The 72,089-nt window shown below is 41.3% G+C and overlaps 2 protein-coding genes across 2 annotated transcripts in view; both read right to left on the reverse strand.

Annotated features, from left to right (window-relative positions):
* Nucleotides 1-12,830: 12,830 nt before the first annotated feature.
* Nucleotides 12,831-39,286, reverse strand: wnt10a (wingless-type MMTV integration site family, member 10a; the record flags this gene model as incomplete). Its single annotated transcript, XM_084362922.1, has 4 exons — nucleotides 12,831-13,873; nucleotides 29,648-30,021; nucleotides 37,234-37,499; nucleotides 39,225-39,286. 4 exons carry the CDS (start codon nucleotides 39,284-39,286, stop codon nucleotides 13,322-13,324), a joined length of 1,254 nt encoding a protein of 417 aa, XP_084219048.1. The 3' UTR covers nucleotides 12,831-13,321.
* Nucleotides 39,287-56,713: 17,427 nt separating this feature from the next.
* Nucleotides 56,714-72,089, reverse strand: part of wnt6b (wingless-type MMTV integration site family, member 6b) — a 23,534-nt gene continuing 8,158 nt past the window's right edge. The window contains exons 2-4 of the mRNA XM_084362923.1: nucleotides 70,112-70,332; nucleotides 59,823-60,154; nucleotides 56,714-58,490 (exon numbers count right to left, since the gene is read on the reverse strand). Coding sequence (XP_084219049.1) covers nucleotides 58,029-58,490; nucleotides 59,823-60,154; nucleotides 70,112-70,332 — 1,015 coding nt within the window. The 3' untranslated portion in view covers nucleotides 56,714-58,028. The remainder of the gene's footprint in view (nucleotides 58,491-59,822; nucleotides 60,155-70,111; nucleotides 70,333-72,089) is intronic.

Raw genomic sequence — 72,089 nt, forward strand, 5'->3', positions numbered from 1 at the left:
AAACATCCATATGTCTGGTCGATTTGCATGTTTACGGTTGCATATAGATGGTTACATGGCGTAACTCTGGTTGCTTTAACACTTGGAGCTCACTTACTCGTGCTAAACAGTTCAAAATATGCAATTTCTGCTGGATAAGCCAATCATGCCAGACCACCAACTCTGCACACACCACTGAGTCACTTTAACTCCTCCGTTGATCCTCAGAGTTCATTATCGTCCTTTGATGCACTACAGGTCACAGGAGAATAAGTCATTACAAGGCTACAAATGAGAAATCACCAACAAATGCAGTCATTTGGCTAACCACTGGCTGTCAGATCTGTCTACAGAACCATACACACCCTTTCTCTGAGGCTTCAAGTCTGGTCTGGTAGAAGACCGTGGGCTGCAGTCTATCATGGGTCAGTAGAAGTCAAGAAGAAGGTAGGAGGTGGAAAGGAGAAGGGACATAAAACAACCCTCTGAAGAACTGAAGATTAAAGGGTACCACTGCTTGTCCCTCGTTGCGTTATTAATGCCGAAATTACTAATTATACTGTCTCAGATGTTTTTAAGGCTCGGTTGATGATGCAGCAATTTAGCCTGTTTGGGGCAGATAAGTGATCAAAGCGGGACGACCGCCAGGGTCGTACAGGGGAAGGCTGTGGTCCATACAGCTATGAGCAGAGAAAAAGAGAGAGAGAGAGAGAAGGAAGAAGAAGAAGAAGAAAGAACCTGTAAATGTATGAGACAGTTTAGTTTTCAGGGTAAAACTGTTGAAATTTCTGTTGTTTTTAGAAGATTTGATTGCATCATTAATGTGAAGTCAAGGCATCAAGAAACTGAACTTAAAGCTTGAGATGAAAGGGGTTTTTCAAGCTAAAATGTGCTTAACTGACATGAGAGTCCGGTATGTTTCAACCTGGGGATTAATTGTGGCCATTCTGACTAATGGAGCTGGTTAACTTTGCATTCATCACTTGTATTGTACAGATTTGTGAAATGCCAAAACATAACACCACAACCTTTAAAAGTTATGACTTTGGTTTACATCAAGAAATTACTGAAATTAGATTGGATTACCTTTTGTGGCTACAACTACAATATATCTGCGGGGCAACTTGTGGCTAAGCAAGCTCACTGACTATTAATCTGCAGTAATAACAAAGGCTTATTGCATATTATTTCATACACAGCATTCGTCAATTTCATGAGGTAAGTAAATGAGGACCAGACTTCTGAAAGGATTTACGAGCATTGTGTGGGTTAAAGTGCAGCCAGGCTCTGTCTTATCTTTCTGGCTAATTCTGGGGAGCTGAAGCATAGTAACCACTGAAATGGTTATCAGAGCAGCAAATTGTTTTTTTGTAACAGCTGGGATAACATCAAGGGTTTCTTTTTTGCTTCTGAGCTTTGGAGGGCGATGACCACAGAAACGTCACACACAAATGCATGTAGTTGAAATTATATAGTGAGGTAAACAAGCTTTGGGAGTAATATACTCGTTTTGCTGGAGGAAGTGGCAAGTCCAAAGAGAAGTATAGTGAATGCACCAAAACTATGTGGTTAGGTTTAGGAAAAGTTCATGGTTTGGGCTCAATTAAGTACATCAGTTAGATAAAAGTTATGTTACATTCATGATGTCATTTATGAGCGTTTAGTTAATACCAAAAAAAAAAAAATCTGTTGACACAAACAGCGGTCTTCAGGGTCAAAGTCCTATGTTTGTTTCTATCCACCCCACCTCCTCAGTCTTCTGACTAGGTTGTTCTTTATTCTAGATAGTCCGACGTCCTCCTTTGCTACCTTCGTAAGTACTAGAGCCACTAGAGGTCGCTTCCCAGGAATAAACGTTAATATGGGATTAAGACCTAAGATAAAAAATATCTGAATCTTCCTTTACCTGCAAAGTTTTCCCCAGAAATAGTTTTGTGCTGAAGTGGCGTTACCTGAGACATGCATATTGTCTACCTGTCAACAGTGTAGGAGGCCAGAGGGTGCTTTTGCCTGTTGACTCACAACTTTCTAAAACACCCAAGATTCTTGATCATGAATAGCATGAATAGTGTGAGATTATCACAGAAATGTCAGTTCAGCCCTGTCCTGTAAAATATTAAAAAGCCAACTTCAGATACATAAAAAAAAACAGTAGGTGGATGTTGATGAGGGCTTTAATGATGCCCAGAGGAAGGTTTCCAGCTATTCAAGTGAATGCATGACAGATGAGGAAAGAATGTAGAGATAAAAGCCCAAACATTAATGACCAAACATCAAGTACATTCCTTTGTTTGCGGGCAATAATCAAGATATCAGTCTCAGATGTTTGTTGTTTTTTTCTATTCAGCTGAGATTTGTCCTCTAAGGTTAAAGGAATAGTTTGACATTTTGAAAAATACACTTATTAGGTTCAAGGTGATTTCTTTCTATAACCCTGGGTTGCATAATGAAATGAAAGATTATAGACTCCACATGTATACAGTTATTTATATACATTTATACATTAGCACATATACACCCAGGAAATAATTCTGTAGTGTATTTTATAAACTTGCGTCTGGGTGAATGTAGACAGCAGCAACAAGGTGGTAATGATAGCATGGTCGGCATCTTCATATTAAAAGTTCAACATCTGGGAAACAAGTCCATTTACTTTGATTGCGTGTGAACACCAAGCATCAATGATATAAACACAGAGTCCACCTTCCCTCATCCCGCTGTAGTCCCATGCCCCAAGCCGCACGCTGAGTGCACCTTGATCCGAGATGTTGTGGTGGAGCCAGATCTCTGTAAAGATGTGGACACAACAGTCTCTGATTTCGTGTCGTTTGGCCAGCTACATTTGTCCGTTTTATTTTCCTGTGACTGGACACTAGCCAGGAGCAGCCTTAAACCCAAACTGGATTAGCATGGCTCCCATTCTGGATCTCTCCCCTCTCCTCCTTGGAGCAGTGCAGCTGGTCACAATGGATGGTTGAAGTGATTGTCTCAAAGTCTGCTGTTCTTAATCCAGAACCCGCACTTCCTTCTCCAATGCTGGTGGATTTATTTATATCGTGGGTAATACTTGTTTCAGCAATAATGCTGAGAAAATAACAGTTCAAAAACAGTTACCAGCTGCTCTATCTGCGCTGTCATTGCCAGAGAGAGAAAAGCTTTCATTACGTCTAGAAACAGCTCACTAACTAAATGGTTGCGCTCAACACATCCTCATTCCTAAATGACTGAATAGGTTGAAGCACTCTCTTGGAGAAAGTCTTGTGCTCATTTGGCTAAACCATCTGTCCCCAACCTCTGCCCTATGTGGACCTTCTCGCTCTGTATACTACTTTGCCTGACTTCCTCCTTTGCTGCTGTAATAATTTCAACATAAGTGTCTGACATAGGCCTTTTTCAATCTACATGCTTATCTATACTTTTGTCCTCACATAAATATAAGTGCTGTCCTGATTCAAAGTCCAAGTATTGCCATACTTTGCTGTGTTGTAGGCGACTTTGTTGAGCTCAATGAACAATATTTCAACCAGTTCTAGATGAATCAGTGGAGCTAAAGGTTCCTCCTGGGAAAATCTGCTGGACCAGAGAGGTTGGCCCTCTTCCATATATAGCCGTTCTTGTGAGGAAATGTTTGACCCTCGCTGATCAATATTTTAGGAAATTGCTCCTTGTGTCAGTCCCCATCTCCCGAGCTGACAAGGACGTGATCGCAGTATGTGTGTGTGTGCGCATGAGGCTTGAGTTAAAGTGAATCCGTCAGCAGGGCCATAGCATTTCTCCCCACCATCTCATTCCCTGTCAGGCTTCAGGAAAGTGGAACTCAAATCCAATGGAGCAAGTGTCAGCTTAGGTCGTGCGGAACATGTTGCAAATGGTGTTAAAAGCATGTACTCGTTGGCCTCCGTTCTCAATAATTAATGCGAGAAGAACCACAAAAAATGATCCCTGTTTCCCCTTCGATCCTTCCCTGGTGGAAGAGAGCATGAATTAGTAACACAGATCAAACTGCAGTGTTAGCGCAGATCAAGTATTTGTAAAGAAGCTGAAAGGACTATATACAAGAGAGGCCCTATGAGATAATGTGGTTGTGCCTTGCCTGTTCCCTGTTCCTGTCACATTGAATTTTAATTTGGAATGGAGCAATTCTACAAGGTATAAGAATGATGAATTAGTTATCAAAACTCAGGACCTATCTTTAGACAGAACTGCTTGAAAAAGAGTTTTAAGGAGCTGTTTTCCGAAAGTTAAAACTGAAATATATGCATCATCGGTTTGATGGAGATTATTATCTTTAAAGTCACTGAAAAATCACTTTATAGCAGATAACTTTCAAGATTTGTTTATTTTGTCATTACACAACACAGGGTTGTACAACGAGGTTTCAGTTGTAGTTGTAAGATTATATAAATGGATGAACCAAAAAATAAATCATTGAAGTAAGTAGCTATTACTTCCCGTGGGGTGCAGAGGATGACTTTCCCACATCTCAGGCTAAGGAAAGAAACACTGTAGTCTGGCGGTATGGCAGTGGATACTTCTGTAATGCTTGCCAGATGGCAACAGGGTCAACAAACTGTGGCTGGGGTTGATCTGATCTTTCAGTATCCTTTGGTTCTTTGGCCTCTGTGCCAGCCACTGATATGACTCGGTGATGCTCGTTAGACGGGTACCCCTGAGGCAGAGCCTTCCCGTCCTCGGCTGTGCACATACCATGCCAGTTTGTGATGCTCTTCGAACTGATTTAAACTCAGAGGGTTGGTCTGCTTTAGCTAATTGGATTAAACTTATCCACTTGTGTGGTCCTTTCTGATCTAGCCTCAGTAAAGGCCATCGTTGCTAATGCGGTATGTCTAAAATAACAGACAGGGACAGCAGTGCTTCCAAACTCTACCATAACATGCATTTTAAACATTCCCAAGTGAATTCGGAGTGACTGGTCATGAGCAATCCATTAAGAGTAAGCCATGCAACAGAAAAAAAGCATTAGCAAATATTATAGTACTTTGCTACAACTCCCCATATTGCTTGATGGTTCTCTGGGCAGCTCAGTGTGACCAGTTTTGTCATGGCCTGTAACTAGGATACAGTTTTTTCCCCTTTCCTTGTTTCCCAGTGTTTGTCTCTCTTGTCTGTGTGTGCTGTAGTTGTGTGTCTCTGCACAAGACTATCAAATTCATCTCACCTGAACCAATCTACTCCCCCTTCTGATTGCATGAGCTCACCTGTTACTCATCAGCGCATCAGCCTGCAGTATTTAAAGCCACTCGTCGCCAGATTGTTCAGTCTATCTATGTGGTAACCGACATTAAGTCCTCCTGGTGCTTTTTGATTGTTTTGTTTTTGACCTTCACCAACTGATCTCCAGCGCTCCAGGCCAACATCCCATCCTGCTTGCCTGCCCACTGATCTCCACTGCCTGCCTGCCTCTTATCACCTCAACCTTTATGGACAAAACCTACAGACAACAACATCATGGAACTATTTACATGATTCCTCTCACTTTCCTGGCAGTTATTGTAGCTAGAAGTGGATAAAAAGCCTAATCCAGTTTACTTTATTCACCACAACTGCCTGAGGAGATGCTACATCTTGGCAGAACCAAGGAACCTAAAAAAGAAGGATGGGCCATTACTTCACCAAGTCTAATCCTAGCATCTACGTTGATGACTTCTGATGAAGAAATGGCTCCAGAAAATGAAAGAACACACTTCAGAGAGTAGGTTAATGATTTTGTCTGGGAAAGGCTTCGGTTCAGCGATATTTGGTCAGACTGGCCCCGTTTGGTCACAATATTATCAGCCCTGTCTATCATTTGGGGGATAAAAATCAGTCATTAAGCTACCCTCTGAAGTGCGAAGTTACATTTTCTGGAGGCTTTTCTTCATCAGAAGTCATACCATGTAGATATGTTGGGTTTTAGCGTGTCTCTCCATGCATCTCACGTAGACTTTATCACAACTGTCGCCGCAGTCTGGCACCAAAGCAAGATTTGGTGATGTAATGAGTCTTCCTTCTTTTTTAAGTTCCTTGGGTAGAACAAGGAAGTCATTCTTACACCAATGGTCAGATGATCAGTCACACACTGTTGTCGTCTAACGTGATACTGCTGATCGTTAATACTGCTGCTGTTGTTTTGCATGACTCGCTGTTTGGTGCATATGGCATGCACCCTCGGCATAATGTGGATTACTGTTATAAAACAGTATTCAATGTTCTTTCTCCTGGGTTTGCTTGTAGGGACTGGTCCCTCACATTTGTTCTTTTCAATCCACCCTTGAGGGAAAAGGAAAAGGGAACATTTATGCCCCATCAAGCTTGTAGCAGCTAGCTGCCTGTCTGTCTCCTTATCTTCAGCTTCCTGCACATCTTTCTTCATCTTCACGCCTTTCTCTTTGTCATATTGTCTGCTTGCTTGTACTGTAACTCTGCCTGACCATCACCGTATTGCTCTCGAGAGTCATTCACCAAAGAGAGATTTGGTTTACTTCACTGCAGCAATGGACCGCCTTAGTCTTTTGGATGGTTTTATGCATTTCCTGGTCAAAGTAACAAAAACAATTTAAACCACAGAAACCACCAAGAATGACAGATAAGTCACTGGATCTGAAAATACTATTCACAAAAGCCACAATGCACACATGACTACGAATATGTATAAAGACCGGCATGCATAAATGCTCACGCACACACACATGCACACAGTGTGAGGTATGCTCTCTCCTGCTTTTTCTTGCACACATACTTGACATAAATATGCCCAGCAGTCACAAAAACACTGATTACAGTTTTCACACTGTGGTCTTGTTGCTCTTAGGAATATGCAAAATTTATGCCTTTAATTAGTTTGTTTACTCAGAGGATAATTGAGTAATAAAAACGTTTTTAACACTCATCTCAGAAAACAACAATAACAATTAAGCAATTAAGGTTAAGATTAATGAATATATTCGTTGACAGTTCGGTATGCAGCGCCAAAGGACCGAACATGTCAGTGTCCTGGGAAAACCTTTTTGTTTTCAGAACAAACTGAGCAAACAAATATTTCGATTTTCGCAATCGCAATTTACCGTACAGATGTTGATTTAGGTAATGCATTGGTTTTCCAAGCCGCTTTCGCTCTGCACCGTGAAGACACCCACGTCACTCCATGTTATTTACATGCATAGTGAGTGTCCATTTAGGCGTCATTGCAAAACAGCCCGACCTTGTCCTCGAAAAACGTTTAAGACTGTTTAACAAGTGATGCAGACCTGCTAGTTCATGCCAAGGGATCATAAGATAATAAATCTCATTCACCAGCATAATGTTGTTTCAGCTCAAATCTGCAGTCACTTCGAGACCTGCTCTCTATCAAAATAACAGCCACTGTTCAAATAAACTCAACACACAAGCCCAGGCCTGGTGTTCCTTTACAGGCCAGAGCTATTCTCATGAAGATGAATGTTTATTTTTTTTCTTTCACGGTAATCTGATATTAAAGAAGTATTTATCGAGGATTACAACATCTGTTCAGGCACTGAATGGTTATGTGATCATTTGACATTTGTTTCTTACCGTGCGAGATGAAATCATTACAGCAGATACAAAACAAGTGAGTATTTGATTCATTTCAGCTGAACTTTGATTTGGCTGCCATTTAAGCCCACCGCTGGAAGAACCCAGCAGGGATCTCAGCCGGTTCTTCAGTGTTTGCATCAGGTCGATGTCAACGCATAATGCCGAGCACACCCCGCCACTTAAACGCATGTGTGCCCCGCAAAAAGTAACACACATGCTTGCATAAACAAACACGCACATGCAATTGGCACACGGTGTTGCCACCAGCAGAACACATCCGCGCATTAACTATTTATACGCGTGGAGAGGGAGATGAAGAGCATGTTCACTTACATCAGTGCACTAAAAGATTCACTATGCTTGCTTAAGTCAACATACAGATGGTGCACCAGAGAGGAGGAGAGGCAAAGGAAGCTGTCTTTTTTTCTCCCTGAATGTGAGCAGTATGTTTGGATAAGAATAGAACCGCATGATTCTGAAATAGCACCTTTTTACTGCACATCTGTTTACTTTGAAAGTGTATCTCTTGCATTCTTACACTTGACTTGGTGACTTCATCACTTCCCTCAGGGCACAGAATATATAAGTGAGTCAGGACGCTCAACAGGATTTCTCTCTGCACGCAAGCAGCAACTAGTAAGGGAGGGTCTACACTTGACCACAGACTTGTGGTCTTATCTTGTCTGGGTATATCTTTCGAACCAAACATTCAGGCTATGTGCCGTGAAACGTAATTACTGTAATAACTGTAGTTAGAACGGAAAGACCACCTATTCCAATGTGAGTGTTTTTTCTGTTGGTTTTCAGTCGGTTTGGAGAGAGTAAAAGCTTCTGCACACTTTCTCCGCAGCAGATTTGTTGTTTATCAGCTGATCTTTCTGTCAAAGACCTTTAAGGCATGCAAAATACTTGAACCCAGAATAAATACAGCATGTCCTCCCTCAAAAATGTTCAAAAACCAGATATATACTTGTGTCAAATAAGAGGATCTATTCACTCCTTTTTAGATTGTTTAGACCATAATCATGTACATGTAAAAGAAAGGCGAGATGTTTTACATTTACAGTTTTATAATCAACACTTTCTCACTCCCAACTTCTCAAATTCTGCAGCTTGGTCAGTGGCCTTAAGATTCAAACTATGACGCTCTACTCACCCCTAACGTTGTCTTGCACCTAAAATATGTTATATGCAATGTCCAGTTACTCTTTTGAAATAAAGGCTCAAGTTAGCCAGAATATGTAATATACAACGTTCGGTTAGACTTTCAAAATAAAGCTTGTGACTTCTGGAAGGTTAATGTTGTCAAACGGTCATGGTTTGGTTAGGTTTAGGCACAAATACTACTCGGTAAGGATTAGGAAAAGATCAAATATGGGGTAAAATGCCTAATATAGTGCCTTAACTCACATAACTTTCGTAACATAATTTTTGTAATTAACAAACGTTCACTTGCTGATGTTATATTAATTAAAAACAAATTACTCTTGATACTTGGTCACAAACGGGATGCCAAACCCGCTTTCCAGAGGGAACGTCCTGTAAATTACCTACAGTACCCAACTACACCCTGACTTGGACTTTCTCGCACTTTATACTAGTGCACTAGAGGGGTGTTTCAAGAAGTGATGGTATGGGGATAACTACAGTGTCAAACATAGAAGCTTCAATTATGTGACCTCATGTTCGCTGTGTTATACAAATTTTAAAATAAAAGCAAAAAACAGGCTGCACATGTGATGTCTTCTGTTGCTCTAGAGGATGACACTGAAAATAACCATGATTATGTCTTAAGGGTTCTGTTTGGGCTTGGGAGACTACACATTTTTAACAGAAAGCCTGGGTTACAATTTGGAGGTGTGGATGTTGTGATAGCCATGCAAGATCTAACAACACTGATGGGTTGTATTATGGTACATCCGGGATCCAGTTTATCCAGGGCCTGAGCCATAGAGAGCCAAAATAAAACCGGATTCTTCCAGGTTCTGTTCCAAAAGTAAGAATTAACAAGTAACAACATATAACTGAAAAGATAGTTTTGGGACTCCCTCCCTTATGTGGCTCCCTTCATAGGACAATTATTTTTGAACCAAGTGACGATGACATATATACGCACATTTTTCATGGGATATGGTAGTTTGTTCAGTGCTCACAAAGTCATTATTGTTTAACGTTGTTAGCAACTGCTGTCGTGGATGACGTTATCTTCTGAAATGCTGAATGAGAATGACTAGTGGAAAAGAGGCTGACGTCATGACTTCGACTCTAAACTTGAGACAAAAAGTCAGCATACCTCAAACTGTGCTCATTCTTTTTTATTGCATTTGTCTTTTGTGAGTCTGCTGAATCTCTGGAGTGCACTGCCCTTCAGTAGGCATCAGAAATAGCAACACAGTCAGTCTTCAAGGACCACTACAGGTACCACTGTACTTGTAACTAATGCAGGAAGTTAGAGATTTGATGTTTTTGACAGTGGACCGTCTTTATTTTCTACTGTTTGACAACTTTGTTTCATTCCTTTGTGAGTAAAAGATCAGCTAATAAATGTGGAATCTGCGATGGCAAAACTGTGAGGAAGCTGTTGTTGTGCTTAAACAAAATAACCTTGGTACAATATAAAATAATAGTTATTCTGAATATGTGTGTTCCCACAGGAAGGAAAGTTCTGACCTCTGAAGTAATACTACCATAAATATACAGGCATAACGTACCTGAGGGATTCATCATCATTAGTGTGTTGACGTCAGCTGACAAAATAAACATAAAACTGTTCTTTTACCAAATACACTGCTTTCATGTATTTTATTATTCATCACATTGAAGCCCCTACTGTATGGCCACATTATGGTCTTTCTTTATTGTCTTACAAATATTAAGTTATCCACAAAAATAAAATAACTTAGATAATAACCATATTAAAACATAAAAATACATACATACATTACATTTATGACATGAAAAAAATGCATATTGCTGATATCTCCCAGAGTTTTCCTGGACACAGTTCTGTATGTGCAAACTACTTATCAGAATCAAAATAATCTGTAACACTGGAAACATAATCCCAGATTCTTTTTTTTTTTTCCTCTGCTTTCAACACAGAAACATATTTGCTTGAAATAAATTACGTCTGATAAGGAGCCTCACTCATACAAGATTCTCGAGACCAAATACAATCTTCAAAATGTGCATAGGTAGAAATCCATATCAACTTTGCTATTTATATACTTTGACATCAGATTATCCCTATTTGCACACATCGAAGAAGTGTGAAGACGGTGAGTGTAGATATATCACAAGAAGCTTACAGTGTTGCACATAGTACAATGCATCACAAAACAGGAGGACTGATGAACGCTTGGCATGTTTATAGTGCGGGGAACTGAAAACTGGCACTTTAAATGTATCACTTATTTGAGTGCAGCATTATTCAGTTTTATTTACAATGCTGTTCAGATCATGCTGAAGATGCAAACTTGTTGAATTAAGGTCTACTGTGCACAGTACTCTGGCAGTCCTCTTACATTACATACCACAGACAACATGTGGGACATTTTGGACAAACATCAGGACAATGGATCTGTGCTGTGTTTGAGGGAGGCTGTAGTGTACTATTTCAGGTGTACGAGCTCTGGTCACAATGGTTTTCAAACAGCAATTTTCACATGGATTTCACAGAATTAACCTCGTGGTGTACAGGGCAAGTGTTTGTTCTGACTCTACTGGAAGCTGTGTGAACTCTATTTTACCACCCTCTATTAGCGGAAAGGAAATGCTTTCGCTGTAAGGGTCTGATGAGGTATCCCAGGACGTGGCACCAATAATCAGACCTTTACCTTCAGCTTTCGGCACTCTGATTTGTCTTTGCTGTGACTTCCTCTTTTGCAGTGACCATTATTTAATAAACATTTGCTCCTTTAATGCAGTCTTCTAATTGAAGTAGTCCAGTCTGTAGGGATGTCACGATTTCGATTCTCAAAATTAAAGGCAGTATCGGCAATTCTTTATTGATTTGCTCCCAGTTTGTTTCCTCAGGACAGGTTTTACAAACTGAATTTCTAATTTGTGTTACTGACTGATAAGGTGGTGACAACACAATGATATCAGGTACATCTAGCTTTTTACAAGAAAGGACGCTCACTATCTGCTGAGTGCGGTGTTAATTTACTGCTAATGCAAACAAGCATTTCCTACAGTTGCAGCTTCACATTAAAAGCATTTAACTGGTGAAACACATTTACTTTTATTTTGGAGTACGCTAGTCATAGGAAATGCAAATGTTAAATATGTCAGGGAGTACTTTTATAAAAGTCTGTGGGAGTAATGAAACAAGGAGTTGTTAGATGAAGAGCTGCAGCCGACGGGCTGCACACCTCCAACTTCTCAGTGAGTTAACCAACTCTTTTTCCCACATTAACGTTATCAGGTTCCCTGTTAGCACTGGGTTTTAAATCCTAAATATTGTCAAATAATCCTCTGCCATCATCTTGTCAGTCAACTCTCTGTCCTCTCGTCATATTGCAGCTGAAATGTGACTCCAGTTACAATGTGTTGTGACTCTGCTGCTGGCCCCGCTGCTGCGCAGTGTAGATGCCTGTGACAGTTTGTAATTATAACGTCTGACTAAGTATTTATTTAAAAGAAGCATTGAAAATGTAAAGACAGTTGTCAGGGCATAAAACCAATGATGTGTTGATCTTTACAAATCCAGATGCAAGTTAAGCAATAGCATGGCCGTCAGTTCTGAAAAAAGAAATGAATCCAAAAATGAATTGAATTGTGACCTTAAAAATTGAAAGTCAAATCGAATTGTGGATTTGGAGAATCCTTACACCAATTGTCTTCATTTTTCCTCTTCTTTTTTTACCAAAATGTGTGAATGTATTGATTGAGGGGTGTCATCACTGTCAGCAGGGTTACACATGATGCATACAACATAGTGATAGTGATTGATACAGATGTAATGATTCCCTGATGTACTTGTAGCTGTTACATGATAGTTGCTATAAACATTGAAATGTCTGAACTGCCCTTGAACAAGGCACTAAATCCTTAAGTGCTCCTGGTGTGTTAGGCTGTGTCAAATCCTGTGCATTGTGAGTCCTGATGTGTGAAAGTATCTACTGTATACGTGTCCCTGTACGCATTAGATAGGAGACATGGCAAATACTGTGTAACATTTAAGCTGTAAGTCATTGTATAGGTTAATGAGGGACTACTGTATAATGTATGATCTGTTTGAAATCAGATCAGATGTCTTCCCCATTGTTTGAGCTTCATGGGACATAGACATCAGCTCTTCCACCTAACATATTGCTGGTGCTATGAAGCAACATTATTTTCTTTCTGCATGCAATCTACTGCTCATTCTCAGCCTCCTCTTTGCTCACCTGAATCTCATGCACGTCAGTACGTCAGTCAACATATGCTGATGAAACAACAATAATGTGTTGTTTTTCATATCTGGAGCTTTCGGGCATTTATCTGATTTAACTGCGGTCCTTTGTCTCAAGAGGAAAGCAGTAAACATCCAAGCTCTCTGAGTTGTGGCAGCTTTAGACATATGCCGCATGTGCACTACCTTTACCAACATGCACATCTATCTTTCTGCTGGCTCAACTGCTTCACACTCTGTCCCTGTTCTTCTGGAAAACAGCAGTCCACCGCAAATAGGTATGGGGCACGTATATTACAGTCATATTCCCCTTTCAACTTAAAAGTCTTGATTTAAAAAGGTCTCTTTTTCTTTGTTTTCTTTATTGTGTCCAGTCTTTTAGTGTGTGTTTCTTCATTTACAGACACTGACCCACTCTGTTATCCTGCACTCTTCGCACACCACGTAGCAGCACCAGTGAAACTTGCAGTTGCAGCGTTCGCTCCGAGTCTGCTGCAGGATGTTGTGGCCTCTCCCACAGCAAAGACTCTCACAGTTGTCCATGCCAGGGCTGGTCTTGTTGCAGATCCGGCCCTGCGTGCCCGCTGAGTCCGACCCCAGGTCCCGCTCGCAGAAATCCGGCGACTTTTCAAAGTAGACCAGTTCGTTGATGCTTGGCCGCCGCCGATGCGTGTGGTGGTGGTGATTGTGGTGGTTGTTCTGATGATGGTGATGGTGGTGGTGGTTGTGGTGGTTGTGATGGTTGTGGTGGTTGTTGTGGTGGGAGTGGTCGAGCTGTCCGGTGTTTCGGTTGTGGGCCTTGATAAGCGTGGCGATGTGGAAACGTTCTTTGAGGATGGAGCCCACCACCCGGAACTCTGGGGTGACCTGCCAGCAGGTCTTCAGCTGGCAGCTCCCTGACGTCCCGTGGCACTTGCATTTCCTTCTCATGTGGTCGAGCACCACCTGCGAGAAACACAGATGGAAAGGGACAAAAAGAGAGAGTGGGTTGGAGTGAGGAAGTGAGAGGGGGAGGAGGAGGAGAAGGAGGGTGGGGGGAGAGAAAATGAGAAGGATTAATGACTTTCATGATCCCTGGTTATATTTGAAGTTTAATATATACAGTTACAGGGTGTTGCAGACTGCACGTCATATTTCATACTGCGGCTTTACTTCTATTTATTTGTTCTTCTAAGCAAACCACCATTCCACTGTGTGCTGAATGACACATAATGCCCTGAAGGAATATTGGTCCCGCATTTAAAGAGCCAGGTGGTCTGAGCCTGTTGTCAAACACACTGATATCAAGTAACACAGATGGATGCAGGCATTACCAAAACAGTGCAGTCATTATTCATCGTTTGGTATCAGGTAATGACTCCAAGCATGACACACATGTAGCGGCACATTAGGCACCAGAGCACTGCAATATTTACATATTTTCACTTTAATGGTTTAATGCCAGGCAGTGGAACCACAGGCCAGTGTTCATCTAACTAGGCTCACTGTAGGCCCTGATATATCAAAGTACTGCAATTTAAATCTTAAATATAGTCGATAAAAAACATGACTGATAAAAAAGTAATCTCTCAATCATCACTTATGACCCAACAGAAGTGTGTGGCGGCGTCTGCCTGTGTTTTCTGATTCCTTATTTTGCTGTGTTCAGAGCATTTCTGGGCATCAACCTTTCGGCAGTAATGTGTAGCCAACACTCAAGATCGAGACAAGGTTACATCAATGTCTCTGTATATCACTCATGCTCTTGATCTCTTACGGATGTATAAAGACCAGCAGGTCTATGTGTCCGTTTGACCGAGGGCAGGGTTGGGTTAAAGACACACGTGGGCAGAGCAGAGAGGCAAACAGCGGACAGGATAAAGTGTGTACTTTTACTACATTGACATAATATAATAATAACATAATAATTCAGTTTGATTAAATGAAATCAGTGCTGACTTATACTGTATATTGACCTCATGTGTTTATTCAATTCTTGCATATCCAGTTATGGGGAACTTCTACATAAACATGTGTTTATTATTTAAGTCCTATACATAAAGGTAATGTATTTCAAATGTGTTATTCTGTCTCCTGTAATAGATCACGCATCAAGTTAGAAAACCTTTGCATTAAATATGACCCTTTACGTTGGACTTGTTTAACCGAATTAGATGGGAATTTAAATGTAATATTTGAAGTCACTGTTTTAGGCAAATTGTTATTTTTTTTAGCGTATTATGCCTTTAAGATCTAAAAGAACGTTCATGACTATCTATAGCACATCTGTTTGCAACAAGCATAAACAGAAAATGTCCCATCAACACTGCAAGACCAACTCACTCAGCAGCGCACACACACACACACAGGTAAAAACCCACATGGCATAAACCCGTTCATCCAGTCATGTTTCCTGAAAGCTGCTTGAATGCATGTGTATTTATTTATATGTGTGTGTGTGTGTGTGTGTGTCTGTGTGACTGTGAGTGTGCATGTGTTTATCTGTTATCACCTGTTCTAAACTTTAAGATCTAATTACCAACAGGAACACCAGGCCACCCAGAGTACTGACGGATGCTGCTGCTGTTGCCGCCCCTATCAACAGGCACACACACACATACACACACATGCTGGACACTTGCACAGTGAAACACATTCCACACATGTGCTAGCAATAATGCTCCACACACACACACACACACACACACACACACACACACTCAATATGTCTGCGACCCACACACTCTGTGTCTTCAATGCAGAATGAGGCAAAAATGGCAAACTAGGTCACCAATTTAAGGATTTAAGTACTAAAGCATGGTATGCGTATGGTGATATTTCCTATATGTATGTGTCTATGGTTGTAGGGTTATCTGTGCAGGAATAATGCGGTAACCTCTTGCTTGAAACAGCAGTAGGAACAGAAGAATAGAGAGGAAAAATAGAGATGTGAGATATCTATCATGTATCTATTGAGTGAGAGAATCCAGTTATCCACTTTGGACTAATGCCAAAAATCACTTCACTTTTCCGGTTTCCTCTTTTGATCGCATATTTCTCAGAGGAATCGCGAACAAGTTGTCGAATACAATAAAGAATTAGGTCTGCGTGCTCTGAGGCTCCATTTCATGTAGTGCAGTGGGTTTCCCAACGGAGCAAACCATGCAGAGAGTAAAAAAAAGGGGAAGGAAAAAAAAACATGCTTCCTTGCTCTGGAGCATGAATGAGCAAAGAGGTGGATGAGAAATAGTGATAAATGGAGCTACTTGACTCATCTGTTTGGAATGAACGATTGAAAACGAGCAGTAAAAGAAAACACCACAGGGCCAAAGTTAATAATGATCAGTCACAGTCTAAAAAAAGGAGTGAAATCAAATATAAACATCAGGTGACTTTTGCAAAAACCTGCAGAGCAGAGAAGGTTGTGATGCATCCATCTAGAGCTGAACTACAGTATTCGTCAGACTTAAAGGACATGTACATGTGTTTAAAGAGTGAGGGTTACAGTATGTAAATATTGGTGTCACTACTTTAGTCAAACGTATGCAATCTTTGTAAATATGTTTATGCTAATGCATGTTTATGGGTCTATCACTCATCAAACCTGCCAGCAATGAAGATCATTTAAGAAAATGAAATGTTAGGAAACACTGATGCTGCAGCTTCCCTTCATTTTCATGCTGTATTATAACAATTACGCGCAAACAGTGCAAAATATTTTAAGTCCTTGCATCACTGCGTGTTTTGCTCATAACGTGTGTCTGGATAACAGAAAGTGACAAAGAAGTATGCCTTTTGGTTAGACGTGGTTCCACTGCTGTCGAGAGTGTTGAAAACAAAGTTGAAAGAGGCTGTGATCAGCGGTGAGGAGATGCTAGAGGCTGTAAGACTTTATAGTAAACAACATCATAATAGCTCAAACAGCACTTGCACTGAGTCCAGATTGCAGTGTTTGGTTCAGTTTTTTACATCAGGGCAGAGGCAACCCCAGAATCACAAACGTGCTGGCCTTAAACACACAGCAAAGTCTGTAATCATAAAACTCTCCAACCCACTTAAACCTTAAAGAGACAAACTGGCCCAGGAGTCATAATTGCATCCATATTGCTACTGTTCGAGGGAACGCTCGCAGCAGGATCGGGGCCTCAAAGGACAGTATAACAACAAAAACAGTAGGAAAGTGTTATATCTAATGACATTTTGTCATGCAGGGGAAAAAATAGAAACCAAATTATTTTGAGGAAAAGCGGCATGTCTCGTTTTTTTTTATGTGCATCAGAATAGAGCAGTTTACATAAGATTTTCCTGAGGCAGGCGCAGCATATGGAGATGATCTTACTAAAACTGTCATGCCTACAAAACCATTGCTCTCCAGTCGTCCAGCATGTCTGGCCTCTGTTGAGAAAATGCAGCAAAATGCAACTGACCGGTCACAAAAAACCTCTCCCTCGAACAGCAATGTCCAATCATAGCTTAGCAACGGTACCTCAGCAGAGCAGCCTGTCAAATAACCTTAAAACTGTGTATTAAAATAGACTAGTAGGCGGAGCTTTTGTTTGAAATGACAACTGTAACGTAAGATTCAGTTGTTTGTGTGACAAAAGCCAGCAAGGTTGGAGCTACGGTCCAACTTGTTAACCAATGGCGAGGCCGGCGACGGCTTTTAGATTTAAAGAGGCATGAAAATGAACACATATGCCTCGTCAACATTAGAGGATTAACCTGAGTTTTATGTCAGAGTGGATTTATATATTAAAACACATGAGGCATGCTACACACCCTGGGCTCTGACTGGGCTGCACTTAAAAGACGTTTGCAGGCTCCTTAAACTTCAACAAAAGAACATAACTCCAGGTGATGAGCACTTTGTGTGGGGGGGGGAAATGTTAAATATTCTTTTGACGTGTAGTTAAAAGGCAAACGGATAAAATCCAGACCCATAACAGGTAGCAGGAAAAAGGGAATCTGTCTGCTCTTGCTGTATTAGAAGTGGTCTGTCAGTGTGACATGTGGAGTGCTGATCCATATGACAAAAGAGCTGCGGGGAAACACTAGTCGAGTTCGTTTTGTACAACAGGAAAAAATCATGCACAAATGGGGAATTTCATAGGAATGTCTTAAATTCGGATTTATTTCCAATGCCAGTTCAAATGCTGGAAATTATAGTTAATCCGATAACCATGGATCAAATTAAAGCTTGTTGATTTTTCTAATTAAGCGAGGATTAAAAAATAAATTTTGAGTCTCTCCTGATCTCACATAACAGACTTCCAATAACTTTTCAAAACCTGTGGATTGTTTTTTTCCAGATCCGGATCACGCTAAGATCCAGTGAGATTAATTGATGATCAGATGAAAGGTTGGGATTTTCTGGTTTCTTCCTGTTTTTTCATCTACGCCCGGGGCTACAAAAGACAAGAGACGGAAAAGAGACAACACGGAAAAATGTTGTGTGTCTGTCTCTTTGTCTGTGTTTACGATATCCAACACGACTACTGTGGAAAAGGGGAAGAAAACTGATGCAGTGATTTATTGTTGCCTTATTGTAGATCTTGACAATTAGCCCTGAGGACATGCAGGGCCCCGTGGAGGAGGGGAGTCGGGTGGAGGAGCTGAAGGGGAGCGTGCAGTGAATGCGCAGGTGAGGGGAGGAGAGAGGAAAGGAGGATGACAGGAGGAGGAGATGATCTTTGGATTATCTACTTGCAGTCCCTGCACCACTTGCCACACAAAGGCTGTTTGTGTCTGTGACGGTGTGTGCGTGGGTGTCCGTCTAGCCGATACTCTATCCAGGCTCTGTCATCGTGTCCTGCTGCTATTAGCCGTAATCAGCGATCCAATCTAACCTGCCATCAGCTGTGATTGTCTTGGCAGCGTGAGCCGGAAAATATACAAATATTGTACGTCTCGCACAACTTGAGTCGCTTTGTACAAGCTATAAAAAGCTCGCTTGAAGGGAACACTTTGCGTAACACACTCACTGTCAGCTACGGCGGTGCGTGTTAACGTGCCGACTCAGTGGAGGTCTGAAGTCTGGGTTTCGTAAGAGTAAAATGGGTTAAACAAGGAAAAGAGCTGATGTTTTATGAATGAAACAAGTGACAATGATACAGAATGTCCCATTCTCCAAGTCTGCAAGTTCCTGCCTTGTAAGTTAGGTACACTCTTAGCAGAGTACAGATACTACCAAAAAGTAGAGCTCTGGTAAAAGTAGAACTGCTGATTCAACTTCACTCAAGTAAAAGTAAGAACGTAAAGGTTATGAAAAGTAAAACGTTTCCTTCTGAAGGACATTTCTACCGGCCATTTCTGTGCAACGTGAACTGAACGTCATGTCATAATATAATTCAAAGACTAATAAACTTAAAGGTAGAAACAGTAGGATTTGTCTCAGCTGTTCGTAAACGCACCAGAAAGATGGTTGATTATTGAGTCTGATTCCCAGGATGTCAAATATGAACATTTTGGGATGATAAAGCGTCCCGAGCAGCAACAACCTGAGAAAATAAGAAAATCCAGGCAGAGGGCTGCAGCGTCTCTGCAGATACAAGTCACTAACTCGCTTTTTCTCCCTATTGGAGTCTCCCGCTCTGTCTGTTTCTGTCTTGTTGCGTCTTTTACGTCATTTTCTCTTGCTACTCCTGCTGTGCGTGACTAGGCACTGATAGGCTGAAATCAGTCTTGTGATATATAATAACACTAACTTCAAAAACTGTCCTTAAAAACACGTGGTATGGGACAAAATGGAAACCTGCTAATATATGCTTTACACATCGTCTTACATCGCACATGCACTCGAGAGATGTAATTGCTTGAAAGTCAATGGTGGACCACAGTTAGAAACACACATCTGGCAAGTTTTAATTGGCTTAGAGAGTAAGACAGAGGCGTCTGTAAAACAACCCCAGACGGAGATCAAATACAACATGTTGGTGGCAGATTAGGACTGCAGGCTACGTAATACAGTAGAGTGGAGAAAAGTACAGCGTACAGGATTAGAGAAGCCGGCTAATTCGCAATTAAGAGAAGTGGACGGCGTAAAGTAAAGACCAGAGCTGGTGTCTGGCCTCGTAACCACAATGTGATGTTGAAAATGGCTCAGAGTTTATTAATAAGGTAAAAGTAAAATATTATTTTGCCCGGGCCCCTCAGTCAGAATTGAACCCCCCACTGCTTTCTTTGTTTGTTTCTTTTACACATGACCTAATGAAGTCATCAGTTGACATGTTATTTTAGTCATTTAACATGTTTTTTGTTTTGTCTTGTTTTGACCACATCCATTACAACAATAGCAGTTTTTCGTTCACAACATGCAAGTGCCTGTTGCAGCCCTGTCATAATGATAATAAAACAAACTGTGATCCGTGATCGCAGTATGCCAAAGGTAAAGTGTTACCACACTGCTTTGAGTCTACTGTTACACCTGACTTTGTCATCCTTACTGGATGTCCAAAATTGGCTGAGTCAACACTGACTCAGTGGTAATTATAGATCTGGTGATGACTGAGAGCTTTTTTTGGTCGAGGGAAAGTCCTCTCGCATGTCATACATAACACCACCAATCTCTGATGAATTGAGCAATTAGCTTTCTGTCCTAGCTTGTAACAACAGTTTTTTTGAGAAATCCCACACAAGAAACGTTGTGCATTGCTCTGTGCTGACAAACGTGGCCTCAACCTTGTATAATCTAATAATGTGTTATAGTGCACAAGCAAGATAAGAAGTCTGTCATGTGTTATTTTGTAAGAAATTATTTTGGTTTCAATATTAATTATAAGACTATTGGAAAACTCATATAATACAGGAAGTGTTCATCCTGTGGAGGTCAGCCCATTTGCTCCCCTCAAATACAGCAGCCTGGTCAGTTGCGATACACTCCGCTTCCCAGTTTAAAACTGTAGGTACCCCTCTAGCATCATTTCTGGGGGGCTCCCCTCTATTGTAGTACTATAAAGAGCAAAACAAGTTCATGTTAGGGGTTGGTCAGGGTGGTTGGGTGGTTCTTACGCAAGACTTTCTCATTGGAGACTGGGGTTTGTGTCCCGTGAGTGACCAAGACTCAACATTGGTTCGTTTTTAGGTTATGTTGCATAAGCTAACTTACGTAAATTATGTAATGTAGGTGCAAGTGGAGGGCTAACCCTAACCCTTGAAGCAGGAGGTTTCCTAACCCTAAACAAGTAGTTTTGGTGCCAAAACCTAACCAAGTAGTTTTGGGACCTAAACCTAACCAAACATGACCATTTGACTTCAATAACAGTCCAAAAGTCATAAAGTCATAAAATGTTTCTCAGCAAGCTTTATTTTGAAAGTCTAACCGGACATTGCAAGCAGTCTTTGTGCCTAACTTGACCACAGAGCCCTTCACATGCAAAGCGCATTGACTTTAATCGCTGGCCATTCCCTGTGTCATCACCACGAAACGCTGTTGGCAAAATCCTAATCTGATGTCTATGTGTCCTACAATCGACCCGTCTCGCTGATAAACAGCAGACTAGTCTGCACGCTGCCTTGAGTTTCGTCAGTTCAAAGGAAATCTACTAAAGGACCTTTAAAGCCAAGCAGAAAGCCAAGGCGATATCAAAGCACACAAACAAATCCCACAGCAGCACATTAAGCCCAGACATCACTTTAAACAAATCAAACGCCTTGCTTCAAAAGAACAGTTAAGCGTACGCAGACAAACACATTACACGCACAATACGCGCACACATGCAAACACAACGACATGCAATTACTGAGAAATGCATATTTACTGTATACATCGGAAAGTGTCTGTGTGTGTGTGTGCGTATGTGTGTATTTACTCACTGTTAAGTGCACACAATGTCCACAGCTCTCATTTAGAGACTCTAATAAAACGTTATTACCAGCATAAGCACTTCCACCTGCTGGGCTTTTACTACGAAACATTTGCCTCTGTGTATATTTACATCTGTGTGAGCACAAGAGAAAGAGTTGTAAGGACGCATGCATGTGTGTGTGCACTGTATGCGGTGGGTCAGATCAAATGCTCTGGCTCTGTACTGTCAGCACTGAGGAATGCTCTGCACACCGCTGATGATACGAAATGGCCCCTGAGAAAGCACAGGACTAACCCCAGCGCTAATGTTGCTATTTTTGATCAAACACTTTGCTTTTCGTGTGGGTTCTGAGTCAATGAATTAACGTATATGGGCTCTCCAGAGCAGTTTATCATCGCTCAAGGGTTAAATTAGGCATAAAAGGATCCCAGGAGTCCCACTGTTGCTGGTTTGGATCAAGCCAGAGGGTGCGCTGATCTGGATTCATTGTGGTTTAAATCACTTTTACAGTGTGTTCGGTGCTCTGGTAAAACACTGTCATGCCTGAACACATACAAAGAAGGTCTTCATTTAGCTAAAAAAAAATCAGCTTTACAAGGATTTACAGTTTCCCTCAGTTTCGTTCAGTCGAGGTAATTTCACTCACATATAGTACATTACAATACAATATACGCTAGTGCAGTAGGGGCTGCTATTAGACAAGTAAATCCAACTTTTACCAAGAGGAAGCCGATGTTTTGGTGCAGATTAATCATCCATAATTTTCTTATCTATGAAAGAAGTCAGATACGCACTTATAAGGCAGTCCATCACATCATAGTGGGACTAGCCACAGTGGATTCAGCCAACTCCCCAATTTGGACTCCGCTTCACAGCACACTCACATTTCCATTGCTGCATTTTGCTTTTGCTTGTTGATTTAAAGCAAATTGTGCATCATCTCAACAAACACAACAAATGAGCCTTTCAATTAAGGTCTGGTTAGGCTTGGGCACAAAACCCGTCGGTTAGGATTAGAGAAAGAAAAAGCGGATGTTTGGTTTAAGATATCGCATTTTGTTGCAACAACGGCTCGAAAAGGTTGCAACGGTTGCTAAAATTAACTTTTTTTCATCGTGCATAAGTGTAATCTGAAATAAATATGATACACATTGTAGGAATGTGGATATGATACGTATGAGACGTAAAAATTTAAACGTACAAAGCTGAACAGCTCTGTATATTGCAGCATCTTCACTAAGTCGTGCCCACTTTTGAGTGACACAATCACATATGAAGGATTTAATTTAAGTCTGTCTCATAACTACACTTCATCCACACAGTCCAACACTCAGGGATATATTACATTACAAATACTAAAGATGCTCTCACCATCCTTTCACTTTGACTTTAAAGCCAAACTGCGCTACTGTTAGATCATTACTGGCACACTTACTGCTGCACCTACTCTTTTATGGACTGTGAAGATCATAAAGAGTCAACAAATACCAAATGCCATCATGATTTGGAGTCTGGCAAATGTTCAAAATCAGTTCCCGGTTCTGAACAGGAGATCGGCTACATTACAAAAATAAGACGTAAGGAAAACAAGGTTGAATTGTATCTTTTCCTTCCCAAATAAAAGGGGATACCATCTCCTCTTACTCCCCTTAAGTCATGCAATGATGGTAAATTGTAATTACCAAGGACGCTTTGCCAGTAACATTGAAGAGTCTTGCATAGCCAGCACTGTCACCACCTGCCTAATGAAGAGACAGGACTCGACAGAGCCTCGGCATGGCTCACAGCTCTGCAACATGAACGCAGGGAAGCGTGCCAAGCATTTGTTTTGAGGTGTGCACTCCAAATGATTGAGAAGAACGCTCAGCGAGAAGAAAAAAAAAAAAAAAAACTTGGCTAAAGCATTTACTGCGTCGGTGAGGTGTTTCCATGTCATGAGCAGCCACCTTAAACATGTAGTGAGGCTTTTAAAACCGCTCTTATTAACTACTGAACAGTAGTGAGTTCGGGTTGATTGCAACACCACAGAGGGCTGAATTCTTCATGGTATATTTTTCATTATTAGGCTGAAATGAAGTATTATAAAGTTGAATAAAAACTTAACTTCTATTGCTTTGCAAATAAACTTTAACCAAATTAAACCATAGATATTAGGTTGCAGGAAATTTATTACAATATATTTATTTTTCTAATTCTAATTCTAATTACCTTTTTTTTATTTAAATAAGCAGCAGGTAAATATTGAACTATAAATGACATCATATGTAAATAAACGTCTCGTTCCTCCTCGGTGTACAGCATTATTTCCGTAATCAGTCCTGCTGGAGAGAACTTGGAGGAGGCAGAGCAGGAGCGGGGTGAGAGAGGGGAGGGAAGGAAGGGCGAATCTCTTTCTACTTTCCGCCCCGGTGTTTGAAGTCTAAAATCTTTTGCAGGGTTTTAAACATCTGTTTCCAAACTGCCAGCAGCCACTAATTAGGGCTAAAAACAAGACGGGACGTCGTGAGAACCCTGGGGTGGGCATGAGGCGACATGCACACCCCGCTAAAAAACCACCGCATTCCTCTGCTTAAAGACTACTTCTCTGAAGGAGGGGGAGGGGAGGAGCGGGACAGAGGGAGGTGAGGCGGTGGTAGGTGGGAGGAAAGAGATAGGGGAGGGGTAGGTATTATTTTGAAGGGCCCCACCTGTCAGTGTTTTCTGTTTGATTCTAGGGGCCGTGTGTGTGTGTTTGTGCATCTGCGTGTGTGTGTGTTTTAAGGTCTTAGAGGGGTTTTGTTGTGGCTTTCTATACCATTTGAAGTCATCAAGGTGCGTTGGTATTTTTACAGTATAACAGCTCCGCAGTGACTCACAGTTTGTTCTGTCTCTCCCTTCAGTGTCTCCTCTTTCTCTCCAGCCAGGAAGTGCCTCTGTACATTAAACTCCAGTCAAGCACTGATCTGCAGCCAGCTGTAAGTCAGCCAGACCCCTCTATGCATCTCTATGTTAACGATGGTTTGATATTATACCGAAAAGTTCACACAGTCCCCTAATGCTACGCCCTCTATTTTCCATTTTTTTCAACACCTGATCTATCAGATAAGTAAGTAAGCTTTGAACTCTGCCGAGGTCACTGGGGGTCATCAAGCCTGTATCAAAGTACAAGAGGTACTCTGAACCCATGAGTGTCGTTTATTCATGTCATAAATGATGAATGGAATCTTTCCCAAAAATGACATATAATCTCTTTGATGTTGATGACTATGACGAAGTTTCTCCTCTTTGATTGTTGCCTCAGTGTGCTTGGCTGGGTACTTGCAGGCTGGCACACCGAGCACAAAATTTATTGTGAGGGCTCCGAGAGCCAATATTTAAATATGCCTCTGGAAATATCGAACTGTAAATTAAAATGAGAGTAAGAAGTGACAGTTTTAGGGTGTTTTCTTTGAGCTTCTGTTGCTCTTTCGCAAAGTTTAAAGGGTGTTATTGTATAATCTGAGTTTTAAAGACTTTCTTCAGGGCACTTTACCTGCCAAATGGTAGGATTGGACTGGACTGGGCTGATAAACTTGTTTGTAATGAGTAATCTATAAATTTCTTTAATTTGTTTACTTTATTTGCTTTATAAACGTTGCCTTTATTTGACAATACAGCTTTAAAATTTAGCCTTGCGTAATGTATAACACATCATAGCAACATGCATCTTGGCATACATCTCAAGAGACCGCTTGTGATCGGATCTTACTTCACCGCTCTGTAAGACAAACAGATATTTTTTTTACACAAAGAAATATCTTCATGATTAACATTTGCCGAATTCACAAGAAGGCCCAAATAGTTAAGGATTTGTTGTAGACAGCATTTCACAATGTTTACAAAGAGTCTTCTAACGCGGCAACTCACCAAATTGAGCGACTTTCAAAGGGAGTCTGGGGATTTTCTCCACAGGTATCAAAGAAGTTGCAAATATTGGTACTGTTTACTGTATTTGTAAAATTTCACATGTTAACCATTAATAAATTGTTGTCTAATAAATGTTGAAATCAGTTGGGAGGAAAGAGACAGGCTTGGACAGTGGTGCCGCAACAAACTTTTTACAAGAAAGGAAACAGCTTAATGTATTTTATTTTTTGCCGAATTTACAAGAGGGCATTAATAATTTAGTATTTGCCATAGCAAAGTTTTACAAAGTTTATAAAGTTGGTTCTGATGCAACAACTCGCAAAATTGAGCGATTGTCTAAGGGAGTCTGGGGACCTCCTCCATGGGGATAAAAGAAGCTGCCTGTCTTGGATACTGTTTATTGTATTTGTAAATAGTGACATGTTTACTGTCAATAAAATGTTACCTTCTTTCATAAATTTAGTGTTAATGATGAAATTGGTTGAAACAGTTAGTTCAAACAGTTGTTGGGTCAGCAACTCTTAAAAACTTGCGATTTGTAAGGGAGTCTGGGGATATTACTGTTAATAGTTCAAAGGTCAGTTTAAACAGACAGTCATAAGGTTAAGAGAGTCCAAACACGTAGTTGTAACACGTAATCAGACAGTGTTTCCTGTTGTTTCTGTTAAATTCACAACACATCCCGCTTGCCATTGTATTTCTTTATCGCACACATCGAGCTGTCATACTGCCAGACAGTCAATATGCCAAAATTGAGGATTCAGGCTGTATACTTTAACGTTGTCTTTTTTTTTCTTTCAAAACTTGAGTAGTGAGGTCTTTCTCCGCCAGCGTTTTGTCAAACTGATCTCTGTAATAGTCATGTGTCACATGTAATTGGGGGTATATATATAATACAACTGACATTTAAAATACAAGGCTAATGGGTTAATTGGTGTCTGTGTCATCATACCACAGTAAAATGATATTATGTAAGCACTCTGCGACAATGATACCGTATACAAACATCTCCGCATGCATGTTTTGAGGGCAGAATTAGTCGAAAGTAAATATTTGTTATTTTAACAGTCATTTACACCTATTTAAGCTTGTGTTTACACTTTTCTTTCAGTACTTCCCATAATCAGTTAGCATTTTTGACATATCAGAGGTACACACCTATTGGTAGGACGTATCAGAGTCTTGCCCGAGGGCATTTTGACAGGATAGACGGCTACAGAAGGGCAAACAGTACAAACTGATAATAAAAGATAAAACCGGATCAAACCTGGGGTGTTTTGGATGAGTGACAGTGTACAGGTCACTGTGCCAACAACCAAGGCTGCAATTATTTGGAAGCACGTGAACCACAGTGGTTTAGCAGTGACTGTTTGCTCGTCAGCTTGCGACATCCAAGCAGGACCCAAAATACGGATTATTCTCATGAACTCATTACTGCTTATGTCAAGTCAGCCCCCGCCCAAAGTTTATAAGTCATCAGCTCTGATTGGAATTAATGTCATCAGTCACATTTACATCTGTGACTACTTCTACCATTAGAGCTACTGCAGGGAGGCCAGCTGTTGCCGAGTTGGGCTGACGCGCTTCACATTTGTGTTTTGTCTGCATAATCAAGGAAACCAGAAGTAAACTGATGGAAAGATACAGGCCCAAATTACTTTGGAGGAAACAGGGAACAATGAGCAATTTACGGTTGCTTCTTGTCACAGTGCTGGATATCGTCAAGGCTTATCACTGTCATTTACATCTTTCTCGCCCATTGCCCGAGGCAGTAACCTCTGTAGGAACGTGTTTGGCAAAAGGAATTATGCCAAGATTTTAATTTAATACAACTGCTCAAATGGTTAATTACACAGTGGCGTACACTTATGATTTAAATTAATAGTTGTACCCGATTGATTTTATTTGACATATTCATGGACATCCCGTAATATATCTACAGAAAAAATACAATTGTGGTGATAATGGTTTTTCATTATGTCAGAGGTGTCTTCATATGAAACGTCAGTGTCCTCACATGAGAAACAGGAAAACGTCTACATCTCAGCTGGAAACTTCCTGATATTGAGTACAATCACTCAACTTTGTCAGTCATGCCTCCATTCAGAAGCCGAATAAACGTCCCCCACCCTAGTCATTTCAAATGACAGGGAGAACAACAAACACAAAACGATCCAAGTCGGCACGATAACATCAGCAAGACCTTGTTTGTTAATTTAACCTTGATGAATCATATTGATTCATCTTAGTTTCACTCCACATTTTTTCTCCTGGTCTTCCGCGCCCCTACCTGTAGCGTCTCTATGAACCCACAGCCGCACCCTCCCATCTGAGGACCACTTGAACATCATGACTAATCTGACACTGCACTGACTGACAGAGCACAGCAGACACACAATCTTATTAGAACAAATTGCCAAACTGGCAACGTCCCCAGTCTATCAAATAGAGATTGACTGATATTACAGGAGTTCCCCTGAAGAAACAACAAAATAAAGCTTATTAAAGTGTTGCCAACAAAGCCACGCTATAGAGCCTGACCGAAACTTGATTTTTGGGGCTGATGCCGATACCCATAAGAGGAAGTAATAACTTCCGATAACGATATATATGGGCTGACACGCACACGTTTTTTGGAATGATCCCTCGACTGTTTTCATCAAATACTTGTGACAAAGATATGTAGAGATATGTATGATATTTTACATTTTAACAATACGCTTTATTTGATATTTAGAAATTATCCAAAGCATATTTTTCTGCATTATAATCTCAAAAAATATAAAAAATATAATTTCTGCTAACCGATATATCAGTCCGGTGCGAATACAAATATGGTACCAGTTGAACTACCTGACAAAAAAGTCAACTCAATGATGTACTGAAAAAGCCAGTCATAAGCTATTTATAATCTCTTGCACCCATATGACTCTTCTTCTTCTCTGCATATGAAAACTAGCAGTAGCAACCAGAGTAGCAGCCTCACCCTGTTTTTGAAATATTTCCTTCCTAGGAAAAACAACTTCTGCCACAAAAAGTTTTCGGGATGGGAACGTATTCAGTAGTTGCTGCGTGCGGCTGTGAAAAGATATCTTACTGCCATTTATCAGAACTTCCATTTTGATTCAAATTGCTTTAAAAAAAAAACCCCAAAAAAAACAGATTATCTGTGTTTGACTGCAGACAGATATTCTGAAATCTAAATATATTCCTTGGGTGAGATTAATGTTATTGTACTAATATTTGTGCTCACTAATTTTGCAAGACTTGAAAGACTGTGTACTGTTCAGCTCGGGCAAAATCCCTGCAAAGACACACACACAAGCACAGACTCACACAAACACACACAGGGAGACACGGTCTCTGCCAGTAGAAATAAACGGCGGTGTAACATCGACAGGTCACTGCTCGCCAATAAAATCAGATTGTGTTGAGCAATGCAGCGTTATCATTGGCCCAGTAGCACTCGACCCACCCACTCTCCACCTGTTTTGTTGAGTAATATGTTTTCTTGTATGAATTCTGTTGAAGATCGTGTAGTATTTGTTTTCGCACACACAAAAAAAAATCCTGTCAGACTAAATTATTTTCAATTTAAAGGAGCACTCCGGGAATTAAGTATTGCGCTAAATTGAAGCAGCAGTGACTTGACTTTTAGTCCTAACACTTGATCCTACATTTCCTATAATGCCTCTTTGCCTCGTAAATGTCTTGAAAACTTCACACCCACCGTTTGTAATGCAGTCTTCCTGCAAGATCCAACTCCAAGCTGAGATCAAAGATCACTTTTGAAACTTTGGAAAGTTTCCCTTAAGCTACAGAAGACACTATACAACTGTGTTTACAGTCTGTGTAGTACTCCTTGGGGCCAGTAAACTAAGCTTGATGTGTAAAATTGGTGGAGTGAGTCTTTAAACTGAAGAAAAAGCCACAAATTGCTTAAGTTATTGAATTCAAAGTGAAGCAAAGCTATCAGAAGCAGGTCCTGAAGTTTTAAAAACCACAGGAAAACATTACAAACACAAACAATGACACACGCTTCCCCACTCACCTGCCTCCCAACTCGATTATTATGCAGCCTCATTCGGGCGTGGATGTCCTTGTAGGTCTCGCGGGCATCCAAGAAGTCCCTCGAGAACTTCTCGCCGAATTCCACGTCGGGGCTGCAGCCGCCCCACTCCCAGGAGTCCTGAGGTCCCGGCAGGTCGGCGGGGAAGTGCTCCATGACGCCGTGTACCATCCCCTTCCCCCGGTGGATGGCCTCCAGTTGCAATCGGTGAAGTTTGATGCGAAAGGCCTCCTCGTCCCCGCGCCGCTTCTCGTCACAGCTGCACGCCTTGAGCTTGCCCATGGAGCAGGCGTTGGCCACGGCGTGCACCACACCTGCTGCCGCGATGGCGTACGCAAAGGCGCTCTCTCTGAAGCCTGTGGGGGGGCGAGAGGGCAGGATATGAGTTTTGTTTACAGCTTAATGTCAGAGGTGAGAAGAAGTGTGAGGAAAACCTAACACATAGTTTCATAGCTTAGTCCAGCAGATGTTTTCAGTCAAAATGACAGTTACAAGGAGGATGATGGATTTGAAACTCTCGAAACTGACACTGCTACGTCCAGAAGGACATGAGCATCACAGGAAAAGCTGACATGAGGACTGTATACTCGGAAATGTGCCATTTTTTTCTTTTGAGAAGCCGCTGTAGGGACATTTTTCAAGTGTTTTTGTAAAATTTTAACACATTTTCAATAACCTGCAGGCAGAACATACCAGTGTGCATGTGTCACAACCCTGTCAGGTGAAATGAGAAGACGTCCAGGTAGATGGAGGACGGAGGTTGACAGTTGCTGATAACAATCAAAATTCAGATTACGGTGACTAAGGTGCTGTTTACATGTGTTTCTTTAGCGGTGGCACATTTTCTATTTTTAACCGAAACCACATCAGAAATAGCAACAAAACTATTTAATTCACCTCATTAAAGTTCAGCTGTAAAACTGCTGCGTACAAGTTAAAGATGTCTTGTGATTTTCCTCGCATTAAAACTCAGTTTAACAACCGCTAAACCAGCAAGACAAATCTTCAAACCTCTCTGCTGGCAACACATGTCGTAATGCTTAGTAAGTTTGCACTTTGCTGATGTGAAAGAACTTCCTCTATTTTGATAAAGACACACAGAAGGGTTTATTCACACTTTCATGTGCACATGTGCCAAGACTCGTATAACCGGGGGAAACATCTGGGACAATGGCAATTAAATGTTCCAAACACTTGCGTACTTCGTCTCTGTGGGCCAGCTGAACGTGAACAGACCCCCACCACTCCCATCAGAGGACTCACAGAGGACTCGCACACTAAACAATGCTGCGTCTCCTCCTGTCCGATGATGTACACATATCATGGTAACACAGAAGATCAGGAAAAGAACGCATATTAACTATTAACTGCTTATTAGCGTGCATATTAGTTGCATATTTTTCCTCAGTAACCTCCTACTTACTGATTTAGTACTGATAGTAAGTTAGGAAGAAAGTTTTTGTGCATTAATTACCATCTGGACATGTTTTTGTCAGTATTGGCCTTATATGGTGGTGGTGTTTCTGATATCTATGTTGTTCCGAGAACATCATAATTTATGTTGCACCGGGACCATCATTGCACCTGACTGATCACGCTGTTGTGACGTTGTTGTTCTTCCTGGAAAACCATAAGTAATGTCATTTCAATGCATGAAACAGCAGCACAAACCAGATCTGGAGCAAGCTGTTATTTATGCCTGAATGGGTTAAATAGTGGTTAGGTTTTGGAAAACATGATTTGGGTTAAAACACTTTCACAACAGTGTTTGAAAGAATAACTTCTCCCAAGTTTGGTCTTTTTCCCTGAGTCGCTAAGTACAAAGCTATTTAAAAAAAATGTGACACCATGGTCAGTTTCAATAATGGTCTGGTAGCAACGCCACCACAGCAATATCAGATCGTGCTAAGTAACACTTCATAAATATGGTCTAATCTTATGAAACGGAACACAAAACTATAAGTGTTAATAGAGTCTGATAAATGAAGTTGTTCTCACTCATTCAAAAGTGAAGTCAAGTTCATAATTAATTTGCTAGTAGAGCCTGTGTGGGTTATTAAGTGTCAAGCTACGAGTGATTTCTTTTTTGTTACATACAAATAGACCATATAGGTGTTATTAAGGTATAATACTGTGTTTCTGCCACCCTAAAAGCCCCATACTGAGCAAAACAAATGAAGATCTTAATTCATGTACAACAACTTTCTTTCCATTAGCAGTAATCAGGTGTTTTTTAAGGTAGAGTGCTTTGTTAATGGCCTGGTTGTAGAATATAAAAGAGAAAACAATAAATGCTTTATAATGACTGATAAAGAACAAACAGGCTACTAATACGCATGCTAATAAGCATGAACTAACTACAACACTGAACTAAACATGTGCTGCTGAGCTTCTGAACAACATTTGTTGGTTGCACTCCTCCTTCAGTCAGTCTTTCTCCATGCTCTCCTCCACAAGTGTTCCTGATACCTACTTTAACGTCTTCAGCCCATTCAAGAGATCTTTCACGCAGCCTGTAACCATTACTTTTGCTATTCTGGTTTGACTGGCACTCTGCCATTGCCTCACTTTTCTGGCTGACTGAGTGGCATCAGATGTCTGCAGTTTGATCCTTCGATCTGATTTTATCGTGTCATATCTCGCGATGAACGTTCGGTGACCAAACTGTGTGTGTTTTCAGGTTAGAGAGGCTAAAGCGTTTGCCTTGTAATCACTCTAAATGGGCTCAGACGGACTACTGCATGTAGAGGAGGTTGTTAAATGACTGCGTGCATGTACTCTCTGCCTACAAAGTGTGACTGCTTCTGCCTTTACGGCTAAACACATCCCTTTCTCCTCGACAGCACGTCTAACTCGCATGCGGCACATGTAATGAGTGCGACTCCACCACAACTGATCTGTAATTCGAGCGGCTAATGTTACAGTGCTCTTCTTTTACGCACACACGCACTGGCAATATAAACACACGTACACATTCACCCTTTACATGTCGATGCTTCTCTGTGACAAAATAAAACCCGTGTCCAATTGTGGAATCCGTGAATATTGAAGGATGAAGTGCGACAGCAGCACTTGCACTCGTAGCCCTCTGCAGAGTTTGTTGTTAGATCTCAGCTTACCGCCTGTGAGCGCGGTGCCCTCAGGTTCCATAAAAGCAGCCCCACTGGCAGTCACTTACTGGTGCAGAAAACAGTGAAGATTATAATGGAAACTTGTAAAGAAAACATGAAAAGAAACCACTTAGGAGTTTATAGCACGCTGCTTGAAGGGGGAAATGATTCAGGCTGCTTGTTGGAGTCAAATAAAAAGCTATTAACTGGAACTGCCCCTTTCAGCGCTGTTTGATGTTACTTCCTTATTTATATATTCAAGCAAACTTGATATTGTTTTCTTTTTTTTTTTCTTTTTGGGACACGATGTGAAGTTTGACACCATTGCTGTGATGCTGGACTTCTTGGCTTTTGTATATTTGACACTGTAATCATTAAAAAAAAAAGTCAGACGCAGCCAAATCACAATGAGTACATGAGACATTTCAAATACAAAAAGTGTGTCACTCCATCAGACCATTGTGTGGCGTTTTAATGGATCTGAAAACAAACTTAGAATTAAAACACTCCTGCCCGGGTGGAAGCAGGCAGACAAAGTCGAACTTTAAAGGGGCTCTATGCAACAATTTCGAGCAACTTACATGTAATAATCACTTTGTTATTGGCCACATGTGAGCAGGTTGCTGCCAGACTGTGGATTTCTTTGTGAAGGACTCGGGTTGGATTTTCCACAACAATCCGAAAGATGGCACGTTCTTGAGTGCCTCCTCTCAGTGCCTCTCTCCGCTCGGCTGACAGTAGCTAACGTTAGTTCAGAACGGCCAGTAATATAATCAAATGACCGGCTTCTAGCACAACAAAGGAGCTCCACAGAGCCAATTTGAATTTTGAATGATCAGCTCCATACTTAAGTTTTGACCTAGAATTTATACAGTTCTCTCATGTGAATCCAACTAAATAAAGAGGTTTACATCCAGTAAAATTGTCTCTTCTTATCTTAATACAGTATACTTTATTGTCCCAGTGGGGAAATTTGTCTTGGACTCAAATGCCTCCAAGTTACAGTAAAATGAACTACATAAAACAAAACAGCACCAGCTTTACCAGTCGCAACAATAAATTGCACATATCATATATTACACACACCCCATAATAAAGTCAATGGTGTCCTCCTCAGCTGAGCTGTAGCTTGCCTCTCATCCATGAGTGGACGCGGAGGAGGAAGAGGAGGAATTTTTTGGGCCGCAATACTCAGACCTTTTTTGCCTTGTTAGCAACATTAGCATTCACATGGAGTATTCTTTGCGTCCACCTGTTGAATGCAAGTCCAGCATTCATTCCCATTTTGAACTCTTTTTTGGTCTCTACCAAATCCTGAAGGAAATATCTGGCTCTTTAGCGGCTTTATGCTCCATTATGTTCAAAAGATAGTCGCTAACTTTGTATGCTGCTTGGTGCTGGAACAGTGGCACGGCCCGTTCCAAAAACACGCATTCTGGTTTCACCAACTAGCATACTTATTTAAACCCAGACCATGATCTTTTCCTACACCTAACCAAGTAGTTTTGACGCCTAAGCCTAACCAAACTGTGACCGTATCACAATGGTCACAAAGTGGGTTCATCTGAGCTTCATATGCTGAAACAACTCCATCTGGAAACAAGAGAACAGTGAGACCAAAACAGTGAAGCCATTTGGCCGTAAAACCAAACAATACGAATTAAAAACTCTAAAACACTCAGTTAAACTGAGAGTCGGGTGATAATTCTCTGTGGGTTCGTCGCTATGAGCGACCCCTCTAACATAACAACATTCAAGTGGTCGTGTGATCCATTGTTATTGTAAAAGTTATTTATTATGGCAGCTTTTATGTCCAAAAACTCATTCAAGGCAATTTTGAATTTGGTTTTATATACCAGCGTAAAAACACTCAGACACTGAAATTACTCTGACTATAAATATGATTTGACTCACTAGCTCACAATCTGCCCCCCCGAGCCTCCACCCTACCACCTTGACCACACAAGGCGGGGGGGAGTGAGAGGGGGGATGGCACTTAGGCACATCCTTATACGTAGAAAGCCTGTTTTAGCTCTTGCCCCGCTCTGAGCCGGGCTCTGCGACGCAGGCCCCCGGAAGACTGGGAACAAATCAATCTAACAAATAATTCACTGGCTGCGGCACGCCCGGCTGAACTGATGGCAGAGGAAGTGACAAAATGAATTAAAGATTCAAAGGAAACTGTCACTTTGTGTTACAGAAACCGACTAAACAGGTTTATGCTTTTGCCGCCGAGAGTTGGGAAAGTGCTGAGAGCAAATTCACAAGCACTTGCACTGGCAAGGGAAGTAAAAGCATTAGGAGCAGCCCAGCGAGGGAGGACACAGACACAGTGACAGAGAGCGAGTGAGAGAGAGGGAGAAAGAAGAACAGAAGGAGAGAGAGATTCTCCTATTTCTGTCTATCCATGTCTTGCCTGACGTCCTCTTTAGCCTAGTTTTTAATGCAAGCTAAACGGGAATGAACATGGGCCCAGAAAAGTTATCAGGATCCATCAGCAGAGAGATACGTGGCAGAGCCAGAGAGGATCTGAGCAACATCCGATGTAGTAAAATTAGACAGCAAAACAAACACAGATGCAGGAGCCCTGAAAAACTTTGTCGAACACCAGATTTGAGAAAGCTCTCCAAGAACATTTGAACAGGCAACGTTCCAATGCCCGAAAGGTGTTTCATTTTACTAGAAAGAAAGGTTTCGTGTCTTATGTAACGTAGATAAACTTATTGTTAAAAATACCAGTTGGAGTACATAAGCCTCGTGTGAGAATAGGTCATTTGTTTTTTATGAGCCGTCACATTAAAAACTTGCATTAATCTCTGCAATTCCATCTAATCCACGTCAGTAAGTCTCCCTCAATGGAAGGACTGCCCTTTCGCAGTAGCTGCACGCGATAACGGCTGCAGCACGTTAACTTGTATCAATTTTTTAGCTTCTGTGGAGCGGAACGTATCAACATGTAACAGATGAATCATCCGACTTAAAGAGGTTGTTTATGTCAGTGGTTTGGAGTTTCTGCACCCGGGGCAAACCAGGGATGCCAGACAACCAGCAACTGCCTCTACTAATAATGACAAACAGCCTTTCAATGAGTCAGTGAGGAGTGAAAGTAAGACCAGAGGTGTGTAAGCATATACTGGAGTTGAGAATTGTTTTTTTTTTTTTTTTTTTAATTACCACAGGAGTGACAGGAAATGAAGTCCTCAATGAGGCCTGCAAAATTGAAGTTTCGTGATTTGTATTGCACGCAGATTAAGGAGAGCATAAATTATGATAAAACCCCTCCAGGAAATATCTGTCGCATTCAATCAGGTTGTTTTTTTATGATGGGGATTTCCATCAACAATTCAGAGCCACTGCCTTAAAGGATTCTTAGAAAATGCTTGGTGGAAACACTCTGAGCGTCATGATGCACTTTCATCCAAACATTCGATGGTGCTTTCAGTAGAAGTTGATTTGTTTACAACATTTTAGAGCCTTGCCTGTCAGTCAGTTGCAGAGAAAACTATCGACAATTAAAGGTTGGGAAGGCAATCCCCGATCCAAGACGTCTGTAACTTCCTCTACCTTCCCAACCTTTAAGCTCTGACCACTATCTTCCTCCTGCTTTTGTGGATTTGAAAGCAAACTCATGACTCAAACTACCAACGACACTCTGCGCTGTTCATCCATCCAGGAAGTCTTTCTACTAAGAAACTGATGCCTTTTCCAGTCAATAATCTGGGATGAGTCCATCTGAAGGCTTCCCAACTTTAGAGATCCTCTTTCATCCTTTGTCGCCGACTTGCAAAGCTCCAGGCACTACAAAGCGTCAGAGGAAACTGATCTGCATGAGGTTTGGTAATCTCGAGGTGACTAACCGCTTTTGAAGCTACCTGCTCTTTTGTACGGGCTATTGAGGATGTACAGCAAGGCGGTTAGAAAGTGGATACCGCTCTGCTAGTCACTAGAGATAAACTGCTTGGACGACTCAGTTCCTGTGAGGCACCATTGAGGAGTTGTGTACAGTATATAGTGGCAGATGATCCCTTTTGATAATCTTTTGACTGTGTTTGGAGAATAATATTACACCGACGCTTGTTTAGGACGTGTATCTTTGTGGTCACTAATCTTTCTAAGCCGATCCTTTCAAGGTGTTCTATCAAAGTGTGTTTGAGGGTGAAACCACAACCTGTTTGAAGACCAGACTTTTTTCAACGGCATGCCTGCACTGTATTGTTCGGTGCTGCAGGTAGCCCACAGTGATATCTTACCTCCGTAGGCCCTAAAGGTGTCTTCAGTTCCCTCTAATCAGCTTTTTTGCACTTTGTAACATTTAAAATCTGCGACAGTGTGCTTCCTCGAGTGCTGTAACTCAGATTTTTTTAAATGGAAGAGATGTGAAATGGTTACAAGAAAGGCAGATGTGAATTCAATTGAACCGTACGGTCGGCCCATTCCTGCATTGACAATAAAACTGACCTCTTTTGAAGACTATGCTGTCGTAGGGTATTTTGTTCCTAGTCTCCAGGCTGGAACAGTTCCAGCGGTGCCCTCTGAACTGGTGCTGGCACTCGTGGATGGCAATCTGGATTCCCTGGATTGCAGAAGCTGTCACGTCTGGGTTACGCATGCACACCTCCAGCTGGCGCCGTGTCAAACCAGGCAGCGTCAGACACACCGTGTTGGCATTCAGGATCGGGTCGATGTTGGGGAGCTTCAGGCCCAGAATTTCATTGGAGTCTACCCTGCATGTAGAGCACGAGGGTCAGGTTATTGACGAGACAAATGTTCAAACTCATAAATCTTGTGTCTCTGTTCTAGTCACTCTTGTGGTTCACAGAAGTCTACTTGGGACTTGTTGGGTTTCTTGTTAATGAAGCTGGGTGTCACACCAACGCCCAGTTCCCACAGTACCAGACAGACGCCATGTCGATGGTCCCCACTGTAGCTGATTCTTGCAAAACCATCTCCACATGCTGCCGAGGAAAATGCACTCCGACAACTTTTTTTTTTTCAGATTTATTACCTTACTGATCCTGCAAAGTTGTCACCAAGAAAATAATAAGAACATAAAAGCTTCAGTGGGCGATTCTAGAGAGTTCATACCGGTTTGACTGCACGCAACAAACCTGCTACAAACTGTTCATAAAAGTAGCGCCAATAGTAGCTTTATCTCCTGATCTTCACCTTGAGGTTGACTTAACAGTGCCAGATAATAGTCACACCGTGGAACAGGTGAGTTGAAGCCGGGGATGAAGGAGCAGCATCCACCTTGTTGGTGTGAATCCAATAGTTAGCAGAGGAAAAGCAACTTCCCACCCTCGTATCTGCTGTGAAATCAGCAAGCATGTAAATACAGCGACTTTTTTCGCTCTAAGGTGTGTCTCTGCACCCGACCGTCTGCTGCTTCTGTCGCAGATCAATCATGCGAACAGCAGTAATTCGGCTGACAGCGGTCAAAGCTCCTTTTCTACTTCACAGGGAAACAGTAACGGCGGTAACGAGGAAAACACAGGCTGCGCTGATGATGGCTTGAGCGCAGAGAGGTGCCCCGCTTTTTCTTGTCATTATCATTACAAGTAAAACACCGGTTGTGTGTCTGTCTCTGCGTTTGTATGACTGAGATGCACAAGTAAGGGGGCATGTGTGGCTGTGGGAACACACACACACACACACACATTTACACACATGCTCAAGCACACCCTGACATGCACACACAAATACCAGGTGTAGGGAGGAGTGTAACACACAGAGAGAGAGGGACGCAGCTGCAGAAACTTTGCACACTATTTCTTTCCATAGTTTCATCAACATGTGTAACATCTGTACGTTCCTCTTTTTCAAAGGACTTCAGAGTTCACAAATCGCCTCATGCTACTTTCTGGGGGGAAAAAAGCGACCGGTAGCTGTGGATTCGAGTTACAATCATAAAAAAAAGCTTCCAACTTCTGGTGACATGAAAATTGTTTTGTCAATTTTGCATGGTGGTGCCCTACTTTCTAGGTGGCACCGCACGTCAAACTGTGTGAATCTGTAATTCCAGTTCGGCTTCTGTTGCTACCTGTTGTGTTTCCTGCTTTGAGAGGAGACCTGTTTCAACAACTGTCTCTCCAAAGGGAAACTTTAAAATTGATTGGCAGCATTGTTTGGTATCGCATGGGAAGCAGATGATAGAGCTTGATAAAGCGTGCAAAAACACACAGACTACAGTTTCACTCTTCAGTTCTGTAGTTCTTGCTTTGATTTGTTGATTTAAAGCACATTACTGAGGGGTTATGTAACTTTTGCTTGCAGGAAGGAAAGTTGACTTTTACACTGTTAAAGTAGATAATTACTTAATTTGCAGGATTCTCTTTATAGCTTTATGAATTAAACAACCACAGATGCTCTTTCACAGACACATAAATGAACTTTTTCTTCTTCTTCTTTTTTTTTACTTTTCAATTCACAACTTATTAAACTCAACTCACCTTTTATCCAAGAGACAGATAATCACCAAGACGCATGTTATTCTGAGCACCGAGTGTTCCATGTTGTGCCTTGTAATTATGGAAAACAGCAAAGAAAAAAGTTTTTAAAAAAAGAAAAAAAAAAATGAGAAGAAAAAGAAGAAGAAGAGGAAGAAGAGGAGGATTTAAAGTCCCATATTCCGCCTTTTTTTAAAAGTTTAGAAGATGTGGTGGTGGTGGTGGGGGTCAGGTCAGGTCCGGCTATAAGCGCTGGCGCTGGACTTGACAGCTCCGAGAGTCCCCGCGTCCAGATGTGCCAGCCAGCGGCGGGATACTCATTCAGAAAAAAAAAAGTTTCATCAACCCTCTCAAACTGACTGAATGGAGGGAGGCTTGCTACAAGTTTGAGGAAATGTTGTCTCCCTCACACGCATCCGTACACATCCCCGGTTATCTCCGCCAGCGTATTTGCATTAGTATAACATCCGAGAGAGACAGCCCCGACCCGAGATAGGCGCTCTAAATGAAGTCTGCTTGACTAGTGATGTTTCGGTGCGCACCGATAGTCCTCTAAACTACTGCACTTAGCGCTTCGCCAGCCCACTTTTTTTTTGCGTCAGCCGGGGAGTAGGGAAGCGCCGAGGGAGGTCAAGTGCCTCGTTAGAGCAGGATAGAGATCCTTTCAGATAAGGAACAGCAGGAACACTTAGCCTGCGCCCCCTGTGAGGGAGAACATTTATATCCACTGGAGGAGCGGTGCTGAGGATGAGGAGGATGAGGAGGATGAGTGTGGGGAGCGTGTTGGAGTGAAGTGGAGAATACTTTTGTGAGATGAGGAGGAGGATAAGAAGCAGTTGAAGGAGGAAGCCAAGTGTTTTATTTGTTTTTAAAACTGTTATATATGATGATTAGATTGACCTCTTTACATATGTGTGCACTGACACACCTTTTTGTAACCTGCAGTGATGGAAAAGTAACTAAGTACATCTACTCAAGTACTGCACTTGAATAAAAGTTTGAGGTATTTTTCTTTCATATTTCCATTTTCTGCAACTTTATATCCACTCCACTACATCTGGGAGGCAAGTACTATACTTTTACCCCACTACATTTATTTGAAAACTTTAGTTACAAGTAATTTTGTAGATTACATGCTGCATCAGAGCCAATGAAGCGCATTTTAATTCAATTTAAAAACACTGAAATTATTTTACTTAGGTGAATTTAATATCAGATACTTTAAGACTTTAATTCAAGTACTATTCATATGGTTGGCGTTCACTTTTACCTAAGTAATATTTCAACACGATATCTTTACTTTTACTCAAGAATGACTTCAGGTCCTTTTTTACAACACTGGTAACACTGCAATGACAAACAGAGCTGACTATTGGAGACATTGGATTTTTGATTTTATACTTAAATTCTTCAGTTTATGGTAAAAGGAGGACATTTTAATATATTTTACTTCCATAGAGTTTAGGGACTCTAAAGTGGTGTAAGTGGTGAAAAGTAACTAAGTACTTTTACTCATGCACTATACATAAGTCAAAATTTACTTAAGTATTTCTGCTTCCTGCTACTTTTTACTCCACCACATTTACTTGACAACTTTAGCAGTTACTTACTTTCCAGATTCAGATTAATCCAATATAAAATATAATCAAAAACTTAATTGTGATAATATTAAGACTTTTTGATCCTCAGTAAAATCACAAATTTCCCCAGATTATATAAAACAATAAAATATGAATATTATCACGTATGATGAGCCCTGCATGTTCCAGCTGAGCAGTTTTACACTGTGAATTGCTACTTTTAAGTAAATGAGTCGAGTACTTACCACTATAGAGGCGTATTATTATATATATTATAGCAGTAGAGGTCAAAATACCCTGACTTTGAGTCCTTTGTATGGGTCAAGCTCCAAAAAACATTGTATTATGCACCTCCTATAGTGCAGCACAATCTTTTCATCACACCGTCCCTGCCTGGAAACCTGTGTTTACATCATCTACACATGCACATTATATAACTTTGTATTACTCGACAAGCACAAGTAAACAAGTCGACGGATACTGATGTGTAAAAGCAGTGGAGTTGTCCTTTAGCACATTTTACACATTTAAAACACTTGATTCCAGTAAACCAGCATCTATTAAAAACATGAAAAAGTGTGTATCAGAGGCGGGTTTGTGAAGTTTGAACATATTAATGTGAGGGACCCTCGTGTTCTCTGTGAACAAAGTCTCGTGAAAGAAATTAGGGCTTGTTAAAATTGTCGGCTGAGGTTCCCATTGCTCTCTAACCTTGCCTGTGTGTCATGGCCTTTAATCTTTCCATTTAAATGACTATAAAGTCAAACAAAAAGCTCCCTTGTTGATGAAGACCACATGATATCACTCATCTCAGTGCTTTATGAGTAGCCTAGAATAAAGATTCAGAGACCACAAATAAAAAGGTTTCCCCCCCCACCAACGAGGGAAGCAAGCATTCTGCCAGCGCGGAGTCACCAGAGTAGTAAAACACTACACAAGCTTAGCATTCAGACGCAATTAAGTTGCCATACACAAATTTAGGAGATCAGGGAAACAATCCCACATCAAATTTGCTCCCACAGAGATTTATCACAGCACCCTGATCTGAGAGATTTGGCAGCGACGGCAACTTTGTGCTTAATTATTTCAAGGCATGTAAGGAAAGCAGGCTTGTTAGTCGACTTAGTGGTTTGGTGGTGGTGACTTTGAGTTTGCTTCTACAGCAGGATGTGTTGAGGGCTGTCATCCCCGATCTTTGTGTGTCTCTCGCGCTCTCATCATGACTGATGATAGCATGACTCTCTGAATCACAGTGCCTTATAAACATGACTCATACATTGCTCCCATGTCACCACTTGGAGAATCAAAAACAGCAGCAGAGACGAGCTCCGCTGCGACCCTTTTGAAACCCAGTGAGGCAGCTCTATAAACTAAATCATGAAAAGGTGTCGAAGATGATGTTTTCCTCTCTTTACCGTAAAACAGTCCAGATGTATGGAACCCATTTAATGCCAGATAAAAACTCACATGATGGTGGAAATGAAAATTACAAGATAAACATTTTCACTTCAAAGTCAACAGTAGGAGATAATAAGTAAAATTTCCACTTCCTGTCTTTGTCTTTTTCTTGCCCTTTTTCTACGTACACCTTTGTTGCATTAGATAATCATTCCTGTGTATTTCTGCCTGTGTTTTCCCCTCAGTCTTCGTTGGTTCGTATGTGTCTCCTGTGTTAAATTTTTAATTACTCTTTCATTTCTTGGATTCTCCTTGTTGCCTTTTTAATTGCTTGCATTTAGGATTTCTGACTGTTTTGACTTTGAATATCAGATTATCATAAAAGATTGCTTTTTGTTCGTTTACCTGCCTGCATTTCGGTTCTCGCCATTTATACAAACCATGATACAATTTTTATTAAACAGCTGCTACTGTTTAATAATTGCTATAACGCAGTGTAACCGGAGCATAAGTGGAGAATAAAGTCATCGAAATGTTGGCTATACGGCAATATCTACCACAGATTTGCCAACATTAGCAAATATTCGCTGGCATAAACTCGTAGTTATGTTGAAACATTAAACTTTTAATTTGCGAGATTTGTTATTTCTTCTTTGAAAAGTGACACAGTCGAGCTCTAAAAGGTCCAACGGTCCATTATTGACTCTCATTTGAGTATTTGACGAGCTGGGAATGAGGCTTAATAATCAACAATGTTACCAATTGAAACTGTTAAAAAAATTTAGTCCAAATTTAAACCTACCTTGACTTTTGTTTATTTATTTTTTAACATGACAAATTATGTAAACAAAAGTCAACATTTTTACTTGCTGTTGCTACTTTTGGGGCGTTTGGATATTTGCTTCCATTGAAAATCTACTTTCATGTGAAAGTCAGAGATGTAAAGTTTATACCCAGATCGTCACCGACCTCAAATCATGTACCTAATGAGTCAAAGTGGTTTAAACAAATATCACTACGACCTAAAAGCTCCACCTGTTTCTATTTAAACATTTGCAAAATGTGTCACAGCTGATGACTTTGGGGCCTATTTTTTTTTTTTTTTTACTTTTAAATGACAAGTGTAGTTCCCAGCAGGCCACGGTAACTTTTTCACACGTGTTACATATTCATGCTATGGGCCTATGTCCCATTACTCAAAATGAAAAGTATATTGTGCGCACACACACACACACACGCTCACACACATGCAGACACATAAGACACACAACTTCCACATCTGGAGTGGAGTCCTCTGCCAAAGGAGCTGGGTCTGCCTCTCTCTCTCTCTCTCTCTGCCTCTTTGTGTGTGAGTTCCTCAGTCGTCCTCTCTCTCTCTTTCTCACACACACACACACACACACACACACACGCACGCACACAGACACCTTTAATTGTTTCCCATTCTTCACCGGAGAGCATGTTCCTGTTCGGTTATTAAAAATGATGTGGGAAACATTTCAGTGCTAGTCTCAGTTCGACTCGACTCCTGCGTCTAGAGACATAAAGACTTTATTTTTGTCAAACGCTCATGCCAGGTTCATTTCATAGTTCCATATTTTGTGCCTGAACGTTTTTGTTTTAACATGATTTTCCCGCAGCCATGGAAAACATTTATTATTCTTATCTCGCACCGCTCACTCTCGCTCACTCAGCTACATGAAATATGAAGCTGCCGAACATTTAATTCAATAATAAACTAAAACACAGAGTTTTCCCAACAGCGCCGGTATTCTTGTCGAGTTGCAGTGTCTGGTTCAATTGAAACTTTATTGTCCTGCGGGGAGAGACACGGCCGAGCTAGGTTTTCACAGTCTGGTGGCGAGTGCCATGTAAACACATTAGGTCATACAGAATTTATGAATATATAGTTTCTGGTCTTGTGCAATCAGACTGTTAACTTTAAGTGTGGAAGTGTCATGGAACCGCAGTGATTTACTCCTTCAATGTTAAAAACCTGGAAATATAAGACTTTATCTTTAAGCTTCTTTATGGTCGTCTTCTCTCAGATACAGTTTTGACAATTTTAATTTAAAGTTGGGTTTCAGGCTTTTCTGTTCGTCGTGTGGTCTTTGCCTCAGGCTCAACAGAAAGTCTCTCTTACTAAGTGTGGCGGTCACTTCTTTTTCTCGCAATATTCCCCCGTAATAAATAGCATTTATTTTGCTATGCAACTTTAGCTGATGTGTTATGCAAAGCGAGACACTTTTAGCAAACTGGACTTCAACAACCTGTTTTTCATAATGCAAGTCTACATTTCAGGTAAAGTAAATGCTTGTTTGACAAAATGATTTTGCTTTACACAGTAGATTGTGTCTACCTTGATAACAGGGGGATCATGTTAGCTACTTCTGTTTTGGTACGGATTAAACAAACAACATAAATCGTTAATAAGCAAGCTGTAGACGTGCTGGATGACAGATTTTGTCACCGTTGGAGGGAGCTCACTCTTTTTTCCTGTCTTTGTGCTAAGCTAAGCTAATTGGCTTGTGGCTGTAGCTTCATACTTAGCGTAGAGACATGAGAGTTGTATCTAACTTGAGCTTTTTGTGCTTTTTGTCATGTGTTTTAGGTCTTCTTTTGGTTATACTTTAATGGTTCTCAGCCGAGGGGGTCCGGATCCCCAAGGGTGGGGAGTCAACTTCCAGGGGTCGCCAGATAACTGTGGAGAAAAAAATTAAATACTGTATGTGTAACATATTTTTGACTTGAGAAACGTTTTTTTTTTTTCAGTACACGGCCTGTACCAGTGATATCATTTCCCTTTAAATGGATTTTATTGAGTGTGTTCATGAGAGTCAAAGTGTGCGTAAACATGGCTTCTGATTGGACACAAAAACTCCTTCATTTTGGCACTTTCACGAAATTGTGAGCTTTTGTTTTTGACGCAAAAAGGATGAGAACCAGTGACACACAGCAGCCAGTTCATTTCCTTCCTGTTAGCTACTGCACTGCTGCTTTCATGCTCGGTTCAACACCATGGTTACTTCGGTCCGATCACCTCTGTCACACTTGTAAACTCAAGGGTGATATATGAATGCTGATGTATATTAGTGCCTTTTACACTGTAGAGGGTTCCCATTGTGTCCTAACTTTGGTGGCTTTGACACAGTACAGTAATGAGCTTTCATTAGTTCGGAGCGTCCCCTCTTTACTGCCGTGAACTTTTGTAAGGTTGACTTCATTGTTGCTGAAATAGCAGAGCGGGTGTCATGGTTACTTTCACCAACACTATCATGAACTCTGACCGCTGCTACTGTCATCCCGGGATCTCATGCGTCCCAAATTAAGTAGAAGGTAGTTCACTGTGATAGGATTTATGATCAGAAGGTCAGAAATAATTACAACATATAGTAATTTAAAGATAGCTTGTGGCTATTATGTAAAATCCCTCATCTTCTCTCTCCGGGTCTCCTGCGAGTCTCGGGCCTTTCCTTACCTCACTCTCTCTCAGCGCACGGACCAATAACACTTTGACAGTACACCATGCAGTATATTATCTGACAGAAGTTATGCTTGTCACACCCTCGCTTCTCTGTGTCTCTCTGAGAAGGGGAGTTCAGGCGAAGTTCACGTTTCTTGGAGAGTTTTGGAGTGAGCTGACGAAAATGAGCAAAGCAGAGGAGAGCGCGGCAGAGCAGAGGTTAGTCAATTACAAGGCTCAGCTCTAGTAACAAACTTCTAACAAGCAAATTCTTGGCTCGGAGTGTGTGTGTTTGTGTGAGCCTATAGAGGACAGAAAAGAGGGGAGGGGAAAAGAGTGCACGGGGCTGTCGATAGGCACGGGTGTTTGTGTGTTTTTGCACGCAGGGACACATGTTTCGTGAGTGATTTTGTGTGAAATATGGAGAGCAGGACAAACAGTGCAGAGGGAGGGACAGCTGTGCAATTACACTATAGGGAGCGGGGACAAATGACAGGGCTGCCAGTTAAAACATTGGTATTTGAGATCGATGGCATCTGTGATTGAAGTTTTGAACGAGAGAAAGTGGAAAACAAGAAGTAGTTCGTATGAAAACTGCTCTCTGAGTCTTTTAGCTCAGGAAGCTTTTACTCAAGTGAAAGTTCGACATTGTTTGGCTTTTTCTTACAGCACGAGAGAGGGATAGCATTATGAAAAAGCAGGGTAATCAGCAGGGCTAAAAAGTATCCAGAAGTCGTAGAGATATTGTGTTAAAAAATTACTTTGGTATTACTTTTGATGAAAGTCACCTGTACATATTTTACTAGAGTTTTAGAGTATCTGATATTGAATATACTCAGGTATCAAAACAACTTTTCTGGTGATAAATGTACTTAAGTATCAAAAGTACAACTCACAGTAGAAAATACATATAATTACATTTATCGATGTTCTGCTGTTGGTCCACCTTTAACCTGCCTAGCAGATTTTTCGATCCGACAGTCTGCATTTTTCTAATTATCATAATCAGCATTTTATTTTCATCTCATTGCTAATAAAATATTTTAAACAATGTGCTACTCTGGCTCTTATGGAGCATGTAGTCTGCAAAGTAACTAGTAACTAAAGCTGTCAAATAACTGCAGTGAATGCAGTGGATTGGATTGGAAGTATAAAGTGGCAGAAAAAGGAAATACTCATGTAAAACACAAGTGCATCAAACTTGTATTTGAGCACAGTACTTAAATGTACCTGTTTACATTTGATCACTGTGTTACTGTATCACTTTATCTCAATTTATCTTAATAATCATAAAACATTAGTTCTGTTAAAGTACCCAAAAGTCATACTTGAGTAAAAGTAAACATATGGTTTTAAAATTTGGCAAAAGTGAAAGTCACCCATTAGAATAGTACTAAATAAACAGTACTAAAGTCTTAAAGTTTCTGATATTAAATGTAAATGTAGTAAATTATACATTTTATACAATTATAAAATTATTTATTGACAAAGAAAATCTGCTGGAAAAAAAGGTTCGCTTCCCGAAACACGGTTCAAGTTTTTCATAATCATCCAACCAAAAGAAAACAGCCTTAATGGACTCAAGTTATCAAATACATGAAGTAAAAAAGTCCAATATTTGCAGAAGTAGCTAAATACAGCTACTCAAATTACTGCAATTAAGTCAATTTTGGCCATACTTTAGTATTATTTCAAGTCTGTAATTTTACTTAGGGATGCATTACACCATGTAATCTACTCAGTTACTTTTAAAACCATAATTGAGTACAATTTGAATTCATATCTTAACCTGCATTTTTGTAGCAGATAAGCTAATGAAAACCTGACATATGAAGATTTACAGACACAGAAACCCCTTTGATTGAATGTCTGCTATTAATAATGTGTTAAACATCAATGATTAAAAAGTAACTCATACTCTGAGTAACGTTTTTTGTACTTTTTTGTATTATTTTAATACCAGTAGTTTTACTTGAAGGTAATTGCGTAATATTACATGTAACTGCACTCGTACATGAGTACACATTTCCAGCACTCTTTCCACAGCTGTCCAAACAAAGTTGAGTAAAAGTATCAGAAAATGGACGTACTCAAGTAAAGTAAGTACTTCATAATTTGACTTAAGTACAGTATTTGAGGAAATGTACTCAGTTACATTCCCTCGCTCCCCTACACGTGCTCTGCTGTGCTGTAGATCTAATGTTTGTTGTACCTTCCAGCACCAGTAACACATGCATGTTATTAGAACAGCCACAAAGTTGTTTCTTACTGCAGTGTGTTCTATCTGTGTTGCAATCCCCATGCCGAGACCTCAGTGTGGTTCTAATCAATTAACCCCGTCATTGCGGGGAATGAAAATATCCCGGGGTTGTGAGAACTGGCTTTATTTTGGATGATCCTGACGATTCACAGAACGTACAGAGAACGGATGCCTGAGGGGAGGTAAAAACTTCGCTGAGGATCCTTTAGCAAAACAGGCGCCAACGTGGGATGCTAAGCTTATGTGAGTTGTTTTTCCCTGGTGAATGGGAAAGAAAATATTTCCTGGATTGTCGGGGGGGAAGTGAAAGAGTCGTATTATAGAATCTCGGTTCAGCCAAACGTACTGCATTAAAAGTGGCTTTAAAAGGTCCAGTGTGCAGGATTTAGGGGGATCTATTGGAACACATATCATTATGTTTTCATGAGTGTATAACCAAAAATCATTGTTTTATCGTGACCTTAGAAAGAGCCTTGTATCTACAGAGGGAGCGTCCACCATGTTGTGCCGCCATGTTTCTACAGTAGCCTAGAATGGACAAACTAAACACTGGTTTCTAGAGAAGGCCTTTCAGTTTCTCATGTTTCTAGTGGGCACCATCGGGTAGGGTGAGGAAAGGGTTGTTCAGTTGGTTGCAATCTGCAAACTCACCACTAGATGCCACTAAGTCCTTCACATTGGTCCTTTAATAAGGTCACAATAGATGTTGTTCTTCAAACTTTGAAAGAGAAAAAAATGAAAGAAATAAAAAGCAAAGTTTGCTTCAAACAGAAACACAAGATTTTTGACTATTTCAGTCTTATTATGAAAAATAGTAATTCCTGCCCACATTATTATTATTTATTACCTCTGCACTGATTTGTTTCAATAAAAAGGAGATTGATGTTTTTGTCACAAAGTTCTTTGTAACTGAAATGTTCACCTTTTTTAAATAAATCAGTGCAGAAATAAAAAGAAAACGTGTGCAGGAATTACTATTTTTCTTTGGAATTGATTTTTAGGGGGGGATTTGATTCCCAGCACCATAGAAAAAGCAAGCGGTGTGCGCGGTGCCTTCAACTCATATTTCAGTATGAAATCAAATTAACATTTTTGGTTCCTGGAAGCAGGAAGCGCTTGAGTATAAGGTGAATGTGTGACCTGTCCTGGATCAGATGCTTTGTAGAACTTCATCCATTTAAAACTTTCTCTTTTTTCCCCCTTTTTTTTTTTCAAGGTCAAATTAGAGACTTTCACTGGGTTTCAAGCACTGACTTCTAAAAAAAAAAAGATATTGTTTCAAGTCAACAAGCTAAACTCCAGAGCAAAGGAACCAATCATATGTGTTTTGTTGTTTTAATAAGGTAACTTGAACAAGGCTGAGTCTCTGCTGTGTTGGCAAAGAAGCCGCATGAATAAAGCCGGCTGCTCGAAATGCAAATACATGAATGGATTTGCGCACGCACACAATCACAATCACACAGTCTTTAAAGAGAGATCAGAAAGGTTTGTTTTCCTTACCGCCTCACTTACCCCTGGATATCCCTAATTGGGGATGATTACAACATGTTTGCATGCTATTGTTGTCTCAAAGTGTTGTTGTTTGTGTGTGTTTGTGTGCAAACGGGCATGCTTCTTGTGTGCACGTAACTCAGCTAAAGAGGAATGCAAGACAGACTATCCTGGCCTGTGTTTACAAACCCTTATCGTCGTTTCAGATGAAGAACAGATACATATATGGGTTGCTAAGCTAAAAATCTCTCTTTCTTCATCTCGTTCGAACCAAAGACGCGTAACGTAAGCATAAATGATTACATTGGCTGAAAAGTTGAGCTGATTGCAATGCAGGACAGCTGTGTTTAAGTCATCTGCAAGTGCAAATCATTAATGCTGGATTAGCTTTATTGTAATAACTGAATTATGTGGTTTTATTTGTGTTTTTTGTTGTTGTTTTTCTTGTTTTTTATCTTGATTGTTATCACCATCAGCCTTCACTGTGCAGTCGGTTATCCTCAGTAGGATAGAGGTGTAGGAGGATCAACTTTCTGCTCCAATGACGCCATCTAGTGTTCAAAAACTTGAATGAAGAGAGCATCTCTACCCATCATGTGTACAGTATTTTATATTAAAAGAGACAGGTAGTTAAAAAGTTGCTGTTTAGCCCTGTGATAGTGTCATAATCTGCCTAAACAGGGCAGTATCTATAGTGTGTTACAGTAATGGGACTCTTCACTTACACACTGCAGCAGCTCCATGTTTGTGAGGTTAAAGGTCTTATCTAAGGATGCCTCCATGTCTGTCTGTGTGTGTTTTGTATACTTCTGGTTCGCGTAATTTCCCTTTAGTGATACGCAAAAGGAAGAGATGCGTGCACAGTAATCGCAAGTTGCCCGCACACATGTGCACACACTTCAAGAAGCTTAGGTTGTCTGCTTCCCATCAAGGCTTTCCGTGCCTGTTGTTGTACAAACAGCCGTGTTTATTGTCTCTGTCCTAAAGAGAAAAGAGACCTGCCCTGTCTTCACACAGGAACAGACACTGAGCCAAAGCAGCCACAATAAGACAGCAGGCCCCCTCCGTCTCCCACCAACCTCTGGCGGCCATGTTTTCACAACCAGAGATAACAGAGGAGAGGAGATGGGGGGCGGGAGACAGTTACGGAGTTTGATAAATGACACAATCGTGACGGAGGAAGAGAAAGAGAGACGTGGGACAGATGCGGGGAGATTTAGGGGGGGAGTGGGGGGTGAGAGAAGAGATACACGGCGAGGTCACGGCAGTGTTTATCCGCCCACAACAATGATGTGGGTCAATGAGTGTTTCTCAAGGCAGCAAGTGTTGTTTCAGGATGTTGCAATGATGACAGGTTCCTCGAGAACAGCGCTCATATTTTCTCATACTGTATATTTCTCAAGGAGGAGGACGGTTCTGCCAAAACACATTTTAAAAAGTACTCAAGCTGAGTTTTATCTGCAGAGCAATTTATCTGGCTCAGCACTCGCCGCGCCTTACAACCCCGCGCATGATAAGTCAAGTCCAACACTCCTGTGTTTTGTTGTTCAGCAAATGTCATCTCAGGGTCCCGAGGCGAGCTGTGCCTAAACGGAGGGGATGCGATGTTGGGCACAAAATGGACTATTAAATCTCTTAGCACTTGCAGCCGAGTTGGGTGGGCTGTGGAACTTAGGCAGCAGCTGAGCCATCACCTCCAGGGCCTGCATTAACTCATAAAGATCACTGTCTCTTCCAAACACACCGAGCCAAAGTGGAGGTCATGTGTGTGTGCCGGTGCAGATGTGCGTGTCTCAATCTCGGAAGCGTGATAAATTATACTTTTAGTGCATATTTCATCTGCGAAAAGAAGTCAGATTGCTTCATTTAAGGGGTTTGTGTTAAACATGTGTCTCTGTGTGTGTGTGTCGCTCCCACCACTCCTATAATTACAGTCACTGGTATCAGATGAAACCCCACACAGAGCCGATCTCGAGATGTGCCCTTTGTGTAAGCAACATCTCGCTGCTAGATTGATAGAGGATCGGAGGAGAGTTCACACAAATGGGAGAGCATTATAGTGTCGGGTTACCTCTAAGTTCTCTCTCTGTGAGCTTGTTATCTTTCCTTTTTCCTCTATTCATTAATAATTTTCCCGCCCACTCAGTTCTCATTTTTATATAATCTCATCCCTCCAATGCATGTGATGTGCTGGCTCTCTCCCTGTCTGAACACACACACACACGGGTACAGGAAATGCACGGCAAATAAAAAAGCAGCAGACCACCAACACTCACACTATAGGAGATAAGAACATAGCAGGACTCTATTTACCTGACTGATCTGCGGAAATGACTGTCTGCAGCGTGACACTATAGATCCATTTACAGTGGCAACCCTTCATTAATGCTTTGTGTGAGGCTGTGTGTGTGTGTGTGTGTGTGTGTGTGTGTGTGTGCGTGCGTGCACTTGACAGTCACTATAGGTTGAGACAAAACCCATGTTAGTACCCGAAGGTCATACTTGAACAAAAGTAAAGATATCCTGTTAAAATATGACTTTGGTAAAAGTGAAAGTCACTCATACGAAGAGTACTTGAGTAAAAGTCGTAAAGTATCTGACATTATATGTATTTAAGTATCAAAAGTACAAGTAAAAGTAAATTATACATGTATTAGGCTCTGATGTAGAATGCAATCTGCAAAGTAACTAGTAGTGGAGTGGAAGTATAAAGTAGCAGAAAATAGTATTAAAGTAAAACCACCTCCAAATTGTGCTTTTAAGTGCAGAACTCGAGTAAATGTACTCAGTTAGTTGAGTTTTTTGCTTGCTGTTTCCACTTATGAAATGTAACTAAGTACATTTACTCGAGTATTGCACAGGTACAAATTCAAGGTGCTTTACTTGAGTATTTCCATTTGATGCAACTTTATACTTTTACTCCACTTCATCTCAGAGGGAAATATTATCGACATTTTTGTTTGACAGATTTAGTTACAAGTTACTTTACAGATTACCTTCCTGTCCAGTGAAAACCAATACAAGCAAAAGTCCTTAAGTATCGGATTTTAAATGTACTTAAGTATCAACAGTATAAGTAAAAGTAAACGTATATTTACATGTACGTATATACTGTATACTATAGGTTGACTGATTATCAGAATTAATGTTTCTTTTGTATCTGTTGCTGATAAAATAAATACATTTAAAAATGTTCTCCTTTGGCTCTGATACAACATGTAATCTGCAAAGTAACTTGTAACTAACCTTATCAAATAAATGTAGTGGAGTAGAAACTACATTATTTTCCTTCAAAATGTAGTGGGGTGGAAGTATAAGGAAGCAGAAAATGGAAATACTCAAGTAAAGTACAAATACCTACAAAAATTACTTAAGTACAGCACTTGAGTAAATGTACTTAGTTACATTTCATCGCCGGACAGAGCTCATCTCTAGTAGGGACGATGTTGCATTCCTCAGGCACTATTTCTTCTCTCAGAGGGACACATGGAAAAATACACCCATTCTAACCTGGCCGTGCACTCCCACGGACACACACACACACACACACACACACACACTGACTGACAGAGACAGACACATGCAGCCACATGCACACAGATGTCGACAGGCAACTATATTTATACCAATGCCCCAATAAATCTATCTGCTCACTTGTCTATTTTCTCTGGCTTTGCCCATGCGGCACTGAATGCCTGCACACGGTGACGAGGAGGAGAGGAGAGGAGAGGAGAGGAGAGGAGAGGGCTGCAGTAGGGCAGATAGAAGGAGACAAGTGCCCCATGGCATTTTCCTCCTCTTTGGCCTACCTCCTCTCCATGTCTTAAACACAACTGCTGGCCCGACTCTGCTGCACACCACCGTGCAACAAATTCCTGGAAAATATGAACTTGTGTCAACTTGTACAGCTCAAACTAATACAGGCCCACTTTTCTTTTTTTTCTTTTTTCCCCCTCGTCTTTTCATTTCTACAGCATAAATACCTCAAAACAACACCTCGTTCTGCTGAGTGGCAAAAACAATCTAAACGAGGCAGATGTGCTAAAAAGGATCGAGTTTGGTGAAAATCATCACGCTGAAAAAAGTAAATTAAAAAGCATGCAACACACAATATCTGGAAGATATCTAGAAGATATAAGTGATATAAATGTTTTTAAATTAATTAATGTTTATATGAATTTGACAGGTTAAAATCTCTGCTCTGTGCTGCTTCTTCACAGCTAAGAGGACTGATGTGGAGTATTCCTGTCAGTTTAAACTGACACCTGCACTCAGAGTAACAACACACAAAGTGGGTGCTGTCTTTGTGTCGATACTACAGTGAGTGTCACATCCACCTGAATTTGTCAACATGGTTCATATAATGAATTTGTCCAAATATACTGAAAAATGCGTCATCATTAAATGATCAAAAGGAGCGTCTCAGCACCTGACGTCTCATTAGAGTCCAACCCCGCGTGTGGAAAGAATGAGATTAGATGACAACATGAATGTTTTACTTTTTATTTGAATAGTGTTTTGAATGTGAGTCACAAACGGTACTTCTACGCTAAATGAAAAATGCAACGTAACATCCAGATATGAAACGATGTCTGCAGAATACAAAAATGAAAAATATAACGAAATGAGAAGCAAACATGACAAAGTGTCTTTAAATAGATGACAAATCAATGGATCCTGTAACACATGTAGTTTGCATTACGGAGCGGTCGCGATTACATTATTTCCACTCTGGCAAAAACGTTTTTCTCTCACTGCATCAAAATAAAAGTACATGGAATGTGCTTAATGTTACTTCAGCTAAATATTATAATATTCAAATGGTTTTAAGTTCGCCTCGCTTTGCAGGCCAGATGAAGTACGCAAACTCAGAAAGCACAATTGACGTGACTTTGTCTCGACTCAGTCTTGTACTGTAGAGTCACAGAGGTTATGGAGATGTCAGCCCAAAACATCCTGTAATTATTTCTGATAATTACCACCATCACGAGGCCTTACATTGACACAATCAAGAGTTAGAGCAACAATAACTAGCTGAAAGGCATGTCACCATGATTACCGTGTACAGAGATTTATTGATGTGCTAGAAAAAACCCACCTGTCATGCCAACACCACCACTGATAAGATATGGCCATTTCATAACCAGCGTGTTTGCTGAACTCATGTTGAATACATTTTCATAGAAATACTCTCAGATGCAAGTTTGCTCCAGTAAAGATCCGGTAAATAATCACCCAACTGGGTCACTGTGTACTGTGCTATTGACACTTTGGGGCCGTGTTCATTGAAATGGATTTTGGCTTTTAATCTTTAAAGCTGCTGAGTGTTGTCATCATTTTAGCTAACTTCCTGTCCGTTTTGCATATAGCAAACCCCTCTCTCTTCTCCACGTCACCACATGAACATGCAGCGATAATCGCCAGATTCAGCAGCAGACGGGAGGATCCTGCTGTCTGCATGCTCACGAGCAGACAGGAACGCCTCTTTGTGGAGTCTGCTGTCCTGATTGGATAAAGTGGGCAGGGATAAGGGTTAAATCGGTGAGAGATTTCTTTCCTAAATGCATCGTATGAATACCTCAAAACAAAGTGTATGAAATGCAAGGGTTACTGCGAACAAAAGTGTGAGTTTTTTTCAAGGATTGATGTCTAAATGTATCTATTTTTTTCAAGATCTGAGGATAGATCGCTAACATTACAGCCATTCTGTCTCTTAGTTTTAAAACGATTCAGTCATTGTGTGCTCCATTCGAAGAAAATAACATACGAGACAGTGATTAACTGGATGAAGGCCCTGCAAAAAGCTTCCATACATCCGATATTGAAAGCATGTGACTTTGGTAACAGCCTCGTCTGAATCATGCTATCTGCCTGAAACATAAACACACCGACTGCATGATCAAAGCAAGACGGATCCTTAAGGGTACGATAAGATCCCCACCAGAACACTCACTGCAAGACACGCAGCGTTGACAGAACAAGTGGAAGCGCTGTGGTATTATAGCTCAGTATACTTACTGTACATTGTCTGGCAATAAAAACGTAATTGTAAATGAGATGACATGATTTATGGTTTATGGGAAACATACTTCCTCTGCGAACGACAAATAAAGTATCTTGTCTGCCTCACACGGAGACAGCGCGTCAAAGAGCAGTGTGCTTTTAATAACCAACATAACGAGAGACAGCGGCTTACAGATATATAACAGGTGCTGTCAACTGAAGGATACGGCGATAACTGGCCAACCTGCACGCACACATACTTAACACTTTCTCTCACACGCACGCACACACATGCACCTATGCACATACAGTATCAAACGAAAAGCTAACATCCAAAGTGCATTATTACATTAGCCCTGTGTATCGTAACAGATAAACAAAATACATTATACAAATTTTCTTGATACCAAACAACATCATGTAAATAAAGGTTTGCTCTTTTGGCTTAATAGAAACAGACGACCCCCAAAAGGATTGTTTTTTTTTGTTTTTTTGTTTTTTTTGCCAAGCTATTAAGGAAGTCCACGGCAGCCATCGTATCCAAAGTGCTTCTGAGAGAGATGGAAGTGAGTAGTCTTGTAATCGTATCGTTATATAAATAACAGTCTTTGTTGGCAGGCCAAGTCCGCTCCTGCAAAACATGGTGTCGACAGCATTCTTCAAATATGATAATGTGATACCATTTCCCTTTTATGCATATTTCTTATGCAGTAGCAGGAAAAAAAAAAAGAAGTCAAAACCAGCATCTTTTTGTATTTGGAGTGCCTGTTCAATTACATGGAGAGGCTAAGTTACTGTTAGTGAGAGACAGATTGATAGCAACATTTTTGGTAGAATGTCAAGATGCTCTAATAATTATGCAAAGTCATCCTGTGAACACACACGTCAAAGAAAAATGAAAGTATTGGAACTGGGGCCATGGTGACATCCTTTATCTTCTTGTGATCCAACAGCATATTGTAGATAGAAAGCAACGTCTCAGAATGACTTAAAATATCAGATAGTTCAAATATAGTCAGTGTGACCCTTTTTGATTAGTGGCCAGTAAATTGATGGTTCGCTAAACCCTTCCCTCAAACAACAGTTGTCCAGTCACGGTTTAGCAACCGTAACAAGGCATGGCAGGTCTGTTGAGGCGAGCTTTGGGTTTCTGCACATGCTGAATCAGTGTGCATGGGGCTGCAGTAAGTATAAAAAATGGATTAAACTCTGTGTTTACCTGCTCTAACGAAGGCTGCAAATGATAGCATGCCTGCCTAATTAGTGCACTACCTACAGTAGTAACCCCAGAGTTCCTCTTAGACCAAGGGACATTTCTTCAGCTCTGATCTGACTGACTGAACTGAAGAATTTTGATTGGTAATTGTTCGAACCTAGAACCAGTCCGTGATGCTGGGGGTCAGGATGCCCAGGTCCCTGACGTCGCCTGCCACCCACTGTTTCGGGTATCTGATTAGGATGCCTCCTGGGTTCCTTCCTTTGGAGGTTTTCCGGACACAACCAACTGGAAGGAGACCCCAGGGCAGACCCAGAACTTGTGGGAGGGATTACATATGTAATCCCAGATAGCAAATTGTTGTTGCCCACACCAGACATATTCACTGAGCCCACACACCATGTGGAATGATGGCACTTGGGCGGGCCACCGTTTGCCCAATCTGAACCACAAGCACGCCATGGCCAGATGTCAGCCAAGAGCAAACCAAAAGAAACAACTGGCAGAAGTCGGAGCCAGATCCAGACTACCAGAATAGAAATGAGCTGTGGCTAAGATCTGACAAACAGGAGGGGGCCGCACATGGATGGATGGATGGATGGATGAATGGATGGATGGAATTTTTATTAGGGGCTTAGCGAACACTCAATTTAGGAAATGTTATCTTCAAATGAGACACTTTGGTTTTCGGGGGCATATCTAAATTCCTCGTGTTCCATGTTTCCAGGGTCAATATTCTGTTAACACACATGAACCCTCCTATTGCGGTCAAATAACAATAACCCTAGAGCTGTCAGACAGACAACATCAGGAAATTGGGCCCTGGGAACATTGGACCCTTTGTCATGTTCCCTTTATGTGCCATGTAAATTGGACCCTGGGAACATACAGTAGGAATGACTCCTGGTTTTAAATAGCAGTCATTGTCAAGCATCTATGCTATTGAACTGTTGGTGGAAGTGACACTAAGAAGCTGTGGCACATGCAGATCCTCCTCTTTCATTGAGATGGAACATTTTCACATTCTTTGGTCCTTTTTCATATACAAGAATAAAGAAAAATAGGTAGTTTAGAAAGAAACATGTCTCTGTTTCCCTTCCTTTAGTCCCATGTGGTTGCATCTACTTTCTGTACCCTTTGAACCTTCCTGTTTTGTCTTTCAAAATTCCCGGGAACCAAGATCCAGAACTGGGATCAAAAATTTGAAATAAACATTTTAGGGGCATTATCTGATTGGAGTGGTGCAAAAACGGAAACAAAAGGATCGCAGTGAAAGTCCAAACGCTATCCTTCGCTGACACTAGCCATACTTATACAAAGTTCTCAAAAAAGTAACAGAAGTAATTATAATTAACCAATTCATATTAACAGCTCCCAACCTCAGTTCATCAGTTCATCAGTGACAGAGACTCAGCTCTTTTTGGACCAAGCATTTCTTGCACTGGACCACACAACACCAGTGGAAACGACACAGACAGTTCTCCTCAAACACCACCGTTTCCTCCCGGTAGCCGCGCTCGCAGCACAGCAGGTCACAGCCGCTTATGTCCATGGCTGTGCTGTTGCATATGCGCCCCCGTGTCCCCAGCGAACCAGTTTTCCGATTTGCGAGGCAGAAATCGGGCGACTCGTCAGAGTAGATCAGATCCTGCTTGTCCGGCGGCTTTATGTTCTGGCCCACGGGGATCAAGGTCTTGCCGTCATTACCGCCCATCACCTTGGAAGCGCCGTTGAAGCGCTCCAGCAGGCGGTCGCCTACCTCACGGAAATGAGGCATCTTTTTCCAGCATGTGCGCAAGGTGCATGAGCCCGACAGTCCGTGGCACTTGCACTCTGTCCGCATGTAGAGCTTCACCGCCTGGGGAGGGGAGAGTGCGGAGGGGAGGGTGGGTTTAGGGTTTAGGGTTAGGGGCAGGGGGAGGAAAGAGAGAGGTGAAGGAGGGCAAACGGGAGACGAGAGAAGAGAAAGAGAGAAGGTTGATCAAACACAAAAAAAGGGACAAAGGCTACTTTCAAACTTCTACCCTGAAGTGAAGCAGAACTGCTTTTGACAAATGGCAAGTTCTCTAAAGAGGTAATTTATTATTGTGTTTTCGTGATATATCACAGCCACTGGATCAGACACTCAGCACACACACACACACACAAATACACACACTGATAGATAGGTAAGATAAAAGCAGACGCTATTCAGAAGGAATTTAACTCCACAACCTCCCCCCCCTCCCTCCATGTTGCCTCTAGCCTTCCTACATCTAACAAGCCTTGACAACAGATCATTCACTTATACTGCACATAATTAACCCATCACACACACACACACCTGCCGGCTCAGACACACACACACACACAGGTACTTGCAATGTGTATACAAGTACACACGCATGCATGCACACAAACAGACATTTGCACGCATCACAGCACGCTTATTTCTCAACCTCTGGGCATTTGTGTGCAGGTCTCGTCTTTTGTCCAAATGGTTTGTTCGCTAATGCTACAGTTGGACTATGTCCCAAAATCCTCCTCTGCTCTCTACCTGCCTTTGACCCCGACTGAAGTGAACTTTGCAACTCTGTGTTTTGCTCGTGCGTGTGTCAACATTTCTGCAAGTGGGCGTAACAGAAAGCGAGACCAGCAAAACGGCTAAAAGCAAATGTGATGTGGACGATTTACGGAGCTACATTACAAATCAGCATAAACTCTCGAAAGTTGCTACTCTATCTCCACTCTCTCGGTAGCCCGTTGACGTGTCGAGGCCATACTTCATACGAGCGACAAAGAGGAACTTTAAACTTCTACGAGGGCTGTAGAAATGTTAGAAGCTACCTGCCTCGGAGGCTTGAAAACAAAATGTGTGGCACGCTCTTGTTTTTGTGTTTCAGAAACCTGATTCTTGTAAGAATATCAGCTTACGCCGCTACACAAATATGGCTGGGGGCGATGTCTTTCTCTGTTGCATGTTCGTGGAATGATGGAACATTCCACAGGACAAGCAACACCTTCGCTGCTCAAACCTTTGAGACACTGGTGAAATATCAGATGGGCTTTTATTACAGTATAGTAGCAGTGGAGATGTTTTTTCACAAAGTGCATTGCAGTTGTGTTCAGTCAATTTCAATCTCTACTTATTTAAAATGTAAACAGAAATTGAACAGACACTAGAGGCCTTCAATCTGAAACTGTCTCTCACCAGCCGCCCAGCCTCGTTGTTGTGCAGGTCAACGAGCGTCCTGATGTCGCTCTTGCCCCTTCTCCTCTTGGCGTCCATAAACTGCTTCGACTTTTCGTAACCAAACTCCACATCGTCTCCGCAGCCCCCCCACTCCCACTTGACTCCCTCCCCGGAGGAGGAGGAAGAGGAGGAGGAGGAGGAGGAGGAGGATGAAGGTGGCCTTGGCGGCACTCTGTTTCTGGTCGCCTCACAGCCACACTGCAGGAGGTCTCCCATGCTGCAGGCCTGGGTCACAGCGTGGGTCACGCCGGCCGCCGTGATGGCATAAACGAACGCCGTCTCCCGGATATCTACGGACAGAAAAACGTCAAAAATGTTTCATTATGACGAGGTGGCACTACATTCACATTAAACCTACTGTACACATTACCCCAACCCACATTTGGACATACAGTATTTCGATCTTTATCCTTTACAGAGCTCTTTAAATTGAATCATTCCCACATCCTCCACAATCACTCATCGGCCAACTACTGGGAGAAACAGAGAGCACTACGAGAGAAAGGAGCTGGTTTCCATCCATTCATCCAGGCATCTTTCCCTCCATCCAGTCAGTCAATATTACAGCTACATGGAACGGGATAAAAGCATCGCTCTCTCAATCCTCGTCCATTACTATGATCTCAAGCGTCATTGGATTCGTGGTGCTGAGTGTACGACTATTTCTCCCCCCTCACATTCACACTCGTACACATGCTCGTACATTCATGCACACCACAGCTGTTGATTTATTTCTGGTGCAGAGCTTAAGAAATCTTGGCCAAAGGCACGTCCAACCACAACTGCAAATTGATCGTCTGTCCTCGCCGGTGGCTTCAGCATCATTCACACCCTCGGCTCAACACATCTTTATCCTCAGTTATTGCAGCTATTGTCGTTCACTCAACAACAAAAGAACAGCTATGACAGAAACTCAAGAGGACTACTGGGCTGAAATGAGAGAAGAGCTTCATTGTACATATCACATTCATTCTTTCACCTCATTTTTTCTGTAGTATCGATAGTGGTTTTAGGTTATTTCGCTGTTAAACGAAAAGGTCCTGTATTAAACAAAGTAAGATTTCCAACAACTATACGTACAATCACCACCATCAGGCACGCCCTTAAAACACCGGCAGAGCTGTTGTGGAAACTTGGTGGGTGGTGTTTGCTCAGACCTTTCAGAACTGACTAATTAGAATAGACTGGGCTTTTTAGGGGAGGCGGGCCTTAAAGATACAGGCGCTAAAAAACGAAGCATTCAGACAGAGGGTGAATAGAGGTGCTACAGCAATGGGCCGTTTGAAACAAAATAAATGTTTTTGAACATTAAAGCATGTAACAAAATTGTAGTAGAAACTCAAAATAAAAGTGTGTACATGAAAATGAGCATTATATGGACCCTTTAATTTAAGCACATTCCATTAAAAGTCAAAAATCAAGAATAAACTGATTAATAAACTATAAGTATTGCATTCTGCGTAAATATATGTGGAGTACCCAAGTCTATTTATAAATATCCTTACAAGTTGATGAGGTACAACATATCGTCTTTTTACTGTTTTCACTTAAGTATATGTCAAAAAGGATCAGTAAATTATGACATTCTGTTTTATTTATGTTTTAAAGAGACATATTATGCTCACTTCCAGGTTCATAATATAATTTTGGGTTACAGCTACAATAGGTTTGCATTCTTTATTGCTCAAAAAACACATCAGTTTTGTCATACTGTCCAGTGCCCAGCTCCCGTCTCTGTAAGGCCCGCCCCCCTTAATACCCGATCTGCCCTGATTGGTCAGCTCACAGACACCTGAGCCAGTACCGCTAAGAACAACAGAGCAGCTGTGCTAAATTAATTCTTGAGTGTCAAACTAGCCGCTGGGCAAAATTTACGCGAATGTGTAGAGAATAAAAGGCGGGACTACTGACGAGGCGTTTCAGGAGCAGTGTTTTCTGTGGGAAAGAAGAGCTTCTTTTGACCTTTTTAACTTTCAAGATCTTTTACACGCAGAAGAACCTTTATAACACACAAACAGGTAATGCATTTGTGACATGTTTAAAGAGCAGAACCGAATGGGGCAGGAGCTGTGTGCAACAGTACAGAGAGATGGACTAATGCCTTTGCGGAAATTTCACTGGATTTGTTGACAATAAGAGTGTGTAAATTTTGCCTAGAAACAAGCAAGCAGTGGGAATTATTGTGGACATTAATAATTTCAATGGTAGACCTCTGCCCAGATAGATGGGACACCGGGGAATGGGTAGAGAAAAAGAATAGCCACTTAGCGAGCCATCGTATGTGTGTGTGTGTGTGTGTGCAGACTAAGCGAAGGACTTTTATTCCTAAGAGCTGGAAGGCGGCGAGCGTGCAGTCACCACCGTCTACGCTGCCAACTCCATATCGCATGATTCACTGAATGGGATTCATTAGGAATGGTAACACACACACACAGAATGGGTGGCGTGCGACGAAACCTGCACACCCCAGCGCGCCGTGATATCAATACCAGCTGTACACACCAACACCCTGAGATGTCTCCAATGCAGGCAAGTTTGTGTGCATATGTGTGTGAAAAGTATTGTTTAATGTAGATCTACCCATTGAACAAACAGTCAGCTTGTGTAACGTTGTGCGTCTTATTTTGATATTTCAACAGGTCCTGTGGATTTCTATCTCATTATGTTTGTTTGGGATTGGCTGAGGTTGGTGCCAGCTTAAATAAATAACTTAAATCTGTGACTTAACATGTGCATGGTGGTACATGTAGAGCATTTCTGTGACTGTGTGTGGTGGTGTGCTGCAGCTCGGTGGAGACCACACCTTGCTGATCCTGCTGTTCAGCAGAACGGAGCTGAGTTTTTCAGAAGCAGCGACATACTTGAATCAAGATGTGTCATCTCCAAAACATCCCTGGATCCATTTAGAGACACGTGTGTGAAACATCAGCGCACGACTCATTATTAGTGCAATATGGTGATAGCAACGCAGGCTGTGTCCAAACAGACGGTCGAGATGTCCTTGGATGCACTGGGGAAACACTGCATTTAGTGGGGAAATCTGCATAAACAAAAATGTCTTGTCGATATATGTTCGATTCCAGCTAAAAAACCTATTATTATTTTATTATCCAACTAAAAGCAGACAAACAGAGACTAAGAAATCCAAATAACAGAGTAGGAGGAAATAAAAAAGACAGCATAGCGTTGAAAGAGAAAGGGGTATTGTTATGCGTAAAAATGGGCTATCAAAAATCCAATGATTTGAGGCACCCTGTTTCATATTTTCCTCGGAGACATGAATTCCAAACAAATTCTCTGCCATGGAGGGTGTCTGGGCCTGTCGACGTCTGCTTCTAATTCCAGAAAGCCCTTCTGCAGGAATTAGCACATATTCTTTTAATACTCTGACGTTTAGGGCAGTGATACAGGCAGGTCTGGGAGGATACAGCTGAAAGTAGTTCAGTGTAAAAAGACCTCACAGTCCAGAAAAAGCATAGTTCAATTTGGCTGGTGGTCACATCAGGTGCGTCTACAGATTGCACAAAGATCGGAGCGTGCAGTGAGGTCTGCAGGAGCTGCAGTGCATCCTGCAGCATCTAGTCTGCCAGAATGTGTTTGGAAGAAGTCGTCCGTTGTGGCTGAGGCTAACTGCAAACACAGTCAAATGAGATATGCTGTGGTACTAGACTGTCGCCAGTTGGGAAATGTGAGGAAATAAACACAAGAAAAATGCACATTGCACAAAAAAACAGTGTAAAGCACAAAAAGAAGTAGAAGAAATAACACTTGTCGAACCTTATCAACAAATTTAAATTAGAAAAACGTGCCCCAAGATGACACAGAGAGGAGATCCAGGTAGTGTGGACCACACACCTTTGGACTTACACTTAAAGGAGGGCTGTTTGTTTCTCGTTTCCAACCAACAGTCGTGCAGTGTTGCTGTTTTTTTTAACTTAATCATCATTACCTAACCCTAACCACATGTCTACCATTCTAATTCCTTCCTTAACGAGGTCGTAATTTTAACCCATCGTCAGATCGTAAAACACTTCTACGTGTTGTTCCACGTGGAAGGGCAACCGACGTGCTTTAGGGTCTCATTGCATCGCCACAGATCTCTGCTCCGCGTGATAACATGTCTTATAACCGAGCAGATCTGAGCTCATTATCAGCTCCGATCATCACAATTACAAAACAATAATGTGTTGTTTGAGGTGAGGTGGAGTGTGTGAACTGTGACGCACAAGGGAAAATGAAGAGTTGCTGCTTGTTTTGATTACAGCTGCTTGTTCATTTTTGGCTCAGCGTGCTGCTGCTAGCATCTGTCTGTCACTATCAGGGTCAGTTGAGGTCGACACCAATGAGCGTTCGAATAAGTGTCAGGTCTGTTTAGATCGAGGCTGACTGTACTCTGGTCCCTTCTAGATCTCTTTCAGTTTGGGGATGTTTTCAGTTAATGATTTTGATTTAATGCCATAGGACGCAGCTGGAAAACACAACAACCTGACATCTGTGTACTTGCCTGGTTTTTGCTTAAAAGGATACATATAAGGGTGTCAAGTCAGGGGGAAATACTGCATCGTACTGTCTACCGACATACAGCACAGGAGCTCTACTTCCTTACTTTAAATGTCATATTTATTTAGAACATTTTTACGCACACAAATCATTAAAATTTAAAATAACACACATTCAGAGCTTGTAGAAAGGTGCAGAATAAGAGTTAATGATAATGTTAGTTGGCTAGAGTTCGTATCGTAAACGTTAGCTAGCATTTGCAAACATTAACGGTACCTAGCTAGAGTTAGCATCGATAATGTTAACTGGCTAGAGTTAGTATCGTTAACGTTAGCTAGTGTTAGCAATGTTAACGATAGCTAGCAAGAGTTAGCATCCGTAGTGTTAGCTGGCTGGAGTTAGCATAGTTAACATTGCAACAAACTGGCAACCCCATGATGGGGCAGATGATACCGACAACAGCAGTGTTGTAACGTGAATGCAGTGGAGTGCCACATTTCGTGGCTGAAAACCAATTAAATACAAGAAAATACCTGTCTCTATACCTCTGTCTACCTGTGAGGATCACTAGTAATAAAATATTTGACACGACTGACAACTGTTTTTTTAATTACTTTGCAACCATCGTGCAGCCCGAAGCAAGAGTCCTTGTTTATTCTGCAGCAGTGCACACACAGTAACACAATCTATCATGACATTCAAAGAAGAGCCGCAACATCCCTCATGTGATTAGTAGCATCACTGTATGCTGGCTGGCTCTCACCGCCAGTTATGACCGCTCCAGGGTCTGTATGTTATTTAAACACAGCTGTGATCAAGAGAAAAGAAGATAATACCCACCAATTAATGAGGAGAAACCAGAATCTTGACCTCGATTTGAAGCTGATTAAATATGAAAGGTTTGAGGTAACATTTCAATACAGACGCAAAATGAGTTGTCATTCTTGTGTCGACACGTTGATTCATTCACACTTGTTGCAATACAGGTGTGAAATGGCAGTGTTTCAGCAATGTTGTGAAATCAGCTGAAACCTGCAGGATCTCTTGTTCTTCTAGTAGCATAATGCAAAAAGTCAAAATGTAGACAAAATGTAGATGTGCACCATGCCACATGAATGTCTGTAATGAAATACAGACTCACCTGCATGCATGCAACTTATCTTATCACTAGTCTGTTTCTTCCTCAGACACACATGTTGACATCCAGCAGCCGTGCCACCCTTTAACATGTCACGAAGCAAAGCTGCGCTGCGAGGTTTATGTTTGAATAGTAGGTGAAGATAGCCTGCAGGTGTTTTTGTAAAGAGAGGCAGAGAAGGATGGTTCAGCCAGCTTGGTTGTGCTCCAGACATAAACACCCTGTGGCTTTGTTTTCACTATACAGGTATAACCTTATGACACCTCAAATATTCTTTCAATTTTTAACAACAAAACAAACCATATCGCACACAGATCATCATTACCCAGCCTGTCGTCAATGCCAGTATGTCGAATACATGCAGCCCAGCGCTCCTCTAGTGCAGCAGTATAAAGACAGAGAGAGTTCAAGTCAGGGGGTGGTTGGAGTGAGTCAGTCACAGAACTGTTCCTCCCAAGATCAGTGTTTGCATCCAATTTCTGACCACGAGTCAAGAGAAATTTGTTTTTAAATTATGTAACATAAGGAGGTGAACATATGTAAATGATTGCCTGATGTAACGTGACATCAGTGATGTCAGTTACAATTACTTTAACCCACAGCGTAATCTTTTCCTAACCCTAACCATCAAAACTGATGCTAGTTTGAAGCGTAAGGCCGCTGACCAAGTTGCCAACTTTGGGAGAGAGAACATGTTGTCATCGTCATATACTAATTAAACCAACATTCTCACCATATGCTAATCGGATTATTCACTACAAAGTATTTACTAAAACACTTTTTCAAATATGCACATGAACACAGCACCAGATGAAGAAGAAGTGTATACGCACAGACATAACGAACCTTCATTAGGGACAGATGCAGCCACATCAAACTTGTTTATGTCATAGTTTACTGTGACGGAGCAGCTTCCCTGCCTCTTCAAAAAGATAGTTCACAGTGACCATAACAAATCTGTGAATGGTGCAAAGAGAAAAGCTGCAACTCAACACTAATTAATCGCATTCATTGCCTTGATACAACTCTAAGTCTGAGAGGAAGTGAGGCAGACCCCCACCCTCAAAGCTGCTGTGTGTAGCACTTGAAAATATAATCTTAGTATCACAATAGAAGCAGACAACATCCCCATGGAGACATGACATGCATGGACTAAATGCATCAGATTGTCTCATTTCACTACAAAGACAAACATAGATGTCATTACAGTAATTTGAGTCTCTTATCGCATTAAACTCTAAATAGAGGTCAATGAGGTTAAGTAAACCACTTATAGGGAGTGAGCAATAAATACAAAGGCACTTTTATTTTGACATTTACTGGTACGAGTCATGATAAACAGCCATTAAGAGCCGATCCAGGTAATTGAGGACAAAGGCTTCGAAACAGAGGAGCACTTTGGCCTTCCGTATAGACAGGCAGGAATTTATGATTAATTGCTAGTCGGCCTTCTGCTGGTAGATTCTTGTCCCTGTTTCCCTCGCTCTTCCTCCTCGCTGTCTCAATCTATCTTTGCGTCAATCTTTTCTCTCCTTCTTCTTGGTCTGTAAGAGACACTGGCAACACTAGTAGTGTCGTACATTCCACCGAGATAACAGGAAAAAACACGCTTTTAAATCATCAGCGACATTAGTCACTGACTTATGGACTTTTCTGATGTTGTGACACCAACCAGAATAAAAGGTTTCTGCAAACCATGGATACGCACAAATTTGTACAATTCATATGTGTATCTACAATATTTGAGTTGACTGAGAAGGTTTGCCAAGCGAGAGACCCCTGCTCACTGATGGCGTATCAACTTTTGTAAACACAAAACCAACAGGATGTTTTTAACTAGTGTTTAATGTTTTTTCCTGACGTTTTTTTCCAGATTTGTTTTGGAAGTGTGAAGTTTCAACATATCAGATGTGAAGTTTCAACATATCCGTATTGAACATTGTCAACCGTTGGATTAATGGTCCCGGCTATAGTCAAATTATGCATAAATGTATGGTTCAGAGCAATGTTCTTTAATCCTGGTCCACCCTGCCCTCCATGTTTTAGATGATTCCCCGTCTCAACACACCTGATTCAGATGATCAGCTCATCATTTGTTGAAGTCTGATAATGACCCACTCGTTTGATTCAGGTGCATTGTGGCTGGGAAACATCAGAAACATGCAGGGCAGGGTTCCCCTGAGGATCCAGGACTGCTGGTTTGGAGATATGATGCTCTCAAAAGCAATGAAACTCTGGGTATCCTACCTTTGATTTGTAAGCATAAATTGTATATTTATCAAGCTTCCTTACTGTAATATACACACACTTTACAAAACGTTGTCTTTACAAATAATAACAGACTTTGCCTGAAGGCTGACTGTAGCCATGCAAAGTTCTGGCTTAGAGGTGGTGGAGCATTAATTATTTTCTTTCTGACAATTGTAATTGCTGTTTCACATAAAACCCTGAGTCCATAACAGTTGGGGCACATTTATAAAAACAGAATTAAATCATTTGCAAACAACCTGTGTGTACCGACAACAGTTAAAAAGTATTCTGGAGCCCATGTAGTAAAATCCTTGCAAAGCGGTGAATCTCGACTCATCCAGCCTTTCGAGGATGCCCCTTTCATATCCAATCATGATACTATGAACCTGTTTCCCTGTGGGTTGTTCAAACAGTTTTTTTGAGCTTTCACAACTTCCCCAGAAAAAGCATACATTTACACAAATTAGTGGCACATTATCACATTTATGTTTTACAAAGAGTCCAAAAAATCAAGGTTGTATTTCTGATTATTGTAAAATGTCAGTTGATCAGAAAGATAATGGCCTTACACTTAAGTGACTGCTGTGAAACTGCTCTACACCAAGATGTCTGAAGACAAAGACATGCGCATCAGGTTGCTTACTCTGTCTTTCCAATATAAGACAATGTTAAAAGTTCACATCACATTTTCAGGGTTTGGTACTGCATGACAGGTACTTGGAATTTTTATGTAAGCTCGGTCCAAGAAGTAATCACAACTTTTCCAAAATGTTGTGCAGCTTTGATGGAAAAAGATTGAAAATAACCAATCAGTATTGACTTTTATATTACGGCACGGAAAATTAATATAATTAAAATGTCAGACGCCACGTCCTTGTGACGTTAATGGCAGGTGAGCCCAAAACTTCAGTGTGCACATCTGCCAGCAAAGAGACACAAAATTGGTTTAATAACACGCTTGACACATTTTTTGTTGTGTGTTGTACATTAATATCGGTTATTCCCTGTTTGTTGGCTAAACACAGAGATAAAGACTCTCTGTCGTACCAGTCGAAGAAGAGACAAGCAGCTCTCTATGAGTCTAATCATACAAGAGAAAAGCCAACACAGTAATTGGAGAAGACCCGGCGGTGACCCGACGTCATTTATATTACAGACTTCAAAGAGCTGGAGGAAGATGTTAGGAGATCTTAGAGAGAGATGTTAAGAGAAAGGAGCAATTTTCGCTGATCATTTCGAGCGTGCCCGATCTGATGAAGAGGAGAGTCAGTCGAGTGTGAATATGTCTGGTCTGAGATACAACAGTTGCCCTTGTCTGTTGGAGTGCCATCAGACGGAGATCTGACCTCAAGCTGATGTCAGGCCGTCAGCTGCGGTCATGAGGTCGTGGGTTCAGATCCTAAGGTACTCACGGATGAGAAATTGGACGTGACAGTATTTTTAATGTGTTTTTTTGAAACCAAGGAAAAGACTTCTGGAAGGACTGATAGAGAGGAAAGATGATTATGGGAATTTATATCTCTTCCATCAGTTATGTTGGTCTAGGAACAGGGTACACAATCCATAGAAGTGAGTCACAAGCGTTTTTCAACTAGTGCCGAACCAAAAACCGGGATGACCTGTGATGCTAACGCCCTAAAAGTTCAATATTTTGGGAATATTTTTTGCGTTCTTGCCAAGGCCTCCATGACAAGCTTGATATCACTCACACATATGTCCGTTTACGACAGTATACCCCTCCAGAGTCAGGAGATGATTAGCTTAGCCTAGAAAAAGATCTGAAAACAGGAAACAACTTGTAGCTTTGTTAACGTTTTGGGGATTTTGACTAATTCGCTGAGAGTTAAGCTAGATGTGGAAATTGATACGACTGTTACATCTGTTTGTTCAGTATGAAGCTACAAGCTTACCTTAGCATAGACTGGGAACAAGGGGAAACAGCTATCCAGTGCAAGGGTCACAAAATCTGCTTACAAGCTCACCAACTGACACATAATATCTCATTTATATCGCAGTGACCCCAGAGAAAACCATAAATTGATGTTTTTACACTTCAGAATAAACAGTCGCCTGAATAAAATCTTTGGATCTCACATTTCTGCAACCCAGATCCAACATTTGTTATGCTAAATATGTTGGAAGTAACATGTTAGTGAGTTTTACAAATTTTGTTAGCTTTCGACAGCTGTTTCTCCTTGTTTCCAGTCTGTGCTAGGCTAAGTTAATTTAGCTCCCTATTGAACAAAAAGATATGTGAGTGGTATCAATTTTCACATGAAATTCTCTGCAAATGAAAATAAGTTTATTTCCCAAAATGTGGAAAAAGACACAAGAACACATCCATTCCTCTGTCACTCACCTTGCTGCAGTATTTTGCCAAAGTACTTGTTGTGGCTGGTGCAGTTCCACCGGCGGTACCTGAACTGGTACTGGCACTCCCTGACGCCCAGCCTGGCCCCTTTGGCCACCTCGCTGACGATCTCCGGCTGAGTCTGGCACAGCTCGGCCTGCTTCCCCGCCAGACGCTTCGCCTTCCTGCAAATGCTGTTGGGGTCCATCACCAGCGGACTTCCCACCGCCCTGGAAAAGTTTAAACAATGTCAGAGAAGAGAAGTGAGCAAATCTCTCAGTAACGTGATAACAATAGAAAGTTCCCACTTTTCTTTTTGGTGAGCAACACCTGTTAACTTAATCACACCGTAAACAATGTGGCTGCCCTCATCAGCAGCCACAAACCAAATGTGAGTTTTGTCTGCAGCCGCCGAGCCTGCCAACTCTGCCCACCACTTCTCAGCTGTGGCGACAATGAGCTTCTTGAAGAGGCACGTGGGAGACAACAGAGCAGCGAGTTTCCCAGAGGCATCTCAACCCTGACGTCAGATTCACAAGTCTGTATTTTTGCTGTTGGACCGCACTCGGGAGGACTGTGTGGTCCTCTCAGAGTTGGAAGTGAAACAGTTGGAAGCCTCTTAACAGACAGGCCGTTTACAGTCGATCTTGATGCTAAGTTGATTTTGGTAAACCAGAAACTTTCTAGATTTCCCGAAGATACAGCTTCTCTGGAAATTGTCTAAAACAGTTAAGAAGTTCACAGTTTCAACCGCGCGTATCCCTCCAATCAGCAGTGCTGAAAAAAGAAAATCCCAGATTAAACCCATCTAAATGAAAAATGTGCGTATTAAATTACTAAAAAGAAGAAAAAAATGAATGTTTAAATGTGTGGCGAAATAAATCACGCACTCTTTGTGCAGTTCAAATATTTAAAACATTAAAATATATATACATACATGTTGTATTTGATGAATATGGACCCTGGACCTCCTGAAGAGCTTTGACAGATGAGTGTATATAATAAAGATAAATAGTTTATTCTAACTCTTAATGGGAAAGAGGAGCTTGGCTCTGCCACTCAGAAGCACTGCCAGCGTCTGTGGCCTCTTCAGTGGCATAACAGCAAAGCGGCTTTATGGGACGACTTTATTTCCACATCCCCTCCACGCTGTTAACATTATGTACATTCAATTCCCTTTCACTTACTCCATCTCTCTCCGGCCTCCTTCACAGCTGACTTTTTACTCACTGGATCCGAAGCAGACGTGATCCATAACGTCAAGTTTGACCACGAAACAGGACTCAGAAGGGTTTGCACGACAGAGCTAGGGAGAGAAAAAGAGGCGAGAGCGAGCACAACGACTACCTCATAGGTTTTCATTCAGCCTTGTCCCCGTTAATCGCGCCGCCTGATATCATTCATCTGCCTCGAGAGTTTGTTTTAAGAAGCAGAACAAACACTCTTGCCAATCCCCTCTCCTGGCGGTCTGATACCGAGCGAGACATTTGCACACACGCACGAACACACTCAACCACGTCCGTGCACATTCATCCATCCGCACTCAGCCCCTGTGTTTTTTGACATTTGTGAAAACCTATCGATTTTTATTGTTATAAGGCTGTTTGTATGACAGGATGACGCGTCAACGCGTGATCGAATGAAAACACGGCTGAAAGGGAATCTTGCGTCGGACTCTTGGCCAATAACATCACGGATAGAAGATCCGGAGGTAAAACGCCCCAAAATAATGTTGATATGACGTGATGATGACAGACGGCATGGATAATAGTTATGGTTGCCTTGTGATCCATTCTAAGGCCAGAGACATACAACACGCATATTGCATATTTTGTCTTGCGGACGCGTAGATTTAATTTCTGAGGACGTACACAAACAGAGGCAGGACACACAACGTAGCCATCATCAATGAGATCAGGGGAGTAAATGTACCTAATCCTACAGCAGGTGTTTATTGTGAAAACCTGGTAATTATAGCAAAAGAAAA

This window comes from Pagrus pagrus, assembly GCF_965226575.1.
Source record: "Pagrus pagrus genome assembly, chromosome: 9".
NCBI classification, from domain to species: domain Eukaryota; kingdom Metazoa; phylum Chordata; class Actinopteri; order Spariformes; family Sparidae; genus Pagrus; species Pagrus pagrus.